The 65,635-nt window shown below is 40.9% G+C and overlaps 2 protein-coding genes across 9 annotated transcripts; one reads left to right on the forward strand and one right to left on the reverse strand.

Annotated features, from left to right (window-relative positions):
• Window positions 1-8,296: 8,296 nt before the first annotated feature.
• LOC307002149 (uncharacterized protein) lies at window positions 8,297-27,273 on the reverse strand. 6 transcript variants are annotated; one of them, XM_079619454.1, is made up of 3 exons: window positions 27,156-27,273; window positions 26,344-26,476; window positions 8,297-10,144 (listed from the first exon to the last, which is right to left on the reverse strand). In XM_079619454.1, exons 2-3 carry the CDS (start codon window positions 26,426-26,428, stop codon window positions 9,207-9,209), a joined length of 1,023 nt encoding a protein of 340 aa, XP_079475580.1. In that variant the 5' UTR covers window positions 26,429-26,476; window positions 27,156-27,273; the 3' UTR covers window positions 8,297-9,206. The 6 variants fall into 6 exon arrangements, with proteins under 6 accessions (XP_079475580.1, XP_079475583.1, XP_079475584.1 ...); XM_079619457.1 differs by lacking the exon at window positions 27,156-27,273 and adding an exon at window positions 26,572-26,599 and having other exon boundaries at window positions 8,914-10,144; XM_079619458.1 differs by having other exon boundaries at window positions 8,985-10,144; window positions 27,117-27,183.
• A 10,442-nt stretch (window positions 27,274-37,715) lies between these two features.
• LOC307002156 (uncharacterized protein) lies at window positions 37,716-59,332 on the forward strand. Of its 3 annotated transcripts, XM_079619470.1 has the most exons (5): window positions 37,744-37,853; window positions 38,382-38,474; window positions 39,583-39,710; window positions 56,981-57,033; window positions 57,410-59,079. In XM_079619470.1, exons 3-5 carry the CDS (start codon window positions 39,693-39,695, stop codon window positions 57,603-57,605), a joined length of 267 nt encoding a protein of 88 aa, XP_079475596.1. In that variant the 5' UTR covers window positions 37,744-37,853; window positions 38,382-38,474; window positions 39,583-39,692; the 3' UTR covers window positions 57,606-59,079. The 3 variants fall into 3 exon arrangements, with proteins under 3 accessions (XP_079475595.1, XP_079475596.1, XP_079475597.1); XM_079619469.1 differs by lacking the exons at window positions 56,981-57,033; window positions 57,410-59,079 and adding an exon at window positions 53,009-54,250 and having other exon boundaries at window positions 37,716-37,853; XM_079619471.1 differs by lacking the exons at window positions 37,744-37,853; window positions 38,382-38,474 and adding an exon at window positions 59,272-59,332 and having other exon boundaries at window positions 39,582-39,710; window positions 57,410-57,557.
• Window positions 59,333-65,635: the final 6,303 nt, after the last annotated feature.

The following is a 65,635-nucleotide window of genomic DNA, read 5'->3' on the forward strand; positions in this document are numbered from 1 at the left end:
CTTCATCACTCCACCTGCCCTTACGAGACCCTCCATCACTCCACCTGCCCTTACGAGACCCTCCATCACTCCACCTGCCCTTATGAGATGCTCCATCACTCCACCTGCCCTTACGAGACCCTCTATCACTCCACCTGCCCTTACGAGACCCTCCATCCCTCCTCATACCCTTACGAGACCCTCCATCCCTCCTCCTGCCCTTACGAGACCCTCCATCCCTCCACCTGCCCGTACGAGACCCTCCATCCCTCCACCTGCCCTTACGAGACCCTCCATCCCTCCACCTGCCTTTACGAGACCCTCCATCACTCCACCTGCCCTTATGAGACGCTCCATCACTCCACCTGCCCTTACGAGACCCTCCATCACTCCACCTGCCTTTACGAGACCCCCCATCACTCCACCTGCCCTTACGAGACCCTCCATCACTCCACCTGCCCTTGTGAGACCCTCCATCACTCCACTTGCCCTTATGAGACGCTCCATCACTCCACCTGCCCTTACAAGACCCTCCATCACTCCACCTGCCCTTACGAGACCCTCTATCACTCCACCTGCCCTTATGAGACCCTCCATCACTCCACCTGCCCTTACGAGACCCTCTATCACTCCACCTGCCCTTACGAGACCCTCCATCACTCCACCTGCCCTTACGAGGCCCTCTATCACTCCACCTGCCCTTACAAGACCCTCTATCACTCCACCAGCCCTTATGAGAACCTCCATCACTCCACCTGCCCTTACGAGACCCCCCATCACTCCACCAGCCCTTACGAGACCCTCTATCACTCCACCTGCCCTTACGAGACCCTCCATCACTCCACCTGCCTTTACGAGACCCTCCATCACTCCACCTGCCCTTACGAGACCCTCTATCACTCCACCTGCCCTTACGAGACCCTCCATCACTCCACCTGCCCTTACGAGACCCTCCATCACTCCACCTGCCCTTACGAGACCCTCTATCACTCCACCTGCCCTTTACGAGACCCTCTATCACTCCACCTGCCCTTACGAGACCCTCCATCACTCCACCTGCCCTTACGAGACCCTCTATCACTCCACCTGCCCTTTACGAGACCCTCCATCACTCCACCTGCCCTTATGAGACCTCCATCACTCCACCTGCACTTATGAGACGCTCCATCACTCCACTTGCCCTTATGAGACCCTCCATCACTCCACCTGCCCTTATGAGACCTCCATCACTCCACCTGCCCTTACGAGACCCTCCATCACTCCACCTGCCCTTACGAGACCCTCCATCACTCCACCTGCCCTTATGAGACGCTCCATCACTCCACCTGCCTTTACGAGACCCTCCATCACTCCACCTGCCCTTATGAGACCCTCCATCACTCCACCTGCACCTGCCCTTACGAGACCCTCCATCACTCCACCTGCCTTTACGAGACCCCCCATCACTCCACCTGCCCTTATGAGACGCTCCATCACTCCACCTGCCCTTACGAGACCCTCCATCACTCCACCTGCCTTTACGAGACCCCCCATCACTCCACTTGCCCTTATGAGACGCTCCATCACTCCACCTGCCCTTACAAGAACCTCCATCACTCCACCTGCCCTTACAAGAACCTCCATCACTCCACCTGCCCTTACAAGAACCTCCATCACTCCACCTGCCTTTACGAGACCCCCCATCACTCCACCTGCCCTTACGAGACCCCCCATCACTCCACCTGCCCTTACGAGACCCCCCATCACTCCACCTGCCCTTACGAGACCCCCCATCACTCCACCTGCTCTTACAAGACCCCCCATCACTCCACCTGCCCTTACGAGACCCCCCATCACTCCACCTGCCCTTACGAGACCCCCCATCACTCCACCTGCTCTTACAAGACCCCCCATCACTCCACCTGCCCTTACGAGACCCCCCATCACTCCACCTGCCCTTACGAGACCCCCCATCACTCCACCTGCCCTTACGAGACCCCCCATCACTCCACCTGCTCTTACAAGACCCCCCATCACTCCACCTGCCCTTACGAGACCCCCCATCACTCCACCTGCCCTTACGAGACCCCCCATCACTCCACCTGCCCTTACGAGACCCCCCATCACTCCACCTGCCCTTACGAGACCCCCCATCACTCCACCTGCCCTTACGAGACCCTCCATCACTCCACCTGCCTTTACGAGACCCCCCATCACTCCACTTGCCCTTATGAGACGCTCCATCACTCCACCTGCCCTTACAAGAACCTCCATCACTCCACCTGCCCTTACAAGAACCTCCATCACTCCACCTGCCCTTACAAGAACCTCCATCACTCCACCTGCCTTTACGAGACCCCCCATCACTCCACCTGCCCTTACGAGACCCCCCATCACTCCACCTGCTCTTAAGAGACCCCCCATCACTCCACCCGAGGATCAGCTGTTTTAACCTCGCTGTGCACTTTCCTCTTACTGTGCGGGGATATACATCTAAACCCCGGACCTAGCAGCGGGGAAGAACTAACGGGAGCAAATGGCGTTTTACCCATGTGTGGATCTGCAGTCACGATCGCAGTGAGTTACTCTTATGAGCACACACAAACAAACGGACAAAATTGCTTGCCATTAACACTGTGAACGGCGGAGGATAGATCTGGAACTTCGCAGATTTCTGCGATAAAGTTAGATGCGCCTTCCCCAGACGGTACTGAGACATTGCGTAAAAAGAACGTGTCGGCACAGACACCACGCACAGATACATTTTGTCCGTATACTGGGGTAAACAAACGAAATGGCGCTGTGGAGAAAGTTGGAGCAGTATGTGATACGGTGCACTCGTCTCATCTATCCATGCCGTGTCTTTCAAACGCTGTCACCAAACAACAGAGATACAGACTATTTCAGACTGTTAACCATGCCAAAGTTCTCTGGGACCCAAAGGTTAAACCTAAAGGTGTATTTGGGGGACACCTAAATATAAGAAGCGCTGTGTCGAAATCTGAACAACTTGAACAGTTGCTAACACATTCCAACCTTGACTTTTTGTGTCTTTCTGAGACTTGGCTAAAACCCTCCATTTCAAATAGTGCTGTTTATGTTCCAGGCTATAACATCTACAGGCGTGACCGTGGTCATGGCAAAGGGGGCGGAGTAATGATCTATGTCAAGGACAGTTTTCAATGTGTACATATGGAATCAGTGGGAGATGTTTTGGAATGTGTGGGGATAAAAATGAGGCTGTCTCCGGAAATGTAATTCGCTGTTCTTGCTCTGTATAGGCCTCCGACATCAAATAATGTATTTTTTGATCACCTAACTGACATTCTTAAAAAATGTGATGCGAATGAAATACTTCTCATGGGGGATTTTAATATAAATTGGATCGATAAAAATGTTAGAAAAAAACTAAAGGAGATTACTCAAAAATTTAATTTTACACAAATGATTGAAAAAGCAACGCGGATTACTAAAACATCTCAAACGCTTATTGATCTAGTTTTTACTAGGGATGTCCAGATCCGATCACATGATCGGAAATCGGGCCCGATCACCTGGTTTCAGACTCGATCGGAATCGGACGTTACCTCCCGATCAGGACTCGGATATATATATGTAATGTAGGGCTGAATGATATTCGATTTTAACGTCGACATCGCGATGTGCGAGTGAGCGATAGTCACATCGCCGGAACATGCGATGTGAAGGGTAGTAGCACAGTAGCACCAGCGGGAGATATTACGCGCTTCATGAGGCACGCGCGCCGCGGTATCTTGCTCTCTCTCCCTCTCTGCCTCTCTGCCGTGCACGCGCTGCGCGGTTTGGAGCACAGTCTCTGTCTCGCGGGCGCGCTCGCTCTAGATTCCGGAAATTTTAACTAATTTGCGGGCATCAGTGAGCCGCTATCAATATGCGGGAGACTCCCGGAACTTGGGATGTCTGTATCTATAATAATATCGGCATTAGAATTATTTATTTTTCATTAGGCTATTTTTTTGGTGCCCCCTCAGCTCTTGATGCGCGTGGTGGGAGCGGCGACGATGACAGAGGCGGTAAAGCTGCTGTTTAAATGTGTTCGGCTTTTCTGTTTACAGAAACATGTTCTCTAATCTGTTTAGAAGATTTAATACAAAATATATTAAAGTTTTATATCATTTTGTTTATTTCATATGATTATGATGACCAACACCAACACTGTTTTACTTTGGCTAAGAAAAGTTGACTTAAAAGATTGTGAACCAAAATTTATAAAAAATATATTTATTTTAAGTTATATTGTTGTAAACCAATCAGGGGGTTGGTGTAAAGCTGCTGTTTTATTTAAAAATGTGTTCTGCTTTTGTGTTTACAGAAATGTTCTAATTTTGGAATAAAAAATTAAGTGACCTTTTTGTCACTTGTAATGAAGCTTGCTTATTAGTGAAATTATTAATATCATGGAATGGTAATTATTGTCTTTAGCCTGGAGTTATGGCTCTCAATATCGCAATATATATCGTTGGGGAAAAAATATCGCAATGTAATTTTTTTTTCCAATATCGTGCAGCCCTAATGTAATGTATATATATATTCTCATTATTTTTTAACACATCTATAGTTATGCGATGGCACAGAGTTAGACCCTTTTGACTCCACACAGAAACAGCAACGCATGTGGCATGACATCACTTTGTTGACATCACCAAAAGTGAAGAATTTATGTTATTTATTACTTGATTGTTTAAGCTACCTCACAGAAGTGCTCTGTTTGTTAACAGAGTTGTTGAATGTTAAAATAAGGTGAATTAAATAAAAAATAAGGAACATCCTGGATCTGTTTTTTCGCTCTTCTTTATTCTTTTTTTATGTAGGCTACGTATTATAGAAGTATCGGATCGGGACTCGGTATCGGCAGATACTCAAAATCAAATGACTCGGACTCGGACTCGAGGGCAAAAAAACCTGATCGGGACATCCCTAGTTTTTACTAACAAAGCTGACCGTATCGGTAAAGTTTATAATTTAATAACCGGTCTTTCTGATCATAATTTAACATTAGTTGCAAGGAAACTGTCAAAAGCGCGCTACCGAAATTTAAATAAGATTGATATTAATGAATCTGTACTTTATATCCCCAGGAAAGATATTGAGAGGTTTGATAATGAAATAAGAAAGGTAAATTGGTTTGAAATGGTAAATGATAAAGACAGTAATATAGCTTCTAGTGAGTTGATAAAGATGTTTCAACAGCTTGTTTTTAAACATTCTAAAGGAAAAAAGGTAAAGCCTAAAGGCAAAATCCGTCTACCTTGGTTAAATGATAATCTATGGAAATTGATGAGAACTCGAGATTCAGCATTAAAAAAGTCACATAAAACGGGACTCACAACTGATCGCCTGATCTATAAGGGACTTCGAAATAAAGTCACTCAACAGCTAAGACAAGCAAAAGCAAAGTTTTTTCTGAATATAATTAAACAAGCAAAGGGCAATTCTAAACAACTTTGGCAAACTATGGACAAATTAACTGGAAAGATGCAAACTAAGAGTGGAATAATAGAGCTGAAAAAAGATGACGAAAACCACAGGGATGGTCTAACAGTTTAAAATTATTTTAATAATTATTTTATTGATTCAGTGAATGAAATTACCCAATACGCCTCTGGATTGCCTCATCCTTGTCCATCACCTCAGCCCTCCATTTATGATCATGAGGTTATGTGCTTTAAACACATTGATTATTCTAAAACAGATAGAATAATACAGTCCTTATCTAACTCAAAAGCTAAGGATTTCTGGGGACTTGATAGCTCTCTCATTAAAAAACATAGGGAGATTTTAACACCAGCTATTACATATATTGTGAATAAATCTATTGATGAGAGTATCTTCCCCAGTGTCTTTAAAACAGCAGTTGTAACCCCAATTTATAAATCTGGAAGCAAAAATGAAATAAGCAACTACAGGCCTATTAGTATATTGCCTGTAGCATCTAAAATTCTTGAGAAAGCTATCATAGAGCAGCTAAACGATCACTTAGATTGTAATAATTTGTTGCACTCCATGCAGTTCGGTTTTAGACGCAATCATTCCACCGACGCAGCCTGCTGCTATCTGATAGAAAACATTAAGGCCAGCTTGGACAGAGGGGGCACGGTGGGTGCCGTGTTTCTGGACTTGCGAAAAGCCTTCGACACGGTAAACCACCGTGTCCTCCTGTCTAAGCTCTCGAAGTATAATCTGTCCATGGAGACATTGCATTGGATACAATCATATCTCTCAAATCGGATGCAGTGTGTGAGGGTAAGGAATGTATTGTCCTCTCTGAAGCCCTGGACAACTGGGGTCCCCCAAGGGTCAATTCTGGGACCCTTGTTGTTCAGTATTTACACCAATGATCTTCCGGCTGTGTGCAAGGGCATAGACATCATCATGTACGCAGATGATGCCGTCATCTACGTACATGGGAGGGATATGGAGCAAGTAGCCACTAAATTGTCCTCAGCCATGGACAAAATAAGTAATTGGCTTAAATCTTCTTGCTTAATTCTAAATATTGAAAAAACTGTTGGAATGTATTTCGCTAAGTCCAATAAAGGTAAAGATATGCCTAACATCTATGTTAATGGACAAAAAATTAACATCGTGACAGAGATAAAATATCTAGGTGTCCATTTGGACCAAACTCTAAGTTTTAAAAAACATATTAAAAGAATGTGCAACACTATTAAATATAATATCTCCACTTTTAGACATATTAGGAATAGTTTGACAACTGAAGCATCTTTCATGTATTTTAATGCCATGATTTCTCCACACATCACCTACTGTCAGTGTTGGGGAAAGTTACTTTTAAAAGTAATGCATTACAATATTGCGTTACTCCCTTAAAAAGTAACTAATTGCATTACTTTTAGAAAAGTAATGCATTACGTTACTTTTTTCCCCACCTGGGCTGGGCTTGTTTTTTTATAACACAATGTTCTATTTTTGGGCAAATGTAAAGACCCTTTCACACTAAAAGTGAAACAATAATCCTCAGGCTGAAGGAAATGTGTACAGTAGAGGAAAGCAAACCATTCTATCTATCTATAGTCATTTCTGCTTATTAAACTGAATCATCGAAGGTCAGAAGCAAGTACATTGGTGAGATTAAATGCATAAAAATTATGTTTTATTTAACATATTTAGTTATTTGGAGGTTTGCATAGTATTCTGATTCTGCATTTCACTGATTTTATTCATTTTGAGGAATATTGAATATTTTGTGCAAGTGAGATGAGTAAATGCTCACATTTAGTCTAGAACTACAATAAACATGTTCACACACACACACACCTCTGCACTTTGATTTGTCTCAACATGAGGACAGGAGAGCTGTCAGTCAATAAATGGGAAAACAAAGTAACTTGCGTTACTTATTTGAAAAAGTAACTCAGATATTTTGTTGTAAATTGTAAAAGTAATGCGTTACTTTACTAGTTACTTGAAAAAGTAATCTGATTACGTAACTCAAGTTACTTGTAATGCATTTCCCCCAACACTGCCTACTGTTTGTCCTGTTGGTCTCAGGCCAACGAGACCACACTCAGGCCGCTCAGATCGGTCTATAATCAGGCTTTAAAGGTGCTTGACAGAAAAGCCACCCGCTATCATCACTGCAATATTCTTGGTAAATATAAAATGTTAAGTTTTGACTCCCTAATTCGATATACAAATCTAAGAACCGTTTTTAAAATTGTTAATAATATTGCTCCACCTTCAATGAAAAAATTAATAAAACTTTATTCTGAACAAATAAGCCGAACATCCCGCTCCACTGCTCAGAGAAATTGTGCTATCCCGAAAAGATCCTTTGCCTTTGCACAGAAAGCCTTCTCTTTTAAAACCATTAAACAATGGAATCAACTTCCAGACAGTCTAAAGTTGTCTGTAGATCTCAATAATTTCTCTAGAAACTTAAAGAAATACATGGGATAACCAGCTGTGTCAGCATCAGCACACTTAAAGTATACAAATGTAATATTGAAGTAATTGTTTTTTTTATTGTTGTACATATTTTGGGCTGTGATGGTTTTTTTGGTTAGTTTTTCATTTAAACATCTAGTTTTAAATGATCATAGTTTAACTAATATTGCATGTATTTGTTAGTGCTACTGACAGTTATTTGCAATGTAATGTTTTAATATCGTGTGCACCTGCCCGGGGACTGCAGATGGAAAATAGCATTAGCTAACTCTGGTACAAAACATCTTCTCGTAAGATTAATGTATTTTGTACATTGTCCCTGACAAATAAACAAATTAAATAAATAAATAAATAAATACATTTTTGCAAAGTTCCCTTTAGAGGCTCCATAAAATACAGATTAAAAATAGTGATGCTCCGATTGATCAGCCGCCGATCATGATCGGCCGATATTGGCTAAAAATAGCTTGATCGGCGAACCCCAAAAGCAGCAATCAAAAAAGCCGATCACGTGACGTAAATTACTCGCTGACTTTTTTCCACCTGCATGCGTGGCGCACAGGCACACAACAGCAGACCGGAGCTTCCCAGTGGCAACATGACTTCTCCTTCTTCCGTCTAGAAGTTTTTCAACCGACTGTAGCGTATGGACACCATATAAGTCGCACCTGACTATAAGTCGAAGGACCAGCAAACCTGAAAAAAAGTGTGACTTATAGTCCGGAAAATACAGTACTGTGTTATGTTTTCCTGTGCATATGACAATAAAAGTTTTAATTTTGAATATGGTTAGTGTATGGGTGGCTTTAGGAACGTAGGCCAAGCAAGATCCCAATAACGGAGCATCCATTTATGATTTTAATAAATATTAATTGTATATGTTGTTGGTGTTATTGCAAACTACTTTATTACGTACCAGGCAGAAACCCCTCGGTGTAGTGGTTAGTCAGGATCAACAGTGAGACACCTGCAGCTGAACCAACTTCCAGATATCATCAGATAACCCCAACAATAGCCATATTCAAGTCCAGATTAACAAGTGAACAGTGCATTCTCTCACTAAAAATGAAGCAAGTAATGCTGTGCAATGTTCTTTATTTCATTCCGTTTTTTAATATTTTATGTTTAATCGTTCAGTTACATTATGGTATGTCACAGCAAGACAGAAGTTTAACTAACAATTTGATTTCAAGTTATCAATATTTGGAATGGAGTGACGCCTCTATACAATCAAAATTGGAGGTCCGAGATGGTCGATGTGGCCAGAAGAGGTCATATGTGCAAATGAGCAACAAAAAGCCTCAAGCTAAATATAAAGAAGTGAAGGATATGTGAACGTTTGAATGATATCTAAGGCTTAGTTCTGTCGTGAAGCGCTTTCCACACTGATCACATACAAACACTTTCCTCCAGTGTGAATTATTAATGTGGGTTTTAAGGGATTTTTTGTGTGTAAAACTCTGTCCACAATGAGAGCAAGTATAAGGCTTTTCTCCAGTGTGAAGTCTCATGTGGACCTTAAGGTTTACTTTATGAGTGAAACTCTTTCCACACTGATCACATGAGAATGGTTTATCTCCAGTGTGAATGTTTGTATGAAATCTAAGGCTTTTTTCTGTTGTGAAGCGCTTTCCACACTGATCACAAGCAAACAGCTTTTCTCCCGTGTGCATTCTCACGTGGGAACTAAGGGTTTTTTTATGTGTAAAACTCTGTCCACAATGAGAGCAAGTATAAGGCTTCTCTCCAGTGTGAATTCTCATGTGGACATTAAGGTTTCCTTTCTGAGTGAAACTGATCCCACACTGTTGGCAGGTGAAAGGACTCTCTCCAGTGTGAAGTCTCATGTGGACCATAAGGTTTCCCTTTCGATTGAAATTTTTTCCACACTGTTTGCAGGTAAAGAGTCTCTCTCCAGCGTGAATGCTCATATGGAGTTTAAGGCTTTGTGTTTGAGTAAAACCTTTTCCACACTGTTGGCACGTGAAAGGCTTTTCTCCAGTGTGCACTCTCATGTGGACATTGAGTTTTTGTTTTTGACCGAAACTCTTTCCACACTGATGGCAGGAGACATAACTGTTAGATTGGGTCTTCTGAGCACTTTTTTGTGAGGGAGTAATTTCAGTCTGTGTGGATGGTTTTTCCCCGATCATGAAATCATGTTTCTCATCTTTCTCTTCAATATTATTCAGTTCTTGACTCTTTTCAGTTTTCAGGTCCTCTTTCAGCACCATCAGGTCTAGTGAAAAAGACAAATACCAGTTAACACCAGTTTAATGGCACAAAACTTACTTAGCATCAAACAACTTTTATGTGTAACATTTAAAGGGGTGGTAAAATGTTATTTTTACAAGATGTAAAATAAATCTCTGATGTCCCCAGAGAGAGAGAGAGAGAGAGAGTGTGTGTGTGTGTGTGTGTGTGTGTGTGTGTGTGTGTGTGTGTGTGTGTAGTTTTAGCACAAAATACCCCACATATATTTTTATATAGCATGTTAAAGTTGTCATTTTTTGAGGATTTGCAAAAACGCACTGTTTTGTGCCTGGCCCTTTAAATGCAAATAAGCTGCTGCAGAGGGCGGAGCTTCAAGAGCTTGTGTGTGTTAGCAGCTGCGATTACCTCACACACACACACACTAACATGTAGGGCTGCACGATTCTTGCTAAAATGTGAATCACGATTTTTCTCCATGGGAATTGAGATCACGATTCTCATACACGATTCTCATTTTTTTCAACCAAAATGTATTGCACTCAAGTACAAGAAAACAAAAAAACACAGGACATTCAGTATAATAAAGTGCAGGAGTAACAAAAAATCGTCTCTACTCTCTTTTCTTTATTTTAGACCCCTTAAAGAAAATAATTTTAAAGCTTTATGTTGTTGAACATAAGAGAACATTAAAATATACAAAAATAACTAAATAGAACCTGTGCTTTTTGCTCCAATTGGCACATAACCTTAAAGCAGGGTATCTGCACATTTTTTAAAGTCAAATTTAAGGCTTTTTAAGACCTGAGGAAATCAAAATTAATACCGTACATTAGGGGTGTGCAATATTAACAAAAATATATCTCAATATTTTCAAAGTTTTGTTGATAATAATTAGATGATATTTTACTGATTTTGTACTGGTACCATGGCTGGTTTAGGCCTGTTGTTTACATTTACATTTATATTGTTGATAGCAGACTCACAGAGATATTCATATTTAACATTCTATGCAGTGGTCAGTTCACAGTAGTGACTGAAATAAAATTTTTTATTAAGGGGCAATATTTGCCACCTAAAATTGATTTCCAGGGGCATTTTCACCTAAATATGGAAATTATTTCTAAACGTATTTAGAGGTATGCATCACCTTTTATGTCAAATTCTAACATTCAAATTAAATTCTATTAGAATAACACAGTACCACTGTCAAATTAAATAATTAAATTAAAATCCATCCTTGCAGTGCAGAGATGACACAGAAGCGGCATCCGAACTGGCAGTACTATATTTACACTTAATTTGCAATTGCATAAATAAAGCTATTCAATATTTAAATATGAAATGATTTATAATTTTAACATTTTAATTAAAGGGTACTTTAAATATGAAACTAAACCCGCCAGTAGGTGGCAGTAAGTCACTGTCTTAATAAGCGAGTTGTTGGAGTCATTTATTCAACCGATTTGTTCAAACGGCTGATTCATTCATTGAATCAAATGATTCGTTCAAAACGCGGATTTCAGTTAAAAAAATAATCGCTGTCTGTTGGACTAGTTTCATTATGAAATTCTCGTCGGCGAAATAAAGGAGGAAACAAACAATATTGACAATATAAAAATAATCGTCAAAGAAATCATCGTCTTCAGGTTTAAACCCGAAAAAGCTCCACATGGTGGAATGTGCTCCTTTTTTCGTACAGAAAAAAGGAGCACATTCCACCATGTGGAGCTTTTTCGGGCTCCACAATGTTGTTACATCCTCACTCTCACCGTCGCCACCAGGATTTTCCACACTGGGGTTCATTTTTACCTCTTACCGCTACAAATCCACCAAGTAAACTGACTCCCGTTTAGGTCTGCCGCCTTGTTACGTTACACGTCAGTAATAGCGGAACGTGGCCAATGAGGGAGAGGAGAGACGAGGAGATTTATGATTGATTGGTTGGTTAGTGTTTTGTTATTGTGTGAGTGTGACGGGCTCTGGTGTGACCAATAACGCTTGAACTCAGCATGATCTTAGGGAAATACACGGAAGTGAATCGGCATCATTAAGAAATGAGATCGCATTTATGTTTGAATCGAGATCGTGATTTTTTTTTCGATTAATCATGCAGCCCTACTAACATGACAGAAACTGTTCTGCCTTTAATGTTAAAACGGAGTCAGACAAAGATGGAGTGACTCAAGAAGAAGTGACAACATGTAGAAGCAACAGGACGTCTCTGAATGGTTAGTTGATGAGTTTATGTCGCTGATGTGGAGTTAATATCTTCAATTAGCATATTCTGTCATGGTAATCTATAAATCGCTCGTATAGGAACTGTTGTGAGATGCACACAGAGTGACTTTCTATTGCATGTGAAAAGACGGATGCTAAAGTTTAAGCTGACTCACAAATGTGCTCGACTACAACAACTCTTCCTCTTCTCAACATGGACTGCGTGTTCAGGGGGCGGGGCTTATGTAGATTTTAGGGTTGCTGCTGTCACTAACCCGGAGGAATGTCGTGTAGTCCCTACCAGCCGTTTGTTGTAGTCCTTTTCTTTAAAAGCAAATATCTCCCTTTGCTTTGAACTTTGAGTGCTGTAACTTTGCAGATGTTGTTTATGATCAAACAGCAACATTACACACTAACTACAGTTAGAAAAGTCAAATCATAATCAACCACCCCTTTAAGAAGCCCTCCTGTTCTCCACTCATTACCTGTATTAACTGCCCCTGTTTGAACTCATTACCTGTATAAAAGACACCTGTCCACACACTCAATCAAACAGACACCCGTCCACACACTCAATCAAACAGACACCTGTCCACACACTCAATCAACCAGACTCCTGTCCACACACTCAATCAAACAGACACCTGTCCACACACTCAATCAACCAGACTCCTGTCCACACACTCAATCAAACAGACATCTGTCCACACACTCAATCAAACAGACACCTGTCCACACACTCAATCAAACAGACACCTGTCCACACACTCAATCAAACAGACACCTGTCCACACACTCGATCAAACAGACACCTGTCCACACACTCAATCAAACAGACACCTGTCCACACACTCAATCAAACAGACACCTGTCCACACACTCAATCAAACAGACACCCGTCCACACACTCAATCAAACAGACACCCGTCCACACACTCAATCAAACAGACTCCTGTCCACACACTCAATCAAACAGACACCCGTCCACACACTCAATCAAACAGACACCTGTCCACACACTCAATCAAACAGACACCTGTCCACACACTCGATCAAACAGACACCTGTCCACACACTCAATCAAACAGACACCTGTCCACACACTCAATCAAACAGACACCTGTCCACACACTCAATCAAACAGACACCTGTCCACACACTCGATCAAACAGACACCTGTCCACACACTCGATCAAACAGACACCTGTCCACACACTCAATCAAACAGACACCTGTCCACACACTCAATCAAACAGACACCTGTCCACACACTCAATCAAACAGACACCTGTCCACACACTCAATCAAACAGACACCTGTCCACACACTCAATCAAACAGACACCCGTCCACACACTCAATCAAACAGACACCCGTCCACACACTCAATCAAACAGACACCTGTCCACACACTCAATCAAACAGACACCTGTCCACACACTCAATCAAACAGACACCTGTCCACACACTCAATCAAACAGACACCTGTCCACACACTCAATCAAACAGACACCTGTCCACATACTCAATCAAACAGACACCTGTCCACACACTCAATCAAACAGACACCTGTCCACATACTCAATCAAACAGACACCTGTCCAAACACTCAATCAAACAGACACCTGTCCAAACACTCAATCAAACAGACACCTGTCCACACACTCAATCAAACAGACACCTGTCCACACACTCAATCAAACAGACACCTGTCCACACACTCAATCAAACAGACACCTGTCCACACACTCAATCAAACAGACACCTGTCCACACACTCAATCAAACAGACACCTGTCCACACACTCAATCAAACAGACACCTGTCCACATACTCAATCAAACAGACACCTGTCCACACACTCAATCAAACAGACACCTGTCCACATACTCAATCAAACAGACACCTGTCCAAACACTCAATCAAACAGACACCTGTCCAAATGTGTGTGTGTGTTCGCGTCTCATTGAGTATGTGCGCGAGTTTGTGTGTGTGTGCTCGCGTCTCATTGAGTATGTGCGCGAGTTTGTGTGTGTGTGTGCTCGCGTCTCATTGAGTATGTGCGCGAGTTTGTGTGTGTGTGTGCTCGCGTCTCATTGAGTATGTGCGCGAGTTTGTGTGTGTGTGCTCGCGTCTCATTGAGTATGTGCGTGAGTATTCCAGTTATTCCAGCTTTTGTTAAATACACGAATAGTACCAAACCTATGGAAGGTATCCACAGTTGTCCCAGTACCCAAAATTACAGGAGCAAAAGGGTTAAATGATTTTAGACCAATATCATTAACATCTGTTTTGGGGAAATGTATGGAAAGAGTAATTATGCGGCACTTAATGTATTTTGTGAGTGATGTCTTGGATCCATTGCAATTCGCATATAAAAAAGCAAGAGGTACTGATAATGCAGTTTTAACATTATATAATTCAGTTGCTGAGCATGTACAATTAACTTCAAATTATGCTAGAATTTTGTTTTTAGATTTTACATCAGCTTTTAACACGATGAAGATTCACATTTTAATTCAGCGACTGATTGATTTGGGGGTAAATGGTGGACTTATCTGGTGGATTAAAGATTTTCTATCTAATCGCCCGCAAAGAGTGGCTATTAATGGCAAACTGTCTGGAATTATTACATTAAATACAGGAGCCCCTCAGGCACCAATACTATTTTCTTTGTACATTAATGAGTATAGGATAAAAAATGAGGGGTTTAGTCTTCTTAAATATGCCGATGATATGGCACTTGTGGGTCTTATGAAAGTGGGAGATGTTGGTAGTGCTTCCGTATATTATGAACAGGCTGAAGCACTTTTTGAGTGGTGCCAGTCGAGTGCACTGGTGATAAACATAAATAAGACAAAGGAGTTGGTAATAACTGGAGACAAGCGTAATATTTTGGGGTTGGAACCTGTAGTACTAAATGGAAATCCAATAGAATTTGTTAGCAATTTGAAGTATTTGGGGACACATATTGATGCCCAACTTAATTTTTTAGAAAATACTGATAGCATTTGTAAGAAGGCTCACCAGAGGTTACATCTAATTAGGAGGTTGAATCACTTTGGTGTGAGCAACATTATACTCGAAATGGTCTATAAAAATTTTGTGGAAAGTATTCTGGTTTTTAATATGACATCATGGTATGGTAACCTGACTGTTGTGAATAAAGCTAGACTGTCCAAGATTGTGAATGAGGCAAGCAAAATAATTGGTAAGACACAGAGACACTTGAATGATCTTTATCGTGGAAAAAGTAAGGAAAAGGCTTTAAAGATAGTAGGGGATGTTTCTCATCCTCTACATAGCAAGTTTCAATTGCTGCCATCTGGAAGACGTTATAGGCAACCACGAGTAATTAGGAAGGTTTACCAATTATCCTTTGTGCCAAATGCTGTCAAGATTTTAAATGGTAATGATTGATGTGTGCTTTGTTTATTTTTCGTGTTATGTATTGTTGTATTGATGTATGTGAAGACAGAGACAAATTTCCACTACGTGGACAATAAAGTAAAGTAAAGTAAAGTAAAGTAAAGAGTATGTGTGTGTGCTTGCGTCTCATTGAGTATGTGGGTGAGTTTGTGTGTGTGTGTGTGCTCGCGTCTCATTGAGTATGTGCGTCGAGAGTTTGTGCGCGCACGCGCCTCTCATATGAATGTGCGCGGAGAGTTCCGCGCGTCTCTTGTGTGTAGAGTTTGCGTGTATGTGCGTGAGCGACTTTAGGTGTGTCGTTGTGCATTTCATGTATTTGTTTGAGCATTCAGCAGTATACATGCATGTGTGACTACTTAGCATATGTGTATGCAAGTGTTTCATGTGTGCGTGAATTAAGTTTGATTTAAGCCCTAGACGGTCCAATTTATTTCTGGACAACCTTCTGATGGATTTTACTTTAAATTTTACTTTAAAATGTGAGTTCCATTCAGGTTTAATCCCATTGGCACTTTATTCGAAGGATTGTTTACAATTTCACAGCATAAGCTATAAAGCTGTTTCCCAGGTATAAGCTGTGTGTTTACAGGAAAAAAAAAAAATAATGCAATTTACTGCAATTTTATTCTTATTCTTCGAGAAAAAAAATTCTGAAAGATTCCTTAATAAGCTTTGCTCGGGATGTTAAACTACTTTAGGAGTGGTGAAAACATTATTTGAAATCTCCTTGTGAAATTAGCTTGAGTACGTATGGGTCAGTGTTTTGATTGCAGAAGAGTTCGACAAAGGATTACTAACACATAATAAAACATAACTCCAGGTATATTTTTGATGAGGATATGACAATGCAAAATGGTTAAAATCTCTAAAAAGTCTATGTTGAATGATAAAGACCCTTTGTCAATAATTTACTTGGGAAAAAATGGGCAAAACTAAAATATAAGTGCATAAACCGATTAATCGTAAAAATAATCGACCGATTAATCGACCATCAAAATAATCGTTAGTTGCAGACCTAGTCTGAAGCTTGCCAATGACCATCTGGATGATCCAGAGGAGGAATGGGAGAAGGTCATGTGGTCTGATGAGACTAAAATAGAGCTTTTTGGTCTAAACTCCACTCGCCGTGTTTGGAGGAAGAAGAAGGATGAGTACAACCCCAAGAACACCATCCCAACCGTGAAGCACGGAGGTGGAAACATCATTCTCTGGGGATGCTCTTCTGCACAGGGGACCGGATGACTGCAGCGTACTGAGGCGAGGATGGATGGGGCCGTGTATCGCCAGATCTTGGCCAACAACCTCCTTCCCTCAGTAAGAGCACTGAAGATGGGTCGTGGCTGGGTCTCCCAGCAGGACAACGACCCGAAACACAGCCAGGGCAACTGAGGAGTGGCTCCGTAAGAAGCATCTCGAGGTCCTGGAGTGGCCTAGCCAGTCTAACCCTGAACCCAATAGAAGATCTGTGGAGGAGCTGAGAGTCCGTATTGCCCAGCGACAGACCCGAAACCTGGAGGATCTGGAGAAGGTGTGTGTGGAGGAGTGGGCCAGAATCCCCAGTGTGTGCAAACCTGGAGGATCTGGAGAAGGTGTGTATGGAGGAGTGGGCCACAATCCCCAGTGTGTGCAAACCTGAAGGATCTGGAGAAGGTGTGTATGGAGGAGTGGGCCACAATCCCCAGTGTGTGCAAACCTGGAGGATCTGGAGAAGGTGTGTATGGAGGAGTGGGCCAGAATCCCCAGTGTGTGCAAACCTGAAGGATCTGGAGAAGGTGTGTATGGAGGAGTGGGCCAGAAGGTGTGTATGGAGGTGTGGGCCAGAAGGTGTGTATGGAGGTGTGGGCCAGAAGGTGTGTGTGGAGGTGTGGGCCAGAAGGTGTGTATGGAGGTGTGGGCCAGAAGGTGTGCGTGGAGGAGAGGGCCAGAAGGTGTGTATGGAGGTGTGGGTCAGAAGGTGTGTATGGAGGTGTGGGCCAGAAGGTGTGTGTGGAGGTGTGGGCCAGAAGGTGTGTGTGGAGGAGTGGGCCAGAAGGTGTGTATGGAGGTGTGGGCCAGAAGGTGTGTATGGAGGTGTGGGCCAGAAGGTGTGTATGGAGGTGTGGGCCAGAAGGTGTGTGTGGAGGAGTGGGCCAGAAGGTGTGTGTGGAGGAGTGGGCCAGAAGGTGTGTGTGGAGGAGTGGGCCAGAAGGTGTGTGTGGAGGTGTGGGCCAGAAGGTGTGTGTGGAGGAGTGGGCCAGAAGGTGTGTGTGGAGGTGTGGGCCAGAAGGTGTGTGTGGAGGAGTGGGCCAGAAGGTGTGTATGGAGGTGTGGGCCAGAAGGTGTGTATGGAGGTGTGGGCCAGAAGGTGTGTGTGGAGGAGTGGGCCAGAAGGTGTGTGTGGAGGAGTGGGCCAGAAGGTATGTGTGGTGGAGTGGGCCAGAAGGTGTGTGGAGGAGTGGGCCAGAAGGTGTGTGTGGAGGTGTGGGCCAGAAGGTGTGTGTGGAGGTGTGGGCCAGAAGGTGTGTATGGAGGTGTGGGCCAGAAGGTGTGTATGGAGGTGTGGGCCAGAAGGTGTGTATGGAGGTGTGGGCCAGAAGGTGTGTGTGGAGGAGTGGGCCCGAAGGTGTGTGTGGAGGAGTGGGCCAGAAGGTGTGTGTGGAGGAGAGGGCCAGAAGGTGTGTGTGGAGGTGTGGGCCAGAAGGTGTGTATGGAGGTGTGGGCCAGAGGGTGTGTGTGGAGGTGTGGGCCAGAAGGTGTGTGTGGAGGAGTGGGCCAGAAGGTGTGTATGGAGGTGTGGGCCAGAAGGTGTGTGTGGAGGAGTGGGCCAGAAGGTGTGTGTGGAGGTGTGGGCCAGAAGGTGTGTGTGGAGGAGTGGGCCAGAAGGTGTGTATGGAGGAGTGGGCCAGAAGGTGTGTGTGGAGGAGTGGGCCAGAAGGTGTGTGTGGAGGAGTGGGCCAGAAGGTGTGTGTGGAGGAGTGGGCCAGAAGGTGTGTGTGGAGGAGAGGGCCAGAAGGTGTGTGTGGAGGAGTGGGCCAGAAGGTATGTGTGGTGGAGTGGGCCAGAAGGTGTGTGGAGGAGTGGGCCAGAAGGTGTGTGTGGAGGTGTGGGCCAGAAGGTGTGTGTGGAGGTGTGGGCCAGAAGGTGTGTATGGAGGTGTGGGCCAGAAGGTGTGTGTGGAGGAGTGGGCCAGAAGGTGTGTATGGAGGTGTGGGCCAGAAGGTGTGTGTGGAGGAGTGGGCCAGAAGGTGTGTATGGAGGTGTGGGCCAGAAGGTGTGTATGGAGGTGTGGGCCAGAAGGTGTGTGTGGAGGTGTGGGCCAGAAGGTGTGTATGGAGGTGTGGGCCAGAAGGTGTGTGTGGAGGAGAGGGCCAGAAGGTGTGTATGGAGGTGTGGGTCAGAAGGTGTGTATGGAGGTGTGGGCCAGAAGGTGTGTGTGGAGGTGTGGGCCAGAAGGTGTGTGTGGAGGAGTGGGCCAGAAGGTGTGTGTGGAGGAGTGGGCCAGAAGGTGTGTGTGGAGGAGTGGGCCAGAAGGTGTGTGTGGAGGTGTGGGCCAGAAGGTGTGTGTGGAGGTGTGGGCCAGAAGGTGTGTGTGGAGGAGTGGGCCAGAAGGTGTGTATGGAGGTGTGGGCCAGAAGGTGTGTATGGAGGTGTGGGCCAGAAGGTGTGTGTGGAGGTGTGGGCCAGAAGGTGTGTGTGGAGGAGTGGGCCAGAAGGTGTGTGTGGAGGAGTGGGCCAGAAGGTGTGTATGGAGGAGTGGGCCAGAATCCCCAGTAGTGGTGGTGAAAAAAATCGATTATTGATTAATCGCGAGTATGTTATGGACGAGTATGAATCGATTATTAAATTTTCAAAAAAAAAAAAAAAAAAAAATTGCATTATTTTATATTGTAAAAACTGTTATACCGGAAGTTGAACGTCACATTACGCGCCCAGTTCGAGTTAGCAAGCGCGCGTAACGGCAGTCAGAGCGAGTGAGAGTGCAGGTGTGTAAAATGGAAGAACCAGGAACGAGCAACCAACCGATCCACCCAGCTCCATCTGGGCTCAAAGCAAGCGTGTGGATTCATTTTGGTTTTCATGGCAGGAGCTCTAAACATGTTGATAGAACGCATGCCATCTGTCGACATTGCCACAATAAACTGAAGTACTGCGGCAATACGAGCAACTTGAGGGCGCACATTTCCCGCTTTCATCCAGAGGCGGCAGGGTGGATTAAAGACGACCGCCTGAAGCCCATCACCCCACCGAATCAGCGCACTCTCCACGATATGACAAAATTGGCCCCGGGCTCGGAGAGAGCTAAGAAAATCACAACGTCAATATCTTATTTTATAGCTAAAGATATGAGGCCATACAGTGTGGTTGAAAACCAAGGCTTTCGCTACATGGTCCACAGTATGGAGCCAAGGTATGTGATACCATCCCGGAGCTTTTTTACAAACAAGACGATTCCTATACTTTACAAGGAGACAAAGTTTTTAGTGCAAGTGTCCCTCAAGTCTGCTCCCAGGGTAGTAATAACTTGCGATGCCTGGACCTCCAGAGCCACCGTCTCATATGTGACCGTTACAGCTCATCATGTCAACAGTGAGTGGAAGCTAATTTCACATGTGCTTCTGACGAGAGCTATGAATGAAAGCCACACGGGCGCTAATATGTGCGAGTTTCTCGAAGCTGTGGCGGACGAGTGGGGGATAGAGACACACGACCTGGTTCTCGTCACCGACAACGCTTCAAATATGAACGTGGCTGCAGAGCTTGGCAACTTTCTACATGTCCGTTGTTACGCTCACACCCTAAACCTCGCCTGCCAACGAGCGCTGAAGTTGCCCGCTGTAGCCCGACTGTTGGGTCGAGTCAGACGGATCACCGCCTTCTTCCACCGCAGCACCACAGCAGTTATGTGCTGGAACAAAAGCAGACCCTACTCGGTAAGCAAAAGGCTTAATTTTAATTTAAAAAATAAAATATTTACCTTTGTAATAGAAGTGAATCTATTTTAACGGTTGCATTGAAAGCAAGCTTTTTTTATTAGTTTCTAAATTACCAGTAGGCTATTTAAAAATATAATTCCTTATAGGCTACAAGTAATTAGCTTTTCTTCTTTTTTTAATTTTACCAGAACTGCCTAAACACAAACTCAAGACAGATGCTCCAACAAGGTGGAATAGTGGCTTTGACATGGTTGATCGGTTCCTTGAACAGCAGCCTGCCATCTGCGCTGCACTCCTCTCACCTCAAGTAAGTATGGGATTTAAGATTTAATCAGACCTAGTAGCAAGCCAAGGTGTGAAAAATATTTTAATTGAAAAAAAAAAAAAACTATAATTTAGTTTAGAATAAAAATATTATAAAAATATGATATTGTGTACACAAAAAACTAACAAAAAAAATAAAAAATAAATATATATATATATATATATATATATATATATATATATATACAGAAAATATCTTTAGTTTTGTTTGTCAATTTGACATGACAGTCTTGAGGAGGCACTTGTGCATGTGTTTGAGATTTAGTCTAAATGACTGTGAGACGTTGTGTTGGCGTGAATGGAGAACTCTTATAGCATACAGTTAATTCCTTATTTTAACTGTTCCTGTTCTCAATTCCCATCATCCTTACAGGTGAGGAAAGGTGCACATGACATCTGCACACTGAGTGAGGGAGACGTGTCCGGCGCTGAACACCTTGTGAAGACCCTCAAGCCCATGAAATTGGCCACCACCACAATGTCTGAGGAAAGCATGCCTACTCTCTCGATCATCGCCCCACTACACACACAGCTCCTGGCCGACTTCACCCCTGCACCAGAGGATGATCCGATGACCCGGGAAATCAAGCATGCCATCCGGGAAGATTTGAGGAAGAGATACACATCTACAAAAGAGAGGCACACACTCCATACAGCATCTTGCCTGGATCCTCGCTTTAAAGCTCTCCCTTTCAGAGGATGAAAAAGTGGAGACATACAGCAGAGTGACTACAGAGGCTGCATCATCCGTCGAGGTATTCTCTCTCTTGATATTAATAATTCTACTTTTTTTAGAGAATGATTAATGATCTGATTAATAGAATGCTTTGTATCAGTTGTGTGCTTTGTATGCTTTGTGTCTTATTTCACTGCTTCCCTGTGTTAGGTGATGAGGCAAGAGGCTGAAGTTCCTGAGGGGGAAGGTGATGACATGGCTGAGGGGCATGATGACGGTGAGGAGGATGATGCAGTTCAGAAGGTTTGCGACGAAGCCTTGAAGCTGGATGAAGATGGCCCTTCCACGCCCTCTACCTCAAGACCATCTTCTCTGTCTGCACTGCTGGGCCAAACATTTAATTTTGCTGTCACCACAGCAGAGCCCCAGTCGGCACACACCAGGGCTGAGGAAGAGGTTTGCATGTATCTGGAGGCCCCTTCACTTCCTCTCACCGATGACCCCCTTGAGTGGTGGAGCACCAACCATCATGTGTATCCTCTCCTAGCTAAGCTGGCCAAACGATATTTATGTATCCCAGGTACGAGCGTTGCTGCAGAGAGAGTGTTCTCCACTGCGGGAGACATCGTGTCAGCACAACGGAGCACACTCACGCCACAACATGTGGACCAGCTGGTCTTCCTCCATAAGAATCTGGTCATTCCAGAGCTATGACTGTTTAGTACAACTTGATTACTCACAAGTTAGTGTGTTGCATTTTGTCACTGTGTTCTACAGTACAGTATATAAGCTGAAGCTACAGTAAGTTGTCCAAAAATGTTCATTTTGTCTTCTTAATGATGGAGAAAGGTGGAGAAAAAACGTTTTACCCTGACATGTTTCGACTGCAACCTGCAGTCTTCCTCCACCTGAACACCTTTCTAGAAGAAAATTGTCCAATTTCTACAGTATGTTGGTTCTGATCTACTTCCTAAAGGAAATAAGCCTTTAATTTATTTGTTATTGTTTAGTTCAAATTAATGAGTCACAACACAATGTGATGTATTCATTTCTGTGTTCTACAGAACATAAGCAACATACAAATAATTCTGAAGTTATAACTACACGACACAGAACGTGCTTTGAGTTGTTGTTACTCAATAAAAGAGTTAAGTAATTCAGCTGCTGACTTTTTTTAAAGGGGTGGTTTACTGCTTTTTTTCTTTGCATGATTGTGTTTATGGGGTGCAATATAACATGTCTTCGTCTTTTTTTTTTTTTTTTAAGCCTTATTTTTCATAAATTTGACCTTTATTGTAAGCCGCTTTCTCCTCTGTCATTTGAACGACCGGTTGACTTCCTGATTCTATGAAACCACTCCCTCAGACACAGGCATGGGCTCAGATTGGTTAGCTGGGCCGGTGTGTTGTAATTGGCTAAACTGCGTAGTGCACGTTCTCCGGAAACTTCACGCCCATCACCTTTAACGGGCGAAAGTTGCATGTGCTCCGGTCAAATGTAAATAATGGTGTCAATACTGCCGTCAGTTTGAGTCAGATCAGACCCAGAAAGCGGCAATGAAGAGAGTCAAGCAGAACCTCCCCAAACACGGCTCTTACAAAACGTTTCTGAATGGTATTTTTTTTAATTAAATTATTATTCTATTATTATATAATAATTTCGATACGCTGTTACTTGAAAATGCCACTGATGACACTTGTTAGCTTTTGAGATACGGTTTTCTCCTGATTAAACATTTAATATACCAGAATAAATGACTAATACCGCAGCTGAAGTTTGCTGTTGCGATTACATATATTTTTTTAAACTTTATACACGTTTGTCTAGACTTATACACACAAAATACTAGCATCGAACTAACTGGCTACTATAAACAAACAGCTTTGGCATTGGTTTATGTTCTTGATTACTTCATAAAGTATACATGGAAAATACATTTACAAAATTAGTACATAATTACAAATTGCAGGTTCAAAATGTTTGTACGCGTTTGTCATAGACACACGAGCATACTAAGTGGCTAGCGCGAGCGCTGGCATTTGTTTACGTCCTTGATAAACATTACGTCTGAAATTATACATGCAAACATTTAAAATGATTAAGTCTTACTTACAGGTTGTGGCCCAAGAACGGCTGCCTCAGTTTTTAAAGTTGGAACTGCTTCATGTTTTAGTAACAGTTTCTTGTTTAATCCGGCATTGAATTCGTGGAGATTCTGGAAGCTGTCTTCCGTAAAATGCGCAGCACAGAGAGCTACGATTGTAATTTTCAGGAACATAATAAAACAGAAATTTTAGCCATTGTTGACGAACTACAGCGTCCATAGGAAGCCCGAACACAGAAGACCTGACAGCTGGGTGAGAATAACACACTTTAGACGGCATGGCTTCAGCTCTCCACTATAATTCTTCCTCTTCCACAACGCCGCAGAAATATGGCCACGCCCCCTTTTTTTTGCTTATTGCGGAGGGAGGGTTGATGTAAATGTATGGGTTAGCTACGTATAAAACCCGGGAAGTATCTCGTTGTAGTCCCATTCGAGTCGTTTTTGTAGGCATTAAACTTCCTGATTTTTAAAAGACTAAATCTCTGCTTACGTTGAACTTTCAGCGCAGCAACTTTGCAGATACTGTTCATGCACCAACAGCAACATTACACACTATTTAAAATGAAAAAAGTGAAATCGCAATCAACCACCCCTTTAATACTGCAATCACTTTGTCGTGTATTTTTGTTTACTGTTGTGAAATGGAAAATCAATAATCGCTAATCGAGAATCGTTAATAATCGAAAATCGACTGTAATCGAATCGGGACTTCAATAATCGTAATCGAATCGAATCGGGAAATCAGACAGATTAACCACCCCTAATCCCCAGTGTGTGCAAACCTGGTCCAGAACTACAGGACACGCATGATCTCTGTAACTGCAAACACAGGTTTCTGTACCAAATATCAAGTTCTGCTTTTCTGATGTATCAAATACTTATGTCATGCAATAAAATGCTAATGAATTACTTAAAAATCATACAATGTGATTTTCTGGATTTTAATTTTAGATTCCGTCACTCACAGTTCCTATGATAATTTCAAAGTCACCCATAGGGCATACATAACTCCTTACAAGAGGTTCAAAATGAAACTGCAATCAGCCTATGACTGCCATATCTGTAGCACTGTATCATCAGGTACTTTTCTTCATATGTTTTGGGAGTGTCCAATTGTCGTCAACCTATGGACTAATGTAAACTTGGTTCTGTCCTCCTTACTACAAATTGATTATATATCTAATCCAGGTTTATGTCTTCTCAATGTTGATTCTGACTCCTGTATACGTTCATTGCAAAAGAGAATGTTGTTTGCTGGGTTTACAGCTGCAAAGACAACAATTATACAGAATTGGTTTACCCCGCACATGTGTGCAAAAACATATTGGATTCATAGCCTCCATAAAATAGTGACTTCTGAATGTACAACAGCACGAATTAACAACACTTAACCTAGAACCATTGATGCATGGCAATGTTTTTCTTCCAACATATTGGACTATATAAAGGACTATATAAACTTTTTTTCTCTCTCTCTCTCCCTCTCTCATATTGTTAAATTATGGATAATATGTCTGTTGCTCCCCCTTCCCTGTCTGTTTGTTTGTTTGAATGCATGTTATTTCTAAAGACAATAAAAAGTTGATCACAAAAAAAGAAAAGAAAAAAGGAGTATCTATGATAAAAATGACAGACTTCTACATGCTTTGTTAGTTAATAAAAGGCTGATTTGACGTGTACTTGACTGACAGGACAGCGGTTTCGGTGGTTGTCTAGCAACATAAACGCAGCGCACCGCTCGCTCTGTGTGATCGGGGCAGTGCTGTGCGCTTTGGTGAGATCGGGGCCTTAATCTATTTTATATAATTTTGCAAGGTTCTTAAAAAACATAAGATTTTTTTTATGTATATTTTTCAGTTTATAATTTGCCTTTTTAAGCCTTGCCAATTTATATTATCAAGTGCAAGAAGACGTGAAAGACAACTTTCATACTCGTGCGCTGTGTGAGAACTTTTGCATATGTGCAAATATCCAAAGTGTGTATCCAGAAAGCCGCATCTCAGACAGCGCGTGAATACTTTTGCATCTTCTTGCACTTGAAACAGACATTCACACAATATTGTCAAAATGTCCGTCTTGGTGAGTGTCCTCATAAACATAATCGGTTATGTCTTAAGTGAACATAAACAGTTGAAAAATAAAATACATGTGAAGCAATATATTGGATCTGTGCATTAGCTCAGCCTAATACTCCCGCTGCTGTCTGTGTCATTAATGGTAATCAAACAACAAAGGACAAAAAATAAAAAACACTGATCCTACATCAACTTCTGATGGAACATTTACAACTGGGGTTGTTAGAAGAGATTTTAGGTTTAATGTTACACAGAGTAATGGTTTTGTTTAGGCTACCTCCATATTATTTTCCTAATTTAATGTTCTACATGTCATAATAAGCAGCATTTGTCTGGTCATGTGATCTCAACAAACATGTCTGTCCACATGAGGCGACCCGCTCCACGTCAAATAAAACCGCTTTAATTAGGACACTCATATGACATTCTTCAAAAATATAATTCATTTCTGTAGATCATTTTAATAAGGATCAAATGATACTAACCTGTTTGTTCCTCAGTATCTTCATGTTTCACGCTAAACACTTCTTCAATCTTTATATCTTCACTCTCCTCTTTAATAAACGCCATCTTTATAATAGTGTCACGTGGATCTCAGATGTTTCTCCAGGAGTTCTCCTGTGTGTTTGGACAAAGTCATGTTTAAGATCAGAATAATGAACAGAAAGAAAAATAAATCTACAGTAAATCTGTGTGTGTGTGTGTGTCTCAACCAGCTCTAGTTCAGTAGTTCAGCGCACTGGTGAGGGAGTCAGTCAGACTGAGAGTTAAAGGACTTACATCAACTGACAAGACACAAATCACTCAAAACAAGCAGTGCAAATTAATAAAAGAGCAAATTATATAGACACTTCATATATTTAGGCATTTATTATGTAAATTATATGTAGGCTAATGATTTGTAGACTACATTGAAAACATTTCGAGCGATTCGAATCAGTGAATCGTTTTGCGGAGCGATTGATTCAATTGACTCGGGAGTAAAAAAAAGAAAACATCAGTTTCTCCTTCACTACTTGCTGCCGAATTCGTGTTAACAATAAAATTATTGATTATATGTGTAACGACATGAGACGCACCTTTTCTGATTTATTAGGACTGTAATACATAACGTTAGTCCTAGTAAACAAATTACCGTGCTAAAGCACTTTATTCACAAAAACATCGTCCGTTATGTTCAAAAAAATAATTACAATGTTTCGGTCAATAATAAATAATTAATTTTGCATATCTTGTAAAAACTATACAAATGGTTTACCGGTTTTTGTGTTGATATAAATTATGCTTTAAAACCAACCTTTCTTCACGTCAAACACAACACTTGCAGGAACGCGACGCACACATATGACGTCATCGCTAAAGACCAAAATAAAAGTCCCTTTCACTCGCTGCTGTCTAAAATCACTAAAATGCATATACATTTACATAGAAACTATATATATATATACACACACACGCAGCAGTGGCCAAAAATGACATCCAGAGGGGAAATATATTTTTGATGAAGTTTGATTAAACCATCGTACCAAAATATTTTATATATTTTTAAATATTTTAAATATTACGGAAGAACAAAAACCTAAACTTGTTTGAGGTACTTATCTGACAAAATTATTTTGGGGAAAAAAAGGCAAACTACATCTGCAGGATTTATTTTACTAGAAAAACAAAAAGCTGAGAGGAAAAAGCATACATTGACTACAACATAATCAGTTTTTAATATTTTGTTGGTTGTATCTTGTTTTTGCATGTGTTCATAATTTCTTTGTATGACAGCCTGGACAAAAATGGTGTCTGCTTAATTTGGTATGTTTCATTGCGTAATTATCACAAATAAAACAACTAACTCCAAGCACAACATGCAGGACTACTTAAAATATACATTTTTGAAGTTGTGAAGATGTAAAAAAAAAAATTTCAGAGGTGCTTTGGTGTGCATAAATCTATTAATTATATGGACTCATATCATTTGGTTATTTGGTGTCCTTTTGTCCTTTTTTGGGAAAGACACCTAAATTCACCTTGAAAAAAAGCTTGCAGAAAATACAGTTTTGTGACAATCATCCTTCAAACTGATGGTTTATATTTACAAGTGTGACCCATTGAGATTTATTTATTTATACATGCATTCTCATCTCTACATGTAATGACTGTAGCAAGGAAGGTTTACATAAGCAGTCTGGGGGAAAATGCATAAATGACTTCTGTTACAAACATGGGGGACTGTTATGTGCACCTCTACCTGTGCCAAACTTCACCTGAGAAATTAAAAACGTATTCAGGCAAACACCATTTAACACATAAACACCATACAATATTTGCTGTTTCGGTTCCATGTACTCCACAATATTGGCGAAACCCCTTTTAATAACTCTGAATCTGAATTACCATAGACAGTGTACATACTGCCGATAAACATTTGTTTTTAAAATACCCATACGGAAAAGTAATATATGACATATATGTCCCTATATCGCTAGTGACGACGTCATATATGTTAAATATAAGACAATATATTGCTATCACATATATACATATCTCTACATATATGTTGATATAGGTTTTTAACATATAAATTTGCCATATTAAATTAGTATATTGACATTTATTAATATGATGTATATGATTATTATTGATATAATACTGTATGTTTTGACCATATATGTCACCGATATGTTTAATTTATATATGCCAAACTATTTACTATTTAACTATTAATTTCAAGTCTACAGATCAAGTCTACATATCAACTTTCATTTCAATTTCTATCTTATTTTCGAATCTTTTATAAATAAAATGTATTATTTATTATTATTTTACCTCTTGTTGACCAGCTCATAAAAACAAAACAAATACTACACAAATTCTGTTTGAAAACTGATAATTATATATGTGACATGTATATAAAAAACACTATTATACACACATAAAATATATAGGCTGGTTTTATATGTCAATTGTTCCATTTTCTAATAGGTTTTATATATGGGTATATATATTTTATGTGGATATATTTCATATATGTATATTTCATATGTGTACATATATTACATTTCCGTATAATCAAAACGTTTTAAATATTGTATTATGTAAAAAAGAGTTTATTTCTTGTTGAATACTCTTTAAAAATATCTCTTTAAGAAAAATACAAATCCAACCATTCCATGTTCACGGACTGCAGAAGTGTATTTTTAGCTTAAATAAATGGCTTAACCAATGCTATGAGACTTCCGGTGGCTGGATACGAGAGATGTACACTGCATCCCAAAGTGGGAACATTCAGGATAATTTCCTTACATTCAGAAATCATTTCTGAAAATGATTCAAATCCGTGAAGAATAAACCGTGTCAAGATGAGACAACAAAGAAAAAGAAATGCAAAGACGTGCCAACAGAAGACTCGCCGAACGCAGACAGTTTAATGGTTTTGCCAGAACAGTAGTGCAGCAGATAGTAAAAAAAATCGTTCACTTTGGTATACAAGCATGAAATTTGGCACAGATACTCTCTAAGGGCCACTATTTTGGAAAAAGGCACTGGCCACTCAAAAATTCAATATGGCGGCCAATTTTCAAGATGGCCGCCATTGCTATTCAATGCTTATTATATCAATTATTCAAATAGTGATTTAAGCATAACATTTGATACATATGAATTGTATCAATTGTTCAAATGGTGATGCAAGCATACAATTAGGCAGAAATACTCTTCAAGGAACACTCTTTTGGAAAATGGTATGTGCCACTCAAAAATTCAGGATGGCGACTATTTTCAAGATGAAAATAACATTTCTGTCAAATAGTCATAATGTCTGCTTTGTCTGCCTCCTCTCCTTTGACCTGTCCGGCTTAGTTAAACTTGCCAGGGATATAAAATCCCGCCGGCATAGCTCTCAGGTTCATTGGAGTACACTAGCCTCTCCTCCACGGCAAGGTGCAGTCCACAGAAAAATGGTTGCCATCTTGAATTTTTGAGGGACAAGCACCGTTTTCCAAAAAAGAGAGTATTTTCACAAAATGTTATGCCTACATCACTGTTTGAACGATTGACCTAATGAGCATTTGACAGAAATAGCATCCATCTTGAAAAAAATTGCCGCCATGTTGAATTTTTGGGTGGCCAACGCCTTTTTCCCAAAAAGTGACCCTTAGAGAGTATCTGTGCCAAATGTCATGCTTTAATACCAATTTGAACGACTCTCTTGAAATATGCCATTAATCTGCAGCACTAAGGAGGAAAGGTTCGCCATGAGGAGAATTCTGGTGAAATCCAAACTTTACAGAACCTCAAACTCAGCGGTTAACGAGTTGAGACAGGATTTCACCCGCCAATCCGAACTCGGTAAAGCACTGCAAGCTCAGACGGACACTATGAATGCGATCGAATATGCGTGTGGTTAAACAAGATGTTAATACGCACCAGCAAGAGTTAATTAATCTCCGTGACAAACTGGATGAAATGGAGGATCGATCAGGAAGATGTACCGACTCGTGGGCTTGAGTCAGGGTTAGGGGGAAAATGCCCTTCAGTTTCTTCAGGAGAACTTATCGAGATGGATCCCTTGTCTCCAAGGCGGAGGGGAAGATAGGATAAAGTTTATTATGAATCGTTGGTAGAAGAGTCCACCTTTGTTTAAGCTGGAGAGCTCCAGTAAGAGCAAATCTGCTGACTGGACTTAACAGTTTGGTCCACTCATACATACATACATGGACCATGTGCTTTGAAAGTAGGTATTGCTATTCAAAAAGATGCATCAGGTCAAGAAAAATCTTTAAAAATGTGAGTCAGTTGCACGTAGACATGAGATGTTTCAGGCCTAGCAGAGTCATAGCAGTTTATTAAGCCCAGAGGTTCAGCTTTCAGACTGAGCTCAATGATGGAGGCGTAAAAGAAGCAGTTGCAGACGCTGGACTTACCTTATTTAACTAGCATTTAATAACTAGCATTTTTTAAACAATTGTCCTACTTTTGCTTCAGGGAGAAAGGTCAGCTGGGTGCCTGAGCTTGGAGTGTATGAAAACGATTACATAAGCATATGCCACTATATGGAGCTTGTGAAAGAATGAGTTCGGAAAGCTAATCGTCACTCAGTAATGATCTGATGGACTCACTCATGGCTGGACTGGAGTTTACTGGAGTAAAAGGTGTAGATGACCGTAGTTTTGCCAAGACTGAGGAGGTCGTTGGAAATCTGCCAGATCTGCCAGATCTCACAAGATCCCAAAGGAGAGCGTTGGCCAATGACTGAAGACATGTCCATGCCACAGAGGCCTTCAGTTGTTCATTTTACCTCAAAACAAAACATTCAGAGCCATGACGACACACACACACACACACACACACACACACACACACACACACACGAGGTAAAAGCAAATCACTACCTCCATACATTCTTCTTTTGTTCAGTTTATTCATGTAGTCTTAATTCTGCCACATTTTTAATTACACAATCATTATGGTGCGTTCACACCGGACGCGAATAGCGCGTCAAATTCGCGCCTGCCGCGTCTAGTTATACGCTTGATCACTTTGTGTCCATTCGCGCATCAAGAGGGAAATGGACGCGCGTAAAAACATAAATTTGAAGCAAAATTTCAGGGGCAAAAGTTTCGAAACCCGTTTTGCGGCCATCTTTTTTACAAGATGTCTGGTGTTGATAGATCATTTTGTCAAATAATAAATGATTTACAAATAGTTGTAAAATAGCAGCACGGCAGCTTGCTAGCGAGTTAGTAGGTCAATAACATGACACAAAAGTGAAATTTGTATATCTTACAACTTACCAGGTTGTACAATCTCCTCACTTATCTTCTTCCAAGCGAGAATGCGAATTCGCGTCAAACGCGTGAATGCACAAAAAGCACTACATAAATCATTCGCGCGTAACGCGCCAGATGCTCAATTCGCGGCGTATTCGCGGCTACCGCGCCGCACTCTACGCCTCATTCGCGCTGCAGGAATTTTTTACGCGCGTAACACGTCTTTGCATTGACTTAACATTGAAATCACGCGCGCCTGACGCGCTATTCGCGTCCGGTGTGAACGCACCATATGAGACTAGGTGAAGTTTACATTTAAACTACTATGTTAATACTACTGTGTTGTATAACTGTGTAACAAATCTTGAATCCTCAAGGTTCCTCGCTGCATATAAAGGAACATGCAGAAGAAAGGGGTTGTAAGAGGTTTGCTTGAAAGGGTTTGGCCTGTTCCAACTGTTCATGTTGGCCTTTTGGCTCTTCTGACCCATTGGTCATCGGTTCTCAAATACACGGTATTGACAAAAGTTTGTGGATACCATTTGTAATTGATGGATTTGGCCAGGCACCATCATTGCATTAATGGGAAATCTTGATGCTACATTATGCATTGACATTCTAGAGAACTGTGTGCATCCAGTTTTGTTGGATCAACTCCATATAGATAGTCATGGGTTTGAAAGTAAATGTTAAACAAGCACAGAAGTATGTATTTCAGGTGTCCGTGTACTTCTGCCCATATAACGGTAATATCTATATATCAGTCAAATATAGTGATTTAGCATTCACGTTGGCTGGCTGATGACGTGAGAGAGCAAACTGCAGTGTTGATGTATCATGTATCAAAAGAGAAAAGCCGAGTTTCCCTTGCAGTCTTGAAGAAATCCCCACTGTGCACAAGGTATGTCAAAGCCTTCCTGAACGTACTTATTCCGACACCTGGCTTTGAAAGCCATTTCCCTTGATCAAGGAAGGAAAGGTGAGAGACAAGAGGGTATTTGAGGCGAGACTTCTCAATAAACTTCTGTACAGTTAAAACCAAGCACTTCTTGCCAGTGTGTTTGAAGAGCAGGAGTGTTTTCTGTCCTATAGACCCCTTTTCAGTTAGTAAACATGGTGACGTCTTTAGTGGGCGGAGCTTAGGTGGAGGCAGAACGATCCCTATGGCCGATTCACTAACGCTAGTTTGCCAGTTTTGTTAGCTTGTTTTTTAACAATGACTGGAGAAAATCCTATTTGATCTTCATGTGCAAGCGCACTCACTGTCCAGAACCACGATTGTTATTTGCAAAAGTTCATTTTAACGGACGGAACCAGATTGGCCGACCCGTACACGCTCACTCAATGATGGACGATCTGACAGGATTAACGTTAACGCTACCTCTGGTAGAGAAGCTGACTTCTACACCGACCCGATAGAGAAAGTGAGCGTAAAGAGAAACTGAGTGTATATAAATATTTAGATGCCAATAACTATGTGCTGAATGGTCACGTACAAGACTCGTGTGGTACGACCCGAGGTTCTGCATATCCAGCGCCAAGAAGACGACAATGTAAAGAGTGACATTACGGTGCAATTTTAATCATGTGAATATTTTCTAGAAATAAAGATTCCAGATACAGCATATTCAGTTTTTAACTTTGTATTGAACAGGTCTGTTGAAACAAATGGCACCGTGGGCTTATCAGTCTGGTAGCACGCAAGAAATTGAGTCACTTCCTTGCTCACTGACAAGATTAAATTAAGTTTAGCGGGCATGATCTCCAACAGCCTCCAGAACCAGCTCAAAGGACCTAGTGCCTGGATCTGGACACCTCTTTTCCTTCACCGCATTGACATATGCAGCCATGTGTGGTAAAACTTTCTAGCACAGGCACATTTTCCAGCCATCTTGTCCTGCAAAACTTCAGTGGTGTTGGGGAACCTGATCCTGTTATGTTGAAAGCATCTTCTCTACGAGCTGGAGAATACTGCCAGTATTGATAAGGTCTACATTATGAGTATGCTGGAGGGATTTGTCAACCTTTGAATAAAAACACCAATTCACATTTGGTCCATCCATGGAGATCTGAACCATGTTTTCTCTTGGCAGATTTTCAGTACTCCTCTCAACGGGTCTCATTCATGAAACACGAGCAGAACGAATGTGTGTGTAAATCGTGTGTAAAGTGGTTCTGGCGTAAATTTTCGGATTCATTAAAATGTTCGTATTTTCCAAATGTTAGTCGGTACGAAAGAAATCTCCACCTGCTCCCGGCCACGCGTAAATATGCGTTTAACATCCGAACGCTTTGCTCATTAATAAGGCTGCATTTTAGTTCACCTTAATCGGGGACATTTTTACACAGCATTTTGAAAAAATATTATATACAGTAATTACATATGTTTTTTCTTTTTACTTTTATTATGAGAGCCAGTGATAGCATCTGCAAACGGACACTTTAATCAAATAATTAATTGCTTTCAATAGGGCTGGGCTATTTTTTTCGAAGTGAACTAATTAGTTTTTTTTGCAGTCGAGCTTCATGTCGAACCATTTTCTCTTCACTTCTGGGACTGTTCGATTAACAGATGAAGCTCCATTAACTGCATCTGTAATATCTGCCAAGCTTCCTTTTTTTAGGACCGGATACGCCACTATGTACGCTTGAAAATAAAATGTGGCGTTTTGAATGAACTTCTCATAATAAAATATTATCTGATAATGAGAATTTTTTATTTTTCATTCGCTTTTAAGAAGACATGTCACACTGTAAAATTAATGTTCAAATAAAGCATTAAAAAAATGCTCAAGAAAAAAAAAAAGATTTGTTTCTGGCAGGTTTTGTCAGGGTTTGGGGTTGAGGAGATGAAGCGAGGACTCAATTGCAGGAGAATGGGTTTTATTAATAATAAGAATAAACAAAACAAACAAAAATTACCCCGAGGGGGAAAACAAGACAGACTTGACTCAACTTGACTTGACTTCGACAGCAGGGAAACACACGGTGTACATATGACGACAAAACACACGGTGTACATATGACGACAAAACACACGGTGTACATATGACGACAAAACAGCACAGGACTGAAAACACAAGGAGATTAAATAGGGAGAACAAACAAAGGAGGTAATGAGAGAGGACAGGTGGAGCAAATAAATCAATAATCAGGTAACAAGAGGGAAGGGGCTAGACAATTAACTGGAGAGCACATGGCACAAAAGAAACATACATGACAAGCTATGTGCTCACACCAAACACGACTAGAACACAAGCACATGGCCAGTAAAACAAATCACAAGCCATGTGCTCACACAAAACGAGACAACATGAAAGCACACAGCTAGTGTAAAACACAAGCTGCGTGCTACACAGTACAGGACAAGACATGAAAGCACATGAAACAAGGCACACAGACAAGACAACATAGGAGTGTCAGGGCTCTGTCACAAAACCAAGAAATAGACCAGACAGAAGTGACAGAACCCTGACAGGTTTGGTAAATCAGTGATGTGTGATGCTTCATAATTACAATTCTCGAATAAAAACTAGTTTATTATTGACACCCAATAAAGCTTCTATCAGACCAAAAAAAAAAAAAAGACCAAAAAAAAAAAAGAAGACATGTTGAAATCCTTCGTTTGGTGTCATAATATGATGCCCATATATGGTTGTCAGTCGGATTTAATGGGCGGGATTTATGGTAATTGAGAATGAGCGTGCACGCGCGTCCCATTTACGACTGATTGGAATTCATGAACACACACACACACACATTTCACTATCACATATGACGTTTACGAAGTATTTGTGAATCAGGAGAAGAGTTTTCGGGAAGGTCTCTTTACGCACAGATCACTCACATATTTACTCATGAATATTTACTCATGAATATTTACTCATGAATATTTACTCATGAATGAGACCCATTGACTGGCTTACGGTCTAATGCAGTGGCGTGTCCCATGAATTTTGAGTCATAAAATCTTGTCACAACTTTGTCCCCCATCCCATAAACGGACATGAAAGTCACATTGCTTTGATTGTGTTTTGATGTTAAGGCTCTCATCAAAGAGAAGTATGTAGTCCTCCCAATCAGAAGAGAGTTTTTTGCACAACAAGTTTTTGAAATGCGGAGCCAAACCATGCGTGCAAATGTGCGTAACTGACGTAAATCAAGCTAGAATGCAGCACTGGCCACGACGTGTTGGCGGAATAACACATTAGCGGACCGGAGGGAATCATATGGTTTATTCACTTTTTCAGAAAACTTCTTGCACAAAATAAATTCAAGCACTTTAAATGAGAACTCCGGGCAATATTTAAGTTAATCTTGATCGTTATACCTTTGTGAGTTCTGTATATAGAAAAAAACCCGAACCGGATTGATGTTTGCAACACGGAGCTGCTACCGCTAATGCCCAGAGCTCACTCAGCTAACGGCAGTTATGGGGCATATTCATAAAGAGTGTTTCTGTGCCTCTTAACAGACACAACATGCCATTAAAATGTCTGTCCAACATGAACAAGGTCCTTACATGACAACAAGATGCGTTTAGCAACTTAGCCATTGTTTAAATTCACCTCAATAGTGTTTTAGAGACGGCTAGCTGTAGTCTCGCGCTGAAGTCCCGTGGGAACTCCCGTTGTAGCCGGGAAAAGGTATTGTTGACTGAAGAGTGTGAGGCTAGTTCTTCGTCTGTAAGTTATACTCGGGTTTGAATAAATAACGACGACCATCAAACTCAAAAGCCTCTTCCATGTGTTCAAAATCTTCTATATTCTCCATAGTTACGTTACGAACCATTTCTTCTTCATTTGAGAGCAACTCCGATCATCACTCTTCACACACACGACGCTCCTCCACACACTCTTCACACACACGACGCTCCTCCTCACACTCTTCACACACACGACGCTCCTCCTCACACTCTTCACACACACGACGCTCCTCCTCACACTCTTCACACACACGACGCTCCTCCTCACACTCTTCACACACACGACGCTCCTCCTCACACTCTTCACAAACACGACGCTCCTCCTCACACTCTTCACACACACGACGCTCCTCCTCACACTCTTCACACACACGACGCTCCTCCACCTGCACACTTCTATTCACATTTTCCGGCTACATATACTGTCTATGGCTACAGCGGGAGTTCCCACGGGACTTCAGCGCGAGACTACAGCTAGCCGTCTCTAAAACACTATTTAGGTGAATTTAAACAATGGCTAAGTTGCTAAACCCATCTTGTTGTCATGTAAGGACCCTGTTCATGTTGGACAGACATTTTAATGGCATGTTGTGTCTGTTAAGAGGCACACACACTCTTTATGAATATGCCCCATAACTGCCGCTAGCTGAGTGAGCTCTGGGCATTAGCGGTAGCAGCTCCGCGTTGCAAACACCAATCCGGTTTGTTTTTTTCTATAGACAGAACTCACAAAGGTATAACGATCAAGATTAACTTAAAAATTGCCTGGAGTTCTCCTTTAAAGGACCTGTATCTGTCCAGGGCCTTGATTTATTATTGCCAATAAATATACATTTTATACAAAACATTTTTTAAATATGCGTTATATATCTGTGTGAGTGTCTCAACTTTAAAACTGCATTACTTAAAATTTCTTATGAAACTTATTTAAACATAACATGACAATTTGTGTAATTGATGTATAGATTAAAATCTTACCCTCATGTTCTTTTTCTCGATCTTTTTTAGTTTTTTTTTTAGTTTTCAGTTAATTGTTAACTCTTCTTTTCTCATTTGTATTCTGGTGACATTGAACATATTGTAGGGTATACAAAGTTATATGTCATAAACATGTCATCTCTGTATGTTTTGCCAAAAACACACACACAAAAAGTAACAAAAAACCCATAAATAAGCATGTCCCAGCCGGGCTCGTCACTTATTTGGTCCCCTGGAAACATGTCCGCTGTGGTCTGTGTTATTTGCAGTGTGTTTCTGTAGTTTGGTTGTGTTGTGAGTATTTGAGCACACGTGTGTTGTGAAACCAATGAAGATGTTTTCTTAATTTGCGAGTGTTTTTCTATTTGCATGCGTTTTCTTCAGTTGCAGTGTGTGTTGAGCTCTCTGGGCCACCGTACACCTGATTAAATCCAGAAAACAGAAAACATCCTCCAGAGAGCATTCGTGAACTTCCCTTTCCTCGGACTTCCTCCATCAGAGCCACTTCTCTTCTTCCTTTACACTTCCCTCTCCTTTACTTATCCCTCAGGTATTTACACTTCTTTCTGGCCACTTACTACGCCATTTTGATCAGCACAGTCTTATAGTAATTTCATCATTAGTTTACCTCACTGTGTCACTCACTGATTTATATATGTAAAGATTTAAGATGTGTATAATTAAATTCACTGATGTTATACAGTGTTGTAATCTATTGTATTTTCTACATTTCTTTGTAGGAAGACACACACACACACACACACACACACACACACACACACACACTTTTATTATGTCATGATCATGAGAAAACATATTTTGTTAAGTCGTAATCACAAGTTATTTATAAAAACTGAGGTTGATTTTCTAAGTTATGATGTTCAAAAGGATACCAGGAATGACCTGTATCAGTTTTAGTAGTAGTAGTAGATTTGACCTTACCAAATAAATTAATAAACTTACATTAAACGATCAGTCTGTCTCTGTTTTATGTTGTTACCATACAGCATGTATATAAACATGTATTCCACGTTATTTCTTGTGTGTGTCTAAATTTCTATGCACTGTGTGATTTTAGCCTGTGACCAGGACTTTTATTTTGGTGTGTTGCTGTGACGTCATAAGGATGCGCCGCACTACGCTGCGTCTGATATGAATCTGCTGAAGAAAGGTTAGTGTTTTTAAACATTTAAAGTTTTCAAATAGATATAATCTGTTAATGATCCAGCAATACCAGAGCGTATATTCAGGACTGCATATGACACTAGTTTTTAGTAGCCTACTAGCAGTTTTATAGCACTTACTGTTTTTGTGTTATTCGTTTTCAGTAACGATTTAGGTAACCCTGATATATTTAATCTAATTGGTATCACTATATGAGCCCATATACTCTGGTTTACAATTATATTTTGATGGTAAGAAAGGCAAATAAGGTAGTTCACCCAAAAATGACACAATTATCCTTAAAAAAATGACAAAGTAGGCTAACATATTCTAGCAAACTTTACATTGCCAGTTCATCATCAAAATAAAATATACAGTCAACCAAACATATAAAAATTTACACTGCTCAACTTAAATAAATTAAAATACTTTTTTGCTCATGATTCCCATATATACTTATATAAAAATATACTTTATTGTATTTGAAATATTCCTTTTTTCAATAGTAGCCTACATTGCAATTTTACTAACAAAAATTGTACTATATCTATTTAAATATATTAAAAGTATTTAGCATCATGCTTCACAATACAACTTTTAACATGCTTTAAAATAAAATTGAAAATATATTTTAATTGAAGTGATTTTTTTTTAAAGTGTATTTATTTGCACTTTATTCGAATTATATTTTAGCTGTAAGTTAGGCTCTTAAGGCCGTTAAACGAGCCGGAATGCGCTCAGGCTAATTTCGAGCTTCAGGTAAAAGTAAATTTGTCGATTTTGAGATTTTCACAAATATGAGTTCATTAATCCCTCATCCCAATGCTCCAAATAGCAATTAAAGTCCACATGATATCAAAAATTGACCATATTTACTTTGTTTGCCTAAATTGATCGTTTTGTGGTGAACAATTCATCCATGCAAGTCAATCCACACCAAAAAATGTTTTGGCTTTGTAATCTTTAATCAAAATCTGAAAATCAGGGTTAGGGTTACTAGTGCGCTGAACTACTGAACTAGAGCTGATTGAGACACACACAGAGAATTACTGTAGATTTATTTTTCTTTCTGTTAATTATTCTGATCTTAAACATGACAAATTGTCCAAACACAGGAAAACTCCTGGAGAAGCATCTGAGATCCACGTGGTTATAAAGATGGCGTTGATTAAACAGGAGAGTGAAGACATACAGATTGTAGAAGTGTACAGCCTGAAATCCAAAGATGCTGAACAACAAACAGGTTAGTTTCATTCTCTTCTTTTTATCCTTATTAAAATGTCGGCCTCTACAGAAATAAATGATATTTCTGAGAAATGTCATATGAGTGTCCTAATTAAAGCGGTTTTATTTGACGTGGAGCGGGTCTTCTCATGTGGACAGACATGTTTGTTGAGGTCACATGACCAGACTAATACTAATGCTGAGCATCTGAGAAACTACTTCCATGCTGGGCGTTTGTTATTACGACATGCAGCGCATTAAAGGCACACTATGTACGTTTTTTTAATTAAAATATCCAAAAGCCATTAGAACAATGTTATATATTTTATTTTATTGATTTGTATACTTACATTATCACAAATGTTTCTAAGAATGTTTAAATCCAGAGAATTAAGCAGTTTTAACCAGGACACGGACCGTGTTCGTGCGTCGCCTATCAGTGACATCAAACCCGCAGTACCCTCGATTTCCAGTTTTATTTAGTTGTAACCATGGAAACACCAAAGATGCTTTAATATATATTGTGTTTTATTAGACAGGTGAGCAACTGTTTGGATATATCCATAGACCGAAAACTAATCATTGTTATACAGCTCAACATAGTTAGTCTTTTTGTTTAAATCTTTTTTTTTTGATTTACCGTGAGTACCATCTTTTACGTTAATAAATCTTTGATACATTATGGTCATCCATGAATATGATTTCTGCCCGAGTCTATCGTATTCTCCACCGGCTGTAGAGGTGAAGACAACAACTAACATGATTCCGCGAAATCAAGTCATCAAGCTACGCCTTTGTTTTAAATAAACGACCTCTTGTTTCGGAAAATTACATAGTGTGGCTTTAAAATAGGAAAATAATATGGAAGTAGCCTAAACAAAACCATTATTCTGTGTAACGTTAAACCCCATATCTAGTATCTAACAATAATATTTATTTGCATAAATAAAACGGTGAAAGGTAAGTCATTTAATATTTAATAATAGTTTTTTAAAAGTGTAAAAACATTGTTTTTTGAAAAACATTGGGTGGCAGTGAGAGAGTTATTATAAATGTTTCTTTTTAAAAAGAATATTTCAAATTTTTGCTCATGCAAGCTAACAATATTCAGAACCTCATGAAATTTAGAGGGTCAAAAACGTATTATTCAATAAAATTACAAACAGTAGTAAACATTCAGTGCATTAAAGCAATAAATAAGTTATATGTCAAAAGCATGTCGACAACCAACCAAACTCTTCCAGTCTCAGCTACAGGTACAGTGGGCGGGGCAAAGCAGACCCGGTTAACTCGCAACCAATGGGCTGCTATTATGCAAATTAGTTATTAACCTACGCAGGTTCAGAAGGAAAGTGAGACTGGAATTACTGACTTGTTTCAGGCAGTTATATTTTTTCCGTCCCAATCAGCTCCCTAGTTCAGTATTCAGGGCCCTGATCAGGGAGTCGGCCATTTTAAGAGCTGTCTCATTCGCAGAATCTTTACAGGTTACTGAAACATTTGCTTCCTCAAAAGTCCCACAATGCATCGTGAAATCCAGGGAGCATCGATGCTCTTAACAGAAGTTCCGAAGTGCAAAACTTAAATCATGTGAGCCAACTAAGCAGAGATGCCCAGACTTCCCTCTCCCTAGCCACTTCCTCCAGCTCTTCCGGGGGTCACCGAGGCGTTCCCAGGCCAGCCGGGAGACATAGTTCCTCCAGCGTGTCCGGGGTCTCCTCCCGGTGGGACGCGCCCGGAACACCTTCCCGGGAAGGCGTCCAGGAGGCATCCGGAACAGATGCCCGAGCCCCCTCAGCTGACCCCTCTCGATGTGGAGGAGCAGCGGCTCTACTCTGAGCTCCTCCCGAGTGACCGAGCTCCTCACCCGATCTCGAAGGGATCGCCCAGCCACTCTGCGGAGAAAGCTCATTTCGGCCGCCTGTATCCGGGATCTTGTTCTTTCGGTCATGACCCAAAGCTCATGACCATAGGTGAGAGTAGGAACGTAGATTGACCGGTAAATCGAGAGCTTCGCCTTGCTCATCCACCGCATTACTGCAGAAGCTGCACCGATCCGTCTGTCCATCTCCCGTTAATGTCCCGTCTGTCAATCTCACTCCGTTGGAGTGAGCCAACTCTCTACACATTATGACACATGAAAGTGTGGTTTGAACGGCCCGCCCCCAGCTGAACTGGAAGTTTTGATTGGTTTTGCACCGAGTCAGACATGTTTGTTGTTGCCTGAAGCGCTGGACTCCACCCCAGTATTTTGAAAAGTGCCTGTCAAATGCCAGCTCGCTCTGTTGCTCCGTCGGCACCTTTGTCTTTGTTTGGTTCACGTTTGTGTTCCTGCACAGACAAATGGCATTTCAGCCCGTCAAAACAAGCAGGGCCGACTGCCTTTTTGGAAAAAAACTTCTCCTTCAAGCATGAAGATCATCTCCTCGCTGACTCCAGCGACTGCAGACGACTCGGCATTTCTTCTCTGCGGCTCTTCGGCCAATCTCTAAGAGCAAAAAAAATGACATTTTAAGCAACGATTGTTGTGAAATGTTGCGCTACAAGTGTGTTTACAACATTCATTGTTCATGCATGGCTCCCCTGCTTCGACACAGCTTGCCGGGGCGAATAGTTGCGCACGGCAAGCACAACTCACAATTTCTTGGAAATGTACAACTTCGTCCTGAATGCCACAGTCTACGGCCCATGTGATTGGTTGAGCCATGGCCAATTTGGCCATGAATGTAGCAGAATTTGACGGAGATCAAGGGCACTGACAAGACACCTCTCCTTGACTCCCCCGTGTCTCCCTCGGGTTTGTTCGGTTCTGGAGTGGATGGCTTCGCTGTGCTTTTTGCAGCGGCCCAGAAGTCATCACAGGCGATGCGCCACTTCCTGCCAAAACGGGACAGTTTTTCTGGTCGTCCCAAGTCGTCGTCGACTTAAAAAAGCACCGACACACACATCCTCTAAGCTGAAGTACAAGCTCTGCTAGTGAAGGGCACTGTGGGGGAAGTTTCCACAGCGAGTCAGGATTTTACAGTCGCTAGTTCCTCGTTCCAAAGAAGGATGGCGGCCTCTGGCCCATCCTCAATTTGAGATGTCTGAACACACGCCCAATAAGACGGCCATCCAGAAAGTTAACTTTGAAACAAATCCTCTTGCAGATTTGCCCAGGGGATTGTATTTTAACAGTGGATCTGAAGGACGTTTGCTTTCATATTCAGATAGCCCCACATCACAGACCTTCCTTGAGATTCACGTTCGAAGGGGAGTCTTACCAATATGCAGTCCCACCATTGTGACTCTCCCTTGATCCGCGCACTTTTAGGAAATGCGTGGATGCGTCCCTCTCCCCACTGAGACAGATGTGAGTATGCATTCTGCAACTACCTCGACGGTTGCTTGGTTGCTTTTAGCCTAATCGAAGGAGAAACTATGCTCCTCCAAGGCTCGAAATTGCGACCATTTTGGTCGCATATGCTCCTGAAATTTAATCTGTGCGACCTAAAAATATATTTGGGGGCATTTGTGCGAGTGCAAATAATGGTTGTGGTGCGATCTGTTTTCATTTCTCTACAAAATGTTCGCAAATTACTGCACAGTGTGTACCTTATGTGCGCTGATACACGGTCGCCGGACCATCATTCTATCCAACGTTACATATCCAATCAAACTTCATCCTTACGTTCTTAACTTTAAAGCAGATTTTAGATTGGTTAATATTAGCTGTCAATCACTCCCTTTCACTGCGCTCCGTTGTCACGTGACCGGAGCTGACTACCACGCAAAATTTAAAAGGCTGAATAAGAGAGAAGATGAAAGGAATGCTGACAGATTTCTTTTGTAAGCCGTCACCTAAAGTCACAAATAATCCTGGAGTTGATGGAGTTAATCCATCCGCTATGCTGATGGTTCAATGCATTGCGTTCACTGTAAGCATTGGGACAGGCAACTGAATCAATACATTTTAACTGCGAGAGTTTGGTTAAAAATGCAGGGAAAAGTGTGTGGCAAACAAATCAGGTTTGATTATTAAGGGTTTTAATCGCCAGGATGCTGCCGGTCGTTCTGTTCTACTGGCAGAGCTAAACGTCAAATTTGGTCGGTGCTCCTAAATTTTTGCTGGTGCTCCGAACTTTTTGAAGTTGGGAGCACCAGTGCTACCAAGTAAAAAAGTTAATTTTAAACTCTGTCCTCAGCTACTTGAAAAGTCTGGCTTTAAGGATCAACCTAAACAAAAGCTCACGGTCACCCAGCCAACAAATCCCACTTCACCGGTGTGCTCTTTGAGAATTCAGAGGTTGGTGGCGTCATTCAGTGTCGTGGACAGCCTTCCCCTAAAAAAGTTTCAGAAGCTATTGGGCCTCATGGCAGCAGTTCACTTGTGTTTGTTACATGTGCGGTCACTACAACACTTGTTGATGGTGTCCTACCTTGTGTGTGGTGTGAGGGCCACCTCATTTTCAGGGTGACCCATGGTTGCATCAAAGCCCTGGTCCCCTGGAAATCGCCCGATTTTCCAGCTCGATGCTTGGTATTACTTGTGGCACCACACTGGCAGAACCAGACGTGGTTCCCTGGGATGGTTCAGTCACTATCAGCAGCCCTGTGGCCAGTTCTGTTGGTGGACCTCCTCTCCCAAGAGGGAGAGACAGTTTGGCATCCCCAACCAGAGTTGTGGAGCCTCCATCTATGGCCGCTCCATGGGAGCCTTCATGTCTTTCCCTGGAGGTTATGAACACCTTCGGCCTCTACTGCTAACTTTAGCATCGGTCAAGCAAGTTGCCGATTTGCTGGTTCTTTCAGTGGAAGCATCTTGCCTTGATTTTTGGGTCTAATGTTAGTAAAGTCATTGTTAGATCAAGAAGGGGCTATGTGCCAGAAATGCTTTCCATGCCCTTCAGAGCACAAGTCATACGGCTCTCTCACTGAGGATGAGTAGGCACCACACCCACTGTGCCCGGTTCAGACCCTTAGGGTGTATATTAACCGCTTTAGCCACTTCTGGCAGTCAGAGAACCGAGCGAGTCCTTCGGTGTCATTTATACCTGTATTGCTAAGCCATCTGCTTAGACGGAGTCTAGTGTGCATCATTGATCATTATTTGTGCGAAAATATTTTCTCAGAACACAATTTAATTATCCGTCTAGAAATCCTCGCTGTAGTTAAGACATTAAAACACAGCATGCAATAAAGAAAAGTGTTTCTATTTAAATTCATATAAAAAATGCTTCTGGATAATGATTTAATGACATTTCAGTGCTTAACATTAATAAGAGTGGCATAATTAATCTAAATGTGTATATCAAATGTAAAACAGAGTTTAATTAATTCTGTCATTTCATCACTTCACTCAATCCAGTAAAAGGTCTAGAGTATCCCTAAAGTGTGCACATATTTACGCATAGGTTACTTTTTACAAACCAGATATGTGCGTGGAATATTGTGTATGCACAAAATGGGTAAAGATATGTGCTCAAGCAATCTTCCATGCACATACCGTGATTTTATAATTTAAAAATAAACAAGGCGTAAGTATGTGCGCACCGTGCACACACTCTAGACCCGGGCTATTCATTTGGCGTCCCCCCAATCCCGGGGCACCCCGACCTCCCTCTTCCTCTTTTCCTGGCGGTACGGCTATACACATTCTTACCATGAACGAGAAACGTTTTCTGTGCTAATATTTCAGCACTTATTATGTGTGTCCCGTATTTCTATCGACTGAACCAGCGATACCAATCATTCGTGAATGAATCATTCTTTTGGTTCGAATCTTTCCTTTCCATGAATTGGCCAAACTCTTGCATAACGGTCTACAACTATTCTGATTCGTTCGGACCGCACTATCACTGAATCATCTGAACCGGTTTCTCAGTCAGAAACAACAAATGGAGAACAAATCGCACCTTTTTCAGTCGTTTCACGTAGGGCTGAACGATTAATTGCATTTGCGATAATATCGCGATATGATGAAACGCGATTTTGTAATCGCAAAAGCTGCGATTACTCTCTGGTCATGTGACACGCGATAGTAAAGCAATCTGCATTGCAGATGAAGCATCAACTTGTTACGGTACGCATATAGGCCTGGCATAGGCTACAGGAAAGAACAGTTTGTTTAATTTATGTGATTGTGTTATAGGTTCTCTTCAACGATTCTGTATGGATTCAGATAATTTCAGAATCGAGTCTGAGCTTAGTTTTAAACACAGATGCGTGATGACGCTGCGTGTGCTTTATACACAACCGTATTCTTCTTGCTTCTAATTCCTCTGTCACACACACACACACACATTCGAACCTTCCGAAAAATAGTCTTTTATACAGTTTGGAAAAGTTGAAGCGAATTGGACATTCGTGGGCTTCATTGCACTGACTAGAAGATCATATGGCACTATGCGCTGTGAAATACGCGCGCTTTGCTTGATGTTACTCTAGTGTTGCGCGGTCCCGCCCGCCGGTATTTTCCTTACAAATGCTCTATAAAGGCATCATATGTCTTTTGGAATGCAGTTGGTTTATATATTAGAAAATAAAAACATGAAAATCATCGACAGTAGCTGCAATTTCAAATACTCACGCCCGCTTTGTGAAGAGCGCTCTCACATGCGGCTGTGAGCGACTCTGTCTACGTGGTTAGCCTACTTGCTTCTCAAAATGCGTTTATGACGCGAAATTAATGTAAATAGTTAGTTTTGTCTTAAGTTATTAAACAGACAGGACAAACCACATTTTATATTTCAAAAGAGATCTGTGCATTAGTGTGAAGCAGCTTATCGTATCTAAACTGAGAAAGAAAAATCACTTAATCACAGCTCTTGAATGGAAAACATTCAGACTAGGCCTACTCTTAAATACTGAAAGCACTCTGTTTATTGCTTGTAATGTTTTTCCCCCTCTTTGTTATTGATTACTTATGTTTTGAAGCTATTAGTTTATATAGCCTATTTAAAATTATTAACATGTAACTGTATTAATTTCGTTTTTAATGTGTAATTATTTTTTAAAGTAGCCTACTGTTGATTACATAATGTAATTAAATAAATATTTAAAGTTTTATTAATAAGATTCATTACTAAATAAAAAAAGTTGCTCATGAGTTGCCTAAAGATTCCCACCCATATTTTACAATGATTTATTGCTTGTGTTTGTTGAATAATATAATAGATACAGAGCTTAAAAAAATAATCGCATATTAAATCGCAATCGCAATATTGGTAAAAATAATCGCAATTAGATTATTTTCCAAAATCGTTCAGCCCTAGTTTCACGAGTTTACTCTGAACTATGCAGCACGGCCCAGTGGATAAAGGAACGCAAGCCTAAAGGAGTTGCGTTTACTCCCGGCCCCGGACACCATTATTAAACAGCGTTGCGACATCCAGTGAGAAGCATTTCAATTCGACACACACCTCTCTGTTACAAACCACAAATCACTCGATGATTTAACTAGTTTTTAATCGGATAAAACAGCCTCAACATTCCCAACACGAATGATGAGGTAAACAGCAGAAACATCGTGCCATGAACGAAGTTAGAAGACTTTGTAAGGGTGGTGATTAGGGGATTTAAAGTCAAGTCAAGTCATCTTTATTTATATAGCGCTTTTTACAATACAGATTGTATCAAAGCAGCTTCACAGTGATAACATGAAAATAATACAAAAAACAATTTCATCATCGTCCACCTTTAAGGCAGATCTATAATATTGTTGAATATTAAATGTCCCCAACTAAGCAAGCCAGAAGGTAAGGCAACAGCGGCAAGGAACCAAAACTCCATCAGGGACAGAATGGAGAAAAAAACCTTGGGAGAACCCAGGCTCAGTCGGGGGCCAGTTCTCCTCTGGCCAATGAGTGAACAGTGTATGAAGTTCAGAATGAATCAAGAGTATTTGTCCAGTTCCGGTTGGTTGAAGTCGGAGTGGAGAAGAGGAGAGACTGGTTGACACTTCAGGTCAGCGGCGTCGTCGTCGTGTCCTGGCGCTGGTCCTTCATCAGATCTGGATACGGCCTGGTTCCGGTGGACAGCGGTAAACCTCGGGATAGACAGAGAGACTAATATTAGCGTAGAGGCCATCCTTCTTATGATGTACCAAGTACATCAGGATTACGGGAAGTGTTCCCGGTCCCGGCTGTTCTAAACTATGCAGCCTAATTATATAAGTCTATAATGTGTTATGTGTATGCTAGGCCGAAGAGATGGGTTTTTAGTCTAGATTTGAACTGACAGAGTGTGTCTGCTTCCCGGACAATGGTAGGAAGACTGTTCCAAAGTTTTGGTGCTAAATAGGAAAAGGATCTACCGCCAGCAGTCGATTTTGATATTCTAGGTATTATTAACTGGCCGGAATTTTGAGATGGCAGTAGACGTGAAGGACTATAATGCGTTAAGAGCTCGCTCAAGTACTGCGGAGCTAAACCATTTAGTGCTTTGTAAGTGATCAGCAATATTTTAAAATTTATCCGATGTTTAATAGGCAGCCAATGCAGTGTTGACAGAACAGGGCTAATATGGTCATACTTCCTGGTTCTAGTAAGAACTCGAGCTGCTGCGTTTTGAACTAGCTGTAGTTTGTTTATTAAGCGTGCAGGGCAACCACCCAGTAGAGCATTACAATAATCTAGCCTTGAGGTCATAAACGCATGAACTAATTGTTCTGCATTATTCATTGAGAGCATATGACGTAATTTAGATATATTTTTAAGATGGAAGAAAGCGGTTTTACAGATACTAGACACGTGACTTTCAAATGAAAGATTGGTATCAAAGAGCACACCCAGGTTCCTAACCGACGACGAAGACTTAACAGAGCAGCCATCAAGTGTTAGACAGTACTCTAGGTTATTACGTGTGGAAGTTTTTTGTCCAATAATTAGAATCTCTGTTTTTTCTGAATTTAGTAGTAGGAAATTACAAGTCATCCAATTTTTTATATCAGCTATGCATTCCGTTAATTTTGTGAATTGGTAGGTTTCGTTAGGTTTTGAAGAAATATACAGCTGAGTATCGTCGGCATAACAGTGAAAGCTAATTCCATGTTTCCTAATGATATCTCCTAATGGTAGCATATACAGAGTGAACAGCAGTGGTCCTAGTACTGAGCCTTGTGGTACGCCATACTGAACTTGTGATTGATAAGACATCTCTTCATTTACTGCTACAAACTGATAACGGTCAGATAAGTATGATTTAAACCATGCTAGTGCAATTCCACTAATGCCAACATAATGTTCGAGTCTATTTAAAAGGATGTTGTGGTCAATGGTGTCAAATGCAGCACTAAGATCCAGTAATACTAATAGAGAGATACAACCACGATCGGATGATAAGAGCAAATCATTTGTGACTCTAACGAGAGCTGTCTCGGTACTATGGTACGGTCTAAATCCGGACTGAAAATCCTTGCAGATATCATTTCTTTCAAGAAAGGAACACAGTTGTGAGGATACTGCTTTTTCTAATATCTTTGACAGAAATGGCAGATTAGAGATCGGCCTGTAATTGACTAGTTTTGTAGGATCAAGTTGCTGTTTTTTAACAAGCGGTTTAATCATAGCTAGCTTAAAGGTTTTTGGTATGTATCCTAGAGACAAAGATGAATTAATGATATTAAGAAGAGGATCTATGACATCTGGAAGCATCTCTTTCAGCAGCTTAGTCGGTATAGGGTCTAACATGCACGTTGTCGATTTAGATGATTTGACGAGTTTGCAAAATTCATCCTCTCCTATAGCAATGAATGAATAAAATTTTCCCTCAGGGAGACTACAATGCGCTTCCTGATGCGATACTGTATTAGACGGTTGCATAGTTATAATTTTGTCCCTGATATTATCGATCTTATAAGTGAAGAAGTTCATAAAGTCATTACTGCTGTGTTGCTTGGAAACTTCTGGGCTTGAAGCTTTCTTTTTCGTTAGTTTAGCCACTGTTTCAAATAAATACCTAGGATTATGTTTATTATCTTCTAATAGGGTTGAAAAATAAGCAGATCTAGCAGCTTTTAAAGCCTCTCTGTAAGCAATCGAGCTCTCCTTCCATGAAATCCGAAACACCTCTAGTTTTGTTTTCTTCCAGTTGCGCTCCATTTTTCTGGCTGCTCTCTTAAGGGCCTGAGTGTGCTCGTTGTGCCACGGCGTTGGACTATGTTCTTTAATCTTCTTTAAGCGCAGCGGAGCAACTGTGTCTAAAGTGCTGGAAAAGAGAGAGTTAAAAGTTTCTGTTGCAATATCAAGTTCTTCTAAGCTATCCGGGATGCTGAGATGATGAAACTGATTAGGAAGATTATTGATAAAGCAATCTTTAGTGGCAGAAGTGATCGGTCTAACATATTTATAACACGGAGTCGGCTTTGCAGCCTTGGCTAAATGTAATTTACACCAGACTAGATAGTGATCTGAGATGTCATCGCTCTGCTGCAGTATTTCAACGGCATCAACATCTATTCCATGTGATAGTATTAGATCTAGAGTATGATTACGACAATGAGTCGGTCCTGACACGTGTTGTCTAACTCCAAATGAGTTTACAATGTCTTTAAATGCCAATCCCAATGCATCTTTTTCATTATCTATGTGTATATTAAAGTCACCAACAATTAGTACTTTATCTGCAGCCAATACTAATTCTGATAGAAAGTCCGCAAATTCTTTGATAAAGTCTGTATGGTACCCAGGTGGCCTGTATACAGTAGCCAGCAGAATTTTCAAACGTGATTTATCGTTTACACTATATATATTTACATTAAGCACCAACACTTCAAAAGAATTATATTTACAGCTAGATTTCTTAGTGGTTTTGAAAATATTACTATAAATTACAGCAACACCTCCTCCTTTGCGTTTCAGACGAGGTTCATGTTTATAACCGTAATCTTGTGGGGTTGACTCATTTAAAGCAATGTAATCGTTTGGTTTTAGCCAGGTTTCTGTTAAACACAGCACATCTAGGTTATAATCTGTAATCATATCATTAACTATTAGCGCTTTTGAAGTAAGAGATCGAATATTCAGCAACCCAAGCTTTATCATTTGCTCATTTGTATTATATCTGTTTTTTATTTGTTGAAGATCAATGAAATTTTTAACCTTAGATGGGTTTGAACGTATTTTGGATTTCTAAGTTCGGGGAACAGACACAGTCTCTATATGATAATATCTAGGTGAAAGAGGCTCTATGTGATGGGATTTATCTGACCTTGGTGACGTGAGGCCGCTAGCAGACGGTCGGTTAAGCCAGTCTGTCTGCTTCCTGACCTGAGGCCCAGATTGTCATGTTTTATCTCTAAGACTATGAGCCAAATTACTAGAGAGAAGAGCAGCACCATCCCAGGAGGGATGAATACCATCTCTTTTCAACAGGTCAGGTTTGCCCCAAAAACTTTTCCAATTGTCTATGAATTCTATATTATTTTGCGGACACCACCCAGACAGCCAGCCATTGAGTGAACACAATCTACTAACTATCTCATCACTCCGGCGAACAGGAAGGGGGCCAGAGCAAATTACAGTGCTTGACATCGTACTTGCAAGTTCACACACCTCTTTAATATTAATTTTGGTGATCTCCGACTGGCGGAGTCGAACATCATTAGTGCCGACGTGAATAATAATCTTAGAGAATTTACGTTTAGCATTAGCCAGCACTTTCAAATTTGCTTTGATGTCAGGCGCTCTGGCTCCCGGCAAACATGTGACTATGGTGGCTGGTGTCTCTATTTTCACGTTCCGTGTAATAGAATCGCCAATAACTAGGGCACAATCAGAATAATTCTCAGTGGGTGTTTCACTGAGCGGGGCAAATCGATTTGTTATCGGAACGGAAAAGTGTTTTTTTGATCCGCGACTTGAGCGATCTCTCACTGTCACCCATCTGCCCTGCTGCACGGGCTCTACTCCAGCCAGAACCGACTCATGTAAAGAATTAACTAGGCTAGGTGCATCAAAATAGTATCTAAAGCTCTAGCACTCTTCTTACTATTCTCGATTAAAGTTTGGATGCGTGTCTCTAGTTCTGAAATCTTCTCCGTCAGCCTGACTGTCTTCTTGCATTTATCACATATAAATCCTATATTGCCGACAGAGAAGGCTATGGTAAACATGTGACATGAAGTGCAGGTGACAATAACAGGAGAAGACATTACTCACCGTGTTTGTTGACTGATTCTTACTCACCTGGGCTTTTATGAACTCAAAGGCGCGGGCGCGCGAGAGAAAAATAAATAACTGAGCGCACGGGTGGTGCGTTAAAAGGCTAGCGAGTTAGCGTGTTGTGCTGACAATAACGGAAGCTAGCAATGTCAGGTTGATCTGAGATGTTGAGTAAGCTGTATTTAGTAGTATAAACAACTAGAATTTATAATAAATGATGGTTCAAAACAGAAAGAAATACGAAGCTAATACGAGGCTTAGACGCAGCAAACAAACTCACAGCAGCAGCAGTCACAGCGAGGCAGACAGGAGCAATCGATCTCAGAGAAGCAAGCCGGGAAGCTGATCTCAGGTGGCAATGTTTGATACACACCTAACAAACATTTACTTGAATGTACTGTAGTAATTTACCATGGTTTGGGCAGAAATGTGGAATATTTATATTGAATACTATGTTATAGTAATTTATATTGCATTAGATTCATTAGGTGGGTAGAGGAATATATAATTCATTGTGTGCATAGTTTATACAGTGGTAGTGAGTAGCCATGCATGGTTTTACCTGTGGTTCCCAAGTCTCACTGACAGAATATTCTCATTTAAGCCTATAATAATTATAAATAAAATATTTTTTACCAATAGCTATGAGCTTGTATAATTCATATATTTGTTCCAAGGAAAAGTTTACACAGCTGTAAATAAGTTATTTTTAATGGTCTTATAAATCTGCATACTGTTGGGTACCACATTTCCAAGTAAACACAATACTTTTTTTTTAGGTTTACTGTAGCTTATTTATTAATACTGTTATGCTTAAATAAAAAAAATAATAATGTTCCAATAAATAAGCTAAACCCACCGGCCCACCTCAACTCTTCAATCTAATAATCCGGCCCTCGAATGAAGCTAATTGAATAGCCCTGCTCTAGACGGTGTATGCACTCTTATACTGGAGTGAGTGAAGTGAAGTGAACAGATGTATTTAAACTTTGTTTTACACTGTTTATGCATCAGGCCCCAGGTGTAAACTTGAATGCGTCTCCATCATTTACTTCTGATCTGATGGACCAGAACACTTCTTAATACCAGGTGTAAACAAGGCCTTTGTTGGGTTTGATGTTTTGCTTTGTGCCATTAAACTAGGGTTGACTTGTATTTGTTTTTTGTTTTGCTTTAGACCGAATGCAGCTGAAAGAGGACAGTCAAGAACTGGAGGAATTTAAAGTGAAAAATCAGAATGAGAAAGATCATGGTTTCAAAACTGCAGAAAAGTCTGTTAATTCCTCAATTACAAAGAAGGTTTCCTCACAAAAAAGAGCTCTGAAGACAAAACCTAGAAGTGATTTCACCTGCCAACAGTGCGGAAAAAGTTTAACTCGAAAATCAAGCCTCGATGCCCACATGAGAATTCACACTGGAGAGAAGCCGTTCGCCTGCCAACAGTGTGGAAAGATTTTCAGTCAAAAACGAAACCTTGAAGTCCACATGAGAGTTCACACTGGAGAGAAGCCGTTCAAATGCCCACATTGTGGAAACCGTTTCACTCAAAAGTCAAGCCTCAATATCCACATGATAGATCACACTGGAGAGAACCCATTCACATGCGAACAGTGTGGAAAAAAATTCACTCAAAGAGGAAACCTTAATGTCCACATGAAACATCACACTGGAGAGAAGCCTTTCACCTGCGATCTGTGTGGGAAGAGCTTCTCACTAAAAGGAAATCTACAGTTTCACTTGAGTATTCACACCGGAGAGAAGCCGTTCACATGGTCAGTGTGGGAAGAGTTTCAGAAGTAAACAAACACTTGAAACCCACATGATGATTCACTCAAGAGAGAAATGTCATCAGTGTGGAAGGAGCTTCAAAGACAGTGAACGCCTTGAGAACCATATAAAAACACACAGCGGAGAGAAGCCTCACATGTGTCCTCACTGTGGAATGACATGGTTAAGCAAAGCAAGCCTTAAGAGTCACATATATCGGCACACTAGAAAGAAGCCTTTTGCGTGTCCTCAGTGTGACGCGAGTTTCACAATTCAAAGAGACTTGAAACATCATTTGCAAACTCATTCTGGAAAGAAACCTAAATGTTTTAAATCTGCCAAGAGAAAAAAAAGCAATATCAAAACCCACCTGTAAATTTACTCTGGAGGAAATGGATTTAATCTTGCTCAGGGTCAGAATTAATCTTTGTTTTGTTTTTTCATCACGCTTGCACTTGGCTTGGCAATTTTAATTTGGCTTGCCACCAGAAATTGTAAAATTCATTTTTAATATATTTAATTTATTTGATTGTTCAATTCATCAGAATCAAAATGTTAGATACATTTGTTTTGCTGTGAAATGCCACAATGTAAATCGAGAAATTACAAATAAAAGGGCATTAACTGAATAAAATAATGAACATTGCACTGGATTATTATTATTCTTCAGTGAGAGAATGCACAAGTAAACGTATGGTTTCAGTCGTGACTTGAATATGCCTACGGTTGGGAGTATGGAAGCACATAGATAGCAATATTCAATTTGAAAATTAATATTCAAAATGGTATAGCAATATGAAAAATTACAAGGTATTTCTGTATTTATATGTACATTTTCCATACCAAATGTGCTACGTTTGGAGCAAAATTATAATTTAAATCCTATAATATAATTTACATTAGCTATTTCCTACAGTAGTTTTAATCATTTAAACGTATATTTTAATGTTTTATGAGTTGTAAAATGAAAATGTATTACAGAAATGAATAGATGTGGTAAACATGTTCAAGCTTCACATCCTGTGCCATGTCTGAGATGGCCTTGTGTTGTGCTGTGAGAAAAATGGAGCGCAACTGGAAGAAAACAAATCTAGAGGTATTTCGGATTTCATGGAAGGAGAGCTCGATTGCTTACAGAGAGGCTTTAAAAGCTGCTAGATCTGCTTATTTTTCAAATTAGATGAAAATAAACACAATCCTAGGTATTTATTTGAAACAGTGGCTAAACTAACGAAAAAGAAAGCTTCAAGCCCAGAAGTTTCCAAGCAACACAGCAGTAATGACTTTATGAACTTCTTCACTTATAAGATCGATAATATCAGGGACAAAATTATAACTATGCAACCGTCTAATACAATATCGCATCAGGAAGTGAATTGTAGTCTCCCTGAGGGAAAATTTGATTCATTCATTGCTATAGGAGAGGAAGAATTTTGCAAACTCGTCAAATCATCTAAATCGACAACGTGCATGTTAGACCCTATACCGACTAAGCTGCTGAAAGAGATGCTTCCAGATGTCATAGATCCTCTTCTTAATATCATTAATTCATCTTTGTCTCTAGGATACGTACCAAAAACCTTTAAGCTAGCTATGATTAAACCACTTGTTAAAAAAACGCAACTTGATCCTACAAAACTAGTCAATTACAGGCCGATCTCTAATCTGCCATTTCTGTCAAAGATATTAGAAAAAGCAGTATCCTCACAACCGTGTTCCTTTCTTGAAAGAAATGATATCTGCGAGGATTTTCAGTCCGGATTTAGACCGTACCATAGTACCGAGACAGCTCTCGTTAGAGTCACAAATGATTTGCTCTCATCATCCGATCGTGGTTGTATCTCTCTATTAGTATTACTGGATCTTAGTGCTGCATTTGACACCATTGACCACAACATCCTTTTAAATAGACTCGAACATTATGTTGGCATTAGTGGAATTGCACTAGCATGGTTTAAATCATACTTATCTGACCGTTATCAGTTTGTAGCAGTAAATGAAGAGATGTCTTATCAATCACAAGTTCAGTATGGCGTACCACAAGGCTCAGTACTAGGACCGCTGCTGTTCACTCTGTACATGCTACCATTAGGAGATATCATTAGGAAACATGGAATTAGGTTTCACTGTTATGCCGACGATACTCAGCTGTATATTTCTTCAAAACCTAACGAAACCTACCAATTCACAAAATTAACGGAATGCATTGCTGATATAAAAAAATGGATGACTAGTAATTTCCTACTACTAAATTCAGAAAAAACAGAGATTCTAATTATTGGACAAAAAACTTCCACACGTAATAACCTAGAGTACTGTCTAACACTTGATGGCTGCTCTGTTAAGTCTTCGTCGTCGGTTAGGAACATGGGTGTTAAAAAATCACTCTTCTTTATGTGTACAGATGTGACTAGCCGAGACTCTTCTTTATGATCATGCGTTGTGGTCGTGTCTAGGCGCAGGTCCACCATCTGATCTGGATCCAGCCCGGATCTGGCTGATTACAGTAAACCTCGGAATAACCGAGGATCAGAACTTAAAGGTATAGCGGAGGATCTTTCCTAATTTTAGAAAAAACCCGCCCTCTCCAATTTTTAAAAAATGCACATGCGCAACACTCTATTTGCTCCCGAGAGGGAACGCTTACATTAACTTTTACTAGCAGTGATTTTAAATGGATTTCTCCAAATAGCATGACAAACTTTACCTGTCTAGTAGAATCCTCACGACTGCGGCATCAGAAGCCCAACCTGTGCTTCTAGCGCACGCCAGCGTGTGAAATATTCACCCAAAATCACTCTGGTCTTGTTTCTATATTCTGCGGCCTTTCTCTTCTTATCATACACTTCGTATACATTTTTTCTCTTTCGACCCTCAGCCATTTTCAAAGGAATGGCTGAAACCGTAACTCATCACACATAATACACCAGAAAGCGAAAACTACATAGGGACGAGCACGTACGACGGCCTTACGTAAACATATCACCAGAATGATTGACACTTAGGTGGACCAATAGTATAGGCTACCCACCCGGAAAAAGAAAATCCTCCGCTATACCTTTAAGGGAAGTGTTCCCAGTTCCGGCTGACCTAATCTATGCAGCCTAACATTGAGTTATAGAAGTCTATAATGTGTTATAGGGTGAGGAACTCCTACTTCCATGTTGGGCATTCTAGCGTTTTGAACTAGCTGTTCAATGAGTTCCGCTTTGTCAATGAGAGCACATGGCGTAATTTAGATATATTTTTAAGATGGAAAAATGCGGTTTTACAGATACTAGACACATGACTTTCAAATGAAAGATTGGTATCAAAGAGCACACACACACACACACACACATATAAAATACATTGTGTTTTCCTCTCTGATTCCTACATACAGGTGCAAGGCCAGGAACAGGACAGACACACAAGGCTAGAGGACAGACATCAAAGGTAATCTGATGGTTTTTACCAAACACAGTGGTCTAGTGCAAGGTCACATGTATCCATTATATATATATATATATATAATGTGTATATAAATCTCTGCAGTTTTTATAACCAGAGGTGTGCCATGTTGTGACTGTCATCACTTGGAAAACCGGAAAACTCACTGTTTTTACTGAGAGTGATGACCGTGCTAAACACTGTGCACAGATGTCCAATTTAAATACATAATAAAACCTTTCCAAACCAATATCTGGAGTTGTGCAACATCTGACTCCAGTCGGTTACATGTGTGCATGTTTTATGATGAATGCATCTGTTAAACGGCATAACCCAGCATGCAGTGCTCTAATCATCATTCATGTTTCTTCTGACTCTGCAGGATTGCTACATATGCAGGAGAAAGATTGGAGCTGCAAGTAAAACGTGTCAGCACTATACAAGCCACACAAGCAGAAGCTGGAGAAGAAGAAGCGGCAGCTCTCGCAGGACTGGATCGGCCGAAGAAGAAGAACAGCAGTGTGAACAAAGTGTACGACGCAACCAATCTACTGGCAGGGTTATCTTTCAGATGTTAGCCATACAATAGTCATTAATAATCCCTGATCTTGAGCTTTTACACATTTCTATACTTATACACAGTGTGTTCACCGACTGAGGTGTACCATCTGTGTGTTTTCCACTGTACTCGGGTCTGATAACAAACACTAAACTAGAAGTTTGTGCATAACATTAGAAAGTATAATAAAAAAGAGTTGGTATAGAGCAGGGGTGTCCAAACTTCTGTCTTGAATAGTTTAGCTCAAGCTTTATGGAAGTTTGCATCAAAAGTTGTTGGACAGGATCATAACTCAGTCATTAATTCAAGCAACTTGAATTACGCATAGACAAGAAGTCAAACCTTGAAAAGGAACATATTTTCATTTTTGAATCAGACTTTTTACATCTGTGGCCCATGTCCATATCTGATGGCCTCTGACTGTTGCAGTCCCTTCAGATATGAGCTGTCAAATCCATGAATTTAATCTAAAATATACGTTTGTATTTATATAATATAGGGCTGCACGATATTGAGGAAAAGTGCGATATGCGGTAACACATTATATAATGCAATATGCGATACGATAATGCTTAAAGTGTGTCAAATGAACAAATTATCTTAAAAATATATTTAAAATGATATAACCTACATGCGTGTTTCTTTTTGTGACTATAAAACATCCCTCCAGCTTCTGCAGTGAACATCAGTGTTTTACTGTCGCATAAGAAGAGTTGTTTTAACACCAGTGTAAACCACAGGGTTCAGGATATCCTACAACAGGGTTATTAACAACAGTATTGGGCATTTTTAGTTCAAGTTAACTAAGGTAGTTAACTAATGTTGACTAATGACCTTATTGTAAAGTGTTACCTATATTTTTAATTGTTTTGATAGCAAGCTCTTCAGTGTTATGATCATACCGTACCCAAGCATTGCCCTATTGTTGATCTGAATACTTCTATTGTTCTCCTTGTTTATAAGTTGCTTTGGATAAAATCTTCTGCTAAATAATGAAAAAAATAATAATAATAATAATAATAAAAATGAAGGTTTAGTATCTGTCTTATTTTGCAACATGGAAGTAAGATATTTTCTTTGAATATGCGAGACTTCCGATTTATTTGCGTCTAAAGAAGAATAACAAACTAGAGTAAATGTTGCTATGACTGCTATGAACCAGTGTGTTTGATAATGAAATTAAATATAACCGTTAAAAGTTAACGACTGCTTTTGTACAGCTAGATTAACTGGAAGCCAATGACTCTGGAAATCAAACGCAGTGACGGTACAAATGAGCTTTTCTAAGTTAAATATACATGTGTATATAAACTGTACATATTTTTGTGTTGCTTTAATCCTTCCTCGTATTCATACGAACCATGAAATATGAAATTAAGTGTTTCAAAAACATGAATCTAAGATGTATCTAGAGGAAAACCAGTAACCAGTGTCTACTTTATCATGAGCATGTGAAAAGACAGTCTCCGAACAATAAAAACTGAGACTTAAACACACAAGTGTGGTGTGTTATGGGAAGTCCCACGTCTCAATGCCGTGACATCACTGAAACCGGTCCTGTTCCGTTGTTTACACTAAACTTTCCTTTTACATCGATGTGCTTTATCCATGACCCTCATGGTGATGTTTAGAAGATGTTTGTTGAACTTATGTCTGTCATAAATGAATCCTTTAATTTGTTTCAGAATGCATAAAGATTCAGCCGGTGTCCCCTACAAACACATCTCGAGGAAGAGAATCGGGGAGGTGTGTTTCACAACGCGTTTAAAGCACTCAAATAATGAACAACAAAACACATTGATAATTTGCTATTATTTATGTTGCAGAAAACATTACCAAATATACTAAATAATTAAGGTAAGGTTTAGGTTTTCTTTTAAAGAAACGGTTCAACCGTGAATTTTAATAAAAAATTATTTTACTTCACAATTTAAAATATTGTCCATATGGTAGTTTGAGAAAAATTAAAACTGCTGTTCCATATATTTTAAAATTGTATTGATAATATTGGTAACACTTTACAATAAGTCCACATTAACTAAGAATGAATAATACTTCTACTGCATTTATTAATCTTAGTTAATATTAATTTCAACATTTACTAATACATTATTAAAATCAAAGGTTGTATTTGTTAACATTAATGAAATGCTGAACTAACATTAACACACAATGAACATTAACAAAGATTAAATATAGCTGCAAGCAGCGATTACGGGCCCAAGCCGGTGGCCTGGTGCCTTTAGTTTCACTAAAGGCACCGGGCTGGCGCTGCCACCGGCTTGGGCCCTCCATCGCTGCTTGCAGCTATATTTGTTTATGTATATATATATATATATATATATATATATATATATATATATATATATATAAAAAGCCGCCACCCCGTTGCCTTTCGGGTTCCTGTGCACGACGGGCAATAACGTAACCCCGCTTTGACTGTCGAGAAGAAGTCTGCTTTAGAGCTTGCATCAGTGTGAGTTAGAGGATGGATACCCGACCCGAGCCCGACGGGACCCGACGGGCCGGGCCGGGTTCGGACAGATATTTAGAAATGATGTTCGGGTTCGGGTCGGGCTCGGTCACATCAGCGCGATAAGGCATTGAACATTTTAAATTTAAAACAGCTTATTATGTAGGTAGCCGATGTGCCTGAAGCTTTCACTTGATGCAAACGTTCGTTTTTGTGATTAAAATACATGTAAAATATTACCATAACATCTGTCTTCCTGTGTGCGGACATTTGTTTATGTAGCCGTGACAACGAAACGCGTGCATAATGTGCGCGCGCCAGGTGTTAAGAGCGCTTGTTGCTCCGCGCGCTGATGCGCTTGTCCTGTTGACATTTCCGATTGCCTTCCTACAGTTGCTTAATAAAAGCGGGCTTTCCACACAAAAAAACGTACAATTGTCATTAGTATGAGAAAAAAATGGGATTTTAACTGTCGGGCTCGGGTCGGGCTCGAACATAAATATCTTTATGCCTGTCGGGCTCGGGTCAGGTTCGGTTACTGCTCTGTCGGATGCGGACCAGGCTCGGACTGAAAAATTTGGCCCGATCCGCACTCTAGTGTGAGTCTTTCTGCTCCCCTCCAAACACACACAGAAAAGGGGGGGGCTGTCTGTGTGTGTGCCCTCCCTCCCTCCCCACACACACACACACACACACACACACACACACACACACACACACACACACACACACACACAGAGAATGGCAGGGGGAACTCTGTCAGAGAGAGACAAAACCACATTCAAACCAAAATATCTGACTTCCTGTTGGTCGGAGCTAATGACTGTAAATGAGAAAGTTGTCCGGATCGATAAGCACAATATACAGACCGAGTTTTGTGACTGTAGGTAAAAATAACCCACCCACTTTAGTCAAAAGTATCTTGAAAGTAACACACTTCCTGCTGCCAGTTGGTGGCGCTATAACTTTGACTCACAATAGTCACATCCATGTGATCGCCCTCTTACAACAAACACACTGCTGAAGTTTCATCAAGATCAATAAATGTATGAGGACGTTATAACACATTGTGTTTTTCTTTTCTCGCCATAACTTCGTTTCCTCGCCACGGCCAAACCGTTCGAGATATCAAAAATCCGTCCGCAATTTAGCGTCCTCAATGTCTTAACTTCATGCTGACCGAGTTTGGTGGCGATAGGATAATTTTTCTTGGAGGAGTATATCAAATTCCAGGGGCTTGCATTTTCATACAGCCCATAATAGCCGACTTCCTGTTGGACTGGCGTAAAACTTAGAGCACGAAAGTTGTTCGGCCCGATTAAATCTATATGTGTACCGAGTTTCATATTATTACATGCAAACGTGTTTGATATATGGACCAAGTTTTCGGACCACGTTCAAGGGGGCGCTGTTGAGCTCCCCTGCCACGCCCGGGTACCAGCTTCAGCCCAGCCCTGATGGCCGCAGGTTCTGACCTGTGTGCAAAGTTTCAAGAGTTTTCGAGCACGTTAAGGGCCCCAAAAGTGCCCGAGAAGTCCCACACAGCAGAGAAAGGGTTAAAATAAAGCCCCCCTCCTCTCTCACACACACAGACACTGAGAGAGACTGGCAAAATTCCCATCAAATCACATTCAAACCAAAATATCTGACTTCCTGTTGGTCGGAGCTAATGACTGTAAATTAGAAAGTTGTCCGGCTCGGGGAGATAAATATAAATACCGATTTTTGTTACTGTAGGTAAAACTAATACCCCATTTTTGACTAAAGGTGGCGCTACTGAGCCCCTCCACCGCGCCCGTTTCTGAAACTTCACACATGCCTAGTACCTAATAAATCTGATATGCATGTTGAGTTTCATGCAATTTGAAGCATGTTAAGAGCCTCAAATGCACCCAAAAAGAATATAAAAGTTTAAAGCGTTGCCATGGCAACAGTATTTAAGATATCAATAATTCTTTCACAGGTCTACATCTGCCGTGTGTTTACATTATACACATAAAGTTTGAAGCAAATCGGGTAAAAATAAGAGGGTGAATTCAAAGCATTTTGAAAGTGACACACTTCCTGCTGCCAGTTGGTGGCGCTATAACTTTGACTCACAATAGTCACATCCATGTGATCGGCCTCTTACAACGAACACACTGCTGAAGTTTCATCAAGATCAATTAATGTATGAGGATGTTATAACACACTTCCTGTTTCCAATATTCGCCATAAATTCGTTTCCTCGCCACGGCCAAACCGTTCGAGATATCAAAAATCCCCTCGCAATTTATCATCCTCCATGTCTTGACTTCATGCACACCGAGTTTCGTGGTCATCCGATGAATTCTCTAGGACAAGTGTTTCAAATGCCAGAACATGCGTTTCCATACAGCCCATAATAACCGACTTCCTGTTGGACTGGCGTAAAACTTAGAGCACGAAAGTTGTTCGGCCCGATGAGATCTATACGTGTACCGAGTTTCATATTATTACATGCAAGCGTGTTTGAGATATGGACATGTTTTTGAATCCCATTCCAGGGGGCGCTGGCGAGCCCCCCTGCCACGCCCGGGTCCCAGCTTCAGTCGGGCCCTAATGGCCGCGGGTTCTGACATTTGTGCAAAGTTTCAAGAGTTTTTGAGCACGTTAAGGCCCCCAAAAGTGCCCAAAAGGTAGTAATATAATAATAAATATAGCTGCAAGCAGCGATTACGGGCCCAAGCCGGTGGCACCGCCACCTCGGTGCCTTTAGTGTAACTAAAGGCACCGGGGTGGCGGTGCCACCGGCTTGGGCCCGTAATCGCTGCTTGCAGCTATATTTATTTATATATATATATATATATATATATATATATATATATATAAACCGCCACCCCGGTGCCTTTAGGGTTCCTGTGCACGACGGGCAATAACGTAACTCCGCTTTGACTGTCGAGAAGAAGTCTGCTTTAGAGCTTGCATCAGTGTGGGTTCTGCAAAAGTGCGCATCGAGGGCACATATCAACCACAAAGTATGCGTGAACACCCTTCTGAAACCTAAAATGAAAAATTAGACACCCTACAGTCTCATGGACTTAACGGTAACGGACACATGAAATCAGCAGCCATTGTAAGTACACAAGACCAAAAATTAATATGAAGTGTGGTATATATATTCATTGAAATTACTGTACTTTAAAACACTTGTTTAAAAGAAAAAACACATGTATACATAGTATAAAACACTAGATGCCACAATATACCTATTTTTAATAGAGTCTTTCTGCCCCCCTCCCCACACACACAGAGACAGGGGGGCTGTCTGTGTGTGTGCCCTCCCTCCCCTCCCCACACAGACACACACGGGGGGGGAGTGTCAGACAGACAGACAGACAGACACACACACACACACACACACACACACACACACACACAGAATGGCAGGGGGAACTCTGTCGGAGAGAGACAAAACCACATTCAAACCAAAATATCTGACTTCCTGTTGGTCGGAGCTAATGACTGTAAATGAGAAAGTTGTCCGGCTCGATAAGCACAATATACATACCGAGTTTTGTGACTGTAGGTAAAAATAACCCCCCCACTTTAGTCAAAAGCATCTTGAAAGTAACACACTTCCTGCTGCCAGTTGGTGGCGCTATAACTTTGACTCACATTAGTTACATCCATGTGATCGGCCTCTTACAAAAAACACACTGCTGAAGTTTCATCAAGATCAGTTAATGTATGAAGACGTTATAACACATCGTGTTTCTCTTTTCTCGCCATAAATTCGTTTCCTCGCCATGGCCAAACCGTTCGAGATATCAAAAATCCGTCCGCAATTTAGCATCCTCAATGTCTTGACTTCATGCTGACCGAGTTTGGTGAAGATCAAATTAAATTTCTTGGAGGAGTATATAAAATTCCAGGGGCGTGCGTTTTCATACAACCCATAATAGCCGACTTCCTGTTGGGCTGGCGTAAAACTTAGAGCACGAAAGTTGTTCGGCCCGATGAGATCTATATGTGTACCGAGTTTCATACTAATTCATGCAATATTCAGTTTGATATAGCGACAAAGTTTTCGGACCCCGTTAAAGGGGGCGCTGTTGAGCCCCCCTGCCACGCCCGGGTACCAGCTTCAGCCCGGCCCTGATGGCCGCAGGTTCTGACCTGTGTGCAAAGTTTCAAGAGTTTTCGAGCACGTTAAGGGCCCCAAAAGTGCCCGAGAAGTCCCACACAGCAGAGAAAGGGTTAAAATAAAGCCCCCCTCCTCTCTCACACACACAGACACTGAGAGAGACTGGCAAAATTCCCATCAAACCACATTCAAACCAAAATATCTGACTTCCTGTTGGTCGGAGCTAATGACTGTAAATTAGAAAGTTGTCCGGCTCGGGGAGATAAATATAAATACCGATTTTTGTTACTGTAGGTAAAACTAATACCCCATTTTTGACTAAAGGTGGCGCTACTGAGCCCCTTACCACGCCCGTTTCTGAAACTTCACACATGCCTAGTACCTAATAAATCTGATATGCATGTTGAGTTTCATGCAATTTGAAGCATGTTAAGAGCCTCAAATGCACCCAAAAAGAATATAAAAGTTTAAAGCGTTGCCATGGCAACAGTATTTAAGATATCAATAATTCTTTCACAGGTCTACATCTGCCGTGTGTTTACATTATACACATAAAGTTTGAAGCAAATCGGGTAAAAATAAGAGGGTGAATTCAAAGCATTTTGAAAGTGACACACTTCCTGCTGCCAGTTGGTGGCGCTATAACTTTGACTCACAATAGTCACATCTATGCGATCGGCCTCTTACAGCGAACACACTGCTGAAGTTTCATCAAGATCAATTAATGTATGAGGATGTTATAACACACTTCCTGTTTCCAATATTCGCCATAAATTCGTTTCCTCGCCACGGCCAAACCGTTCGAGATATCAAAAATCCCCTCGCAATTTATCATCCTCCATGTCTTGACTTCATGCACACCGAGTTTCGTGGTGATTGGTTGAATCGTCTAGGAGGAGTACTTTAAATTCCATTGCATGTGTTTTTTAAACTACGCCAAATAGCCGACTTCCTGTTGGGCTGGGGTAAAAAGTCAGAGCACGAAGGATATATGAACCGATGAGATCTATAAGTGTACCGAGTTTCATATTATTACACGCAAGCGTGTTTGATTTATGGACCAAGTTTTCGGACCGCGTTCCAGGGGGCGCTGTCGAGCCCCCCTGCCACGCCCGGGTACCAGCTTCAGTCCGGCTCTAATGGCCGCGGGTTCTGACATTTGTGCAAAGTTTCAAGAGTTTTTGAGCACGTTAAGGCCCCCAAAAGTGCCCAAAAGGTAGTAATATAATAATAAATATATATATATATATATGTATATATATATATATATATATATATATAAATATAGCTGCAAGCAGCGATTACGGGCCCAAGCCGGTGGCACCGCCACCCCGGTGCCTTTAGTTGCACTAAAGGCACCGAGGTGGCGGTGCCACCGGCTTGGGCCCTCCATCGCTGCTTGCAGCTATATTTATATATATATATATATAAAAACCGCCACCCCGGTGCCTTTAGGGTTCCTGTGCACGAC

Source organism: Phoxinus phoxinus (assembly GCF_949152265.1).
Source record: "Phoxinus phoxinus genome assembly, chromosome: 7".
NCBI lineage: Eukaryota > Metazoa > Chordata > Actinopteri > Cypriniformes > Leuciscidae > Phoxinus > Phoxinus phoxinus.

Bases quoted from the DNA above. Each gene is read 5' to 3' on its own strand.
- LOC307002149 (XM_079619454.1), bottom strand. From the start codon at position 26,428: ATGGCGTTTATTAAAGAGGAGAGTGAAGATATAAAGATTGAAGAAGTG. The intron at 10,145-26,343 runs GTTAGTATCATT...CTTTTTCACTAG, and splicing joins AGATACTGAGGAACAAACAG to ACCTGATGGTGCTGAAAGAG.
- LOC307002156 (XM_079619469.1), top strand. From the start codon at position 39,626: ATGGCGTTGATTAAACAGGAGAGTGAAGACATACAGATTGTAGAAGTG. The intron at 39,711-53,008 runs GTTAGTTTCATT...GTTTTGCTTTAG, and splicing joins AGATGCTGAACAACAAACAG to ACCGAATGCAGCTGAAAGAG.